This window comes from Xiphias gladius, chromosome 2, assembly GCF_016859285.1.
Source record: "Xiphias gladius isolate SHS-SW01 ecotype Sanya breed wild chromosome 2, ASM1685928v1, whole genome shotgun sequence".
Taxonomy (NCBI): domain Eukaryota; kingdom Metazoa; phylum Chordata; class Actinopteri; order Istiophoriformes; family Xiphiidae; genus Xiphias; species Xiphias gladius.
The window spans coordinates 16,592,218-16,662,678 of NC_053401.1; the positions used below are offsets into that span (position 1 = coordinate 16,592,218).

At 38.0% G+C, this 70,461-nt stretch overlaps 3 protein-coding genes across 5 annotated transcripts; 1 reads left to right on the forward strand and 2 right to left on the reverse strand.

Moving 5' to 3' along the window:
• Positions 1-5,635: 5,635 nt before the first annotated feature.
• On the reverse strand, positions 5,636-20,358 carry zgc:162331 (uncharacterized protein LOC793007 homolog). Its single transcript, XM_040153066.1, has 5 exons — positions 20,079-20,358; positions 7,869-8,060; positions 7,024-7,177; positions 6,703-6,888; positions 5,636-5,981 (listed from the first exon to the last, which is right to left on the reverse strand). Exons 1-5 carry the CDS (start codon positions 20,356-20,358, stop codon positions 5,636-5,638), a joined length of 1,158 nt encoding a protein of 385 aa, XP_040009000.1.
• Positions 20,359-32,817: 12,459 nt separating this feature from the next.
• On the forward strand, positions 32,818-60,699 carry slc13a4 (solute carrier family 13 member 4). Its single transcript, XM_040143773.1, has 16 exons — positions 32,818-32,916; positions 41,705-41,833; positions 47,539-47,675; positions 47,907-48,082; positions 48,394-48,457; positions 49,130-49,169; positions 49,280-49,366; positions 49,513-49,697; positions 54,448-54,567; positions 54,866-54,967; positions 56,390-56,491; positions 56,868-57,006; positions 57,624-57,731; positions 58,290-58,451; positions 60,067-60,204; positions 60,505-60,699. The coding sequence occupies exons 1-16, from the start codon at positions 32,818-32,820 to the stop codon at positions 60,640-60,642; spliced, it is 1,926 nt and encodes a 641-aa protein (XP_039999707.1). The 3' UTR covers positions 60,643-60,699.
• A 2,298-nt stretch (positions 60,700-62,997) lies between these two features.
• LOC120798950 (cytochrome c oxidase assembly factor 6 homolog) lies at positions 62,998-64,892 on the reverse strand. 3 transcript variants are annotated; one of them, XM_040143756.1, is made up of 3 exons: positions 64,700-64,892; positions 64,124-64,279; positions 62,998-63,888 (listed from the first exon to the last, which is right to left on the reverse strand). In XM_040143756.1, exons 2-3 carry the CDS (start codon positions 64,265-64,267, stop codon positions 63,790-63,792), a joined length of 243 nt encoding a protein of 80 aa, XP_039999690.1. In that variant the 5' UTR covers positions 64,268-64,279; positions 64,700-64,892; the 3' UTR covers positions 62,998-63,789. The 3 variants fall into 3 exon arrangements, with proteins under 3 accessions (XP_039999690.1, XP_039999697.1, XP_039999683.1); XM_040143763.1 differs by having other exon boundaries at positions 64,124-64,339; XM_040143749.1 differs by having other exon boundaries at positions 64,124-64,342.
• Between the last annotated feature and the right edge of the window lie 5,569 nt (positions 64,893-70,461).

Genomic DNA, 70,461 nt, shown 5'->3' on the forward strand with positions numbered 1-70,461 from the left:
ATGTTGGTTTACATGTGTGGTGGGGGCTTTGCTGACACAGTGACCAGACCACACGCCCAAGGCAGGCGAGCATTAAGAGGAAAAGGCAGGAAATAATGATGGAAACAGACACCATAATGATGGTTATATCATCCACTGAAATTGATTATTTATTGATTATATAGCATTCTGTTGTGAGCTTTTACACTGAAATGATTGTTTAAGAAGTACAGCATCCTGTTTTGACCTCAGAAGTTGGCCATTTTGTAGCATACAGACTTTACCTTGGCTCATTACTTGGTAATTTGTAATTCATTATTTGCACACAGGAAATTCATGATGATGCCATGTTAGCTACAGAGTTTTCTGTGTTGAACCCTCACATAGCACTTATCTGTAGCCAGACAAGGTGATTACCCACACCATTGCAGAAACAGCCATTCAGGACTCCCACTTCCTCACTGTCAGGTACAGCACAGGTCTCATTGCTGTCAGGTAGCGCTCAAAAGACATACAGGCTATTATCAGGGGACAGCCTATCAGGCTGAACATACTGAAGATGTGTCTTGAGTTATCCATTGGATATGTAGTGTTGAGACTTTGCCAGATAGTGGCTAAAAAGTTTGGTGATTAGACAGTAACAGGGTTAGTTTTGCAGTGAAATTTGAACACTTTGTAAGAAGTAAATTTCAGCCGCTGGTATTAGCCTACCTGGATATATTATAAACCTCTAAAGCAAAAGAAGGATCACATTAACTTACAAAGAAACACCAAAGAAATGTTCCAGGTAATTTTCCTGATGTGTTGGTGCCCATTTAGACCAGCAAGCGACACTGCGAAACAGCAGCAAGTAGTGCTGGAAGCTTAATGACATATTGACTACTTGTGGGACTACTTGGCAAACTACTGTAGTAAGGAAACCAATTGTATGTTACATTCTACCTAGCTCGGAACCCAATACCCAGCAATGATGGCCCAACAAAACAAGCTGGCTTGCTAGGTGGCAGTTGGATGCTACCTACTTCTGTCGCTAATGGAACAAAAGTTTAACAGTCGACTCCTGTCTCACAACCAACTACAAACCATGTCTTTTGTTGTGGCTTATATTCTGGCAGAGCAGGGTTAAATAAAATTTGACCATGCAACAGAGCCCATATCTTTACCCGAATGATTTTTGTCACCCCCTGATCCCTATTAGTATAATAAATCAAGCTGACAGGCATCATAAGATTCAGACCTAGGAGTTGAAAGACAAAGGTTTAGACATAGGTTTAGGTTAAGGTTTAAGAAGACAATGGTTTGTTATATGTCCTTTTCCTTGGAGGTGCTGAGTTGAATTCAAGCTTGGACACTCAGGTCCCCCAGCATGTTCTGTCCTTCAGTGTTAACTTTGTAAGTAACACATCCAAAAGGACACACCTCGGGGATCATTTGTCAAGCCCAAAACTCATCAGCTCATTGGAATATAGTATAATAATGGTTTTTGTTATTAAAACATGCTCTATCCTAAATTTGAAGTTTTAGTTGGGACATGATTTTGTCAGGATCTGTATTCATTTCCTGTTTTATTTTGAAGTCTTGGTTCTGTTGTGTTACTGTTTGTTTTACTTCCTGGTTTTGCCCGCCTGTTTTGATTACTGTCTCCACCTTAATGTCTTTCACCTGTGTCTTGTTTCCTGTGTATTTAAACCCCGCCTCCTTTCTCATGCCTTGCCAGATTGTCTTTGTTACCCTTGTGTTCAAGCTCTCTCACATTTAGTCCTGATTGATTCCCTGTGTATGATCTGTTTTTCTGGTATTTTTGTGACCCTCGATTCTGCCTGTTCCTGATCTGCCTTGTTGCCTGGTTTAACTGACTCCTGGTATTTTGACCTCTGCTACGTCTCTCGGATTAAAGATTTGGATTTTGGACATTGCACTTCTGCCTGACTCTCTCTCTCTTGCACTTGGATCCACACACACCTGCCCTTACAGGGAAATTCAGAGAAAATTCTGTCTCACTATTTCTTAACTTTTGATGAGAACCTGACAAGATTGGAGATTTCTTAAACCTATTAATATGCATCTAACTTGAACTCTTAACTAGCCAAGCTGAAACTACCTGCTGCATAAATAAAATACCTCAGAGCCAGATGGGACCACCAGACCTACCTTTAAGACCGACAGTGATTTCCTTTTGCCTCAGAAACAGCCAAAGCAAATTTCATCCCTGTGCTCTAACTGTTTCTAAATAGTTACAAATGAGAAAGTGGAAATTGCCCATCCTTAAGAGTTACTAAGATAATTGTTTCTATGTCTTTCTGTCTTGCATTAGGCTCTTAAACACATATTTTTGGAAGAAGTAGCTTTGTGCACACTGAGTCATAAACACTGTTAAGCATTCCTGCTGAGGGTATTCACAGAATTTCACTAGATTTCTATTATGCTCTTCGATCTCAGTGCCTCATTTGCAACACGAAGGTGAAATAAGTGCAGTGATTAAACAAAACAGGAGTAGTCTGAATTTTGGCACTTTCCTGTGCCATACAAAGGAGATGTTCAATTCTTAAAATTATTCATTAAGTATTTTTTAATGCTATCGGCAACACAAATTCACCTCTTCACCTTTGTTTTGGGATGGAGACATAAATCTCAGAGAGTGATATCTTAAAATCTGGACAAAAACAACCAAAACTCTAAAACATTAAAACCAAAACATTAAAACAGTCTCAAAATGAATGTATAAATGAAAACATAATAATATGGCTTTCAAATTCCACAAAAGCTGAACTCCATTGCAAATTTAAGTCATTTTAGTTCTATTTCATGCAGTAAGTTGAAGAATCACAAACATCCTCAAGTCTGAATGATTTTTTTTAAGTTAATTAAATTACAATCAAAGTTAAATTTTTATACATTTTGTTATTAATATATTTATTTATACATTTTCAAGGTAAATTTTTGTCCTTTTAGCTATTATGATTTTAAAAAAAAAAGATTTGCTCAATTTGCCATTTCCCCACTTTAATTGTCATGTATTGTATCTCACAGCCTTTACTAAGCCCATGCTTACTTTCTAGCTCCTGCAACCAGGAGCCACTCCAGCCCTACCTGTATAACAGACACAAAACAAATGAGCAGGTTCTTAGTGTTGATTTTCCACCCGTAAATGCAAAGAAGTATGTCCTTACAGTACAGGGGATTTCCATTGCATGCAGTCTGTTTACTGCCTGATTTTACTGCCAGTTTTCCATTGCATAGCAGACCATACCAAAAGATATGTAGCTCACTTGCTTTCTTTCTGCCAATGTTCAAAATTCAGTAGTTTCATAATTCATAAAAGTCAGCTTTATGTGTACGAACTTCAAAGGTTTAAGAACATTTTGATAATATTTCATACATGCCATTGGTTTATGATGTCCATCACTCAAAAGCTGTAACACTTTTATCTGTTTTCAAATTAGAGCCTGGTTGCCATATACTGCCAGGCTTTTGTGGTTCAGTCTTAGCCTGACATGCTTCTCATAGATTGTGCTTCTCAGTAATTTTATTTCACAAAGACCCAGCCTCCTTGTTGTAAATAACATTTGCTGCTCTACTACATCAACTTTCAAACCTACACTTGTATCATGAAAGCCATCTTTTATTTAGGCATAAATATGGCTGCCATTACCATCTAAAAGGAACAACAAACCACTCCATCTTCCTCCTGTGTCAGCGTTCCTCTGCAGGCAAATGAGGTCTCTTCACTTTCAACTGTCATGACACACTGATGAATTATGTCCAGCTTCTTATTTATTTCCCATCCCTCTTTTCTTTGTCCTTCCTCTTATTTCTCTTCCCTTATCTAAAACCCCCCTTTTTCTCTCTTCTTTTGGAAATTGCGCACACTGAAAACACAATCTGAACAGTGAACTTTTGAACTAAAAAAAAATTTCTATTCATATTTTATCGTAATTTTATGATTACACAAGTTTACAGTGAAAGAAATATCTAGGACTATCCAGTCCAAGCTGTTTATATACGCCCATTCAAAAAAATGTAAATTGAAGATATATTGTTTCTACTCGAGTCTGTCTATCAAAAATAAAAAGAGTGTAAACTGACTAAACCAACATAAACTCTGGGCCTTGCCTTGATTTAAATGCTCCTACATAGTTCAGAGGGATAACAAAGATTTAGGGTTAAGTTTACATTTAAAATAAATTGGAAATTAAGAGGGATATCCATGTCTGAAGCACTGCAGCTGAGGTTTAGAGATTTCAGGTGAGTATATAGGTAGACATGGTTCCAAAATTTCTGCATCTCCCTGCTCAAACTTTACATATTATTGCATTTCTGTACCATTTCCAGTGCATCAAAGACCAAGGAGTCCTCTCATGGTGCCTGATGAATATACATTTTGAAATAATTCTTTGCTGTTACTCACGTACAGAACCTTCTGTGATTAAAAACGTATCTGTCATTTTCTGAACCTATCCCAGGCTTAAACCAGACTTTAATTAATTCAATATGTGATAATTATTTGCAATTATCATTCCACCCAGGGCTGATTTCGAGTCAGTATTTTGAGTCGTATCTTCTTCATGTTCCTGAACCCATCTGAGGCTCTGAATGACTATGCCAGAATATTTAATCAGTCTAACTGCCTACCATAAAATAAGTTTTTGTTATTAAATAATGATATGACAGAATTAGTTTTGGCAGTAGACAGAGAAATTAAACAGACAGAAAAAAATGTTACATTTAGTTAACAGTTTTGGTGAGAAAGAAAGTTAATCAATTTAAAGCAATCACTGTATTATTAAATCCATACAAACAGCACAAAATTGGTTCCATTCAGTGGCTGCAGCAAGTGGCATTTTAACCACAGTGTGCTAGCTACCCATATATTCCTATCGTCAATCTAGGACATATTAACAGAGCTGAATAGTGACCCAAAACCTTTTTATTACATCACACATAGTACTGGTCAAAAAGGAGTGTGATTTCAGAAGTCAAGTTGCTAGCTTTAAAGTAAAATATATACTGTATATCTCTGTTGTTTTATTTAGGTATAGATTAGATTAACTGGACCTCATGAACGCTGTTAGGGATCCAATTACATAATAAATATAAACTATTTTTAAAAAAATCAACATTTCTGAGAGCTGCCGAAACAGTAGCAGCCATTGCTGAAGTCTTTCTTTGCAGGTTTATTCTTTCATGAACGTCAAAGGTTTAACTGAATTAATACACTTTAAAGTAAAACTGTCCCTTTGTCACAAGGCTACACGAAGCTACTTGTCATTTCTGATGGCTAAAAGAAAGCAGGACTTTCTCCAAAGAACTCCTCTAGCAGAGTGTCCAGCAGCACTACAGTAAGAATTGAGGAAAAAAAAATCTTAAGTGTTCAGTTCCTTGTGGTTGAGTCCAAACTGCAGCAGAAGTTCATTAAGCATGCAGTTAAAGGGGGAGGTCCTTCACTGGTTGCCTGTCTATTTCTGCACTTTTCTATCTTGTCTGGTTTGAACATTGCATTTACAGCCCTCTGTGGGAGAAAAAAGCGATAAAGAAAAGTAAAAAGACTTCTTGTGTCTCCAAAACATGCCTGTAAAGCTTTCTCTGTGTGTGTTCCTTCAACGTCATCTACGGGAATGGCACAGGGCCCTGTAAATATAAAAAGTAAAAGATGTAGTTACTGCCATGGCCGTTGGGGTATTGGGGTGGGGTTGGGGTAGATAGGCGCTGGTGTTTGGTGGGGGTAGACGGGCACAGCTGTGTTGGGGTTTGGGGGGTATGTCGGGGTGGGGTACTGCGCTATCATGTGAGGTTGGCTGTGTGTGGCTATGTGGGCAGGTGAGGAGGCAGCAGAGGAGGAGGAGGGGAGATGGAGGTAGACAGGAGCGGATGGAGGGGATGGAGCGGAAGGAGCGGAGGGTGCTGTTGGAGTTGGGACTCTCTGAAGAACAACGTGCGGGTATAGCTGTGACTCGGAGCGGTAGAGTCCAGGCAGGGAGGCCTTCAGCAAACTCTCCTGACTCCTGTATGAGAGAGAGACAAGAGAGAAGCAAGACTTTAAAGCATTAACTGATATTGCTGAGGTTAACTTTAAAGTACTGAGATTAGTAAAAACTTCATAAATTGGGTTAGGATTTGGGTTAACTTTGATTATATAAAAACCCTTGTCTCGCTCTCGCACTAAAGTAGTTTTCAATGGTTTCAAAACGATTCAGCCACCTACAATCACCTGCATTAATATTTCAGAGTGACCTCTCTCAGTATGTCAGGTTAAAGTATAAGGCATAACCTTTGAAAAGACCAAAATTATGTTAGTCCATCTTTAAATACTTTCTGACTCCCGTACTCTGTCTGAGCCACATGTTCATTCATTCTACCATAGACATGATTCTTGAAAAATTTATCACAAATACTGTAGATAGCTTCATTTTCAAGTTTAAGGGGACTTTTGACTTTTGACAGGTGTTCTGTTGGATCACAATGCCTGTCAAACATTTGCCTCGGTGAATATCCAGAGGCCAAAAGCTTCATATCTTATTGTTTACTTCGTAGCTCAAACACTGAAGAGAAACTTTGAGCAATGTAATAAATTACTTTGATAAAACACTGATTAGATATTGGTTGTGTTCACCAACTGTTTTTCAGGCATCATTATTAGGGTTTTCAGCAAAAAATATAAAACTAGGTGAGACAGAAACTTGGCTCCAAATTAGTTCCCTGTAGATGTGAGAGCTGATATTTTACCTTTGGTATCCTCGGTTCTCATATCCACTGAGGCCTCCAGTAAGGTAGAGGGGGCTGTCGGGAGCCAGACGGGGGTTCATCTTCTGCGAGAGGTGGAAGATCTTTAGAGGAGGGAAGGCTTCCCACTCACCCTCCTCTCTCTCCAGCCAACACTCACTGCGATGGGTCGAGTGTTTCTCTCTGCGCCTGTGGAGGAGAAAACTTTACCAGCTTACTGGTCCTCATATACCAGGGAGAGAACAAATGAAGACTGCATGTAATGGAGACATTCAACAGCAGTGGTTATATGAAGGGTTAATTTTGGCATCTCTTTCCTCCTACCTGCTCTGTCCCTCCTTCTTGGCTCTGTCCCGGCCTGATCGTTCTTGCAGACAGCAGATGAGGAAGGACAGAGACATAGCGAGGATGACAATGCCACTCACCACTGAAGCCAGCACAGCCACTCTCAGACCATGATCCTCCGGCCTGGGGATAGCTGTTGGGGGGGAAAAAATGGCACTGCTTTACATTGTGCCTTGAAAGATGGCTAATACCAAAATAATAACTATGTTATTACAGATTTAATTCATGCATAAACAGTAAATATTCCAGGAGATGAAACCACAACATCTATTTCCTTTTTGGCTCCATATATTTGTCTTGTGTATGTTTCTTTTATCTGTGGATAGCTGGACAAACACACATGACGTCATGTCACATTCTGATATTTTCAAAACCTATAGTGATGTTACTAAAGGTTTTTGTAGTTTCCACCTTTCACCAGACATTTTTTCTGCTTTTTGAATGCAGTAAAAGTTCTTTTCTGTTTCCTCTCTAAAGTCAGCATGATGTTGATTTCACATGACATGTTTGCGTAATGTGAAGAAAAGTTAGAAATGTTCCCGGAGTATAAAAAGGTGCTGTGCAAGTTCACCAGTGATGCTCTACATTCAAGCTGCAACTAGATTTCACGCATAAGTAGACATGAGAAATGAGAACAAGTCCATAGATTGCGGTGGAATAATTGTTCACATTGCATGCAGGAGAAAATACCAACTTTTAAAAAGGTTCACGTATTTTAAGAGGATAGTTAATTTGGAATATAATATGCATCCATTTATATTAATAAAGTCCAATTTGCTTGTTATTGTTAAACAATGACAATATTGTTACTTAAACCTGCTTACCTTCACAGGAAGGTAAGTAGTTGCTCCACTGTGGTTTGCCATTCCTGACACTGCAGTAGATTCTGTCACTGCCGACCAGCTGGTATCCCTCTCTGCACCAGAAGGCCAATACGCTGCCTACAGACATGCCGTTGCCACGTTCAATGTAGAAGGAACCCCGACGTGGTGGCAAAACATGGATGCAGGACAGACCTGAGGAGAGAGGAGATGAAACAGCAAATGACTTCGTAGATCAACAGAGAATTGAAGTTCCTGAAAAGAATTAGAAGTTTTATTAGTGTGCATTTTTTTCATTTTGTGGGGGAACTGTTAACAAACCATAAAAAACTTGAGTGCTGACTTGTAATCAGCTGCAGGTTTAAGTGAACACATCATGGGAATCTATAAGTCTATAGTCAAATTTTTATCACTGTAGAAAGATAGGTTCAAAAGCTGCCTATCTTCTTACTTTATTGGGTCAATATCCTGCAAGTGGGTATAGACTTTGATCTTTTTGGATTTTCTACAAAAGATTTCTCTGTGTATCATTGTTGATGATTGGTCGATTATGCCACCTCTAGAAATAAGCTTCTCTTTGATTCTGAGAGACTGATAACATTTACAGCTGTCAGACTCCATTGTCGCTGTTCAAAACTGTTTGGATATGATGTGTCACTGTCATCATTTTCAATAGTTGTAAATGTTTAAGAATGTGGAAGATTTAAACTCAGTCAACTCTGTCCCACTATTGCTTTCCAGTCCCCCTTCTCCTTTGATTCCATCTGCATCTGTCTACCTTTCTATCCCACACTTTACTCTCTTTTTTTTTTCCTTCTTCTCTGTCTTCCCTTCCACTTTCTTGTCAAACATAGATTCAGCATGAGCCAGAGTGTCTGTTCTGAGATTACACTGGATAGACATAGAGAGAGGGAGAGACAGAAAATGCAAATACCTCTCAGAGGTCTTGTGCTAAAGCAGCTATTGTGCTGCAGGGATTTTTGAGGCTCTGAGGAAATGTCATGTAAACCTACAGCACCACTAGCTGCACAAATCATCGAATATTTTTCTAGAAGAACTTACTCAAATTGAATATAAGTAAGGTTTATTCTGCACCGTAGCACAAATTGACCATATGATAGCTGGGGATGACAGGGTTATTGATCAGTGCTGATGACTCAGCAATTACTCAGCCAGCTGCTGGGATTTTTGGCTTTTAAAACTTACTTTACTGACTCATGCTTTGTTAAGAAGTGTTGTTAGGAAGTGCAATGTACTATATGTTGTTTAGTCAGATGCATCTTATCTTGAATTACTAGAGGCAAACATTCAGGCACACTATGTTACAGTAGACAGTGAAAATGAGTTGTTTGCTACTTTAAAGCTGCATTAATTATTATTTTTAGCCTACTTGGTGGTAAATACAACACTTACACATTATAAGGATGATATGACGAATGTGTTAGCAAACAGTAGCCTTTTTCACACCCAGCAGTTACATAGCAATGTTAGCATGTTATTTGGAGTTGTGTTTCTGGCCACACAACAAATGTAATTCTCACTCCTTTGAGCTCTGGTTTGGTCCTCACCAACTCCTGATGGAAATATGTGATTCTTTAGCTGCTAAATGCTCCACCACGTTCACCAGCTGGTTGCTAACTTTGTCTGTGAGCTACTGGTTTTTGGATACAATGGGTTTTAAGAGCTTTTTTGGTTGAACAGCTGCCTGCTTTGGTTGGAAATGGTGCTATTGAGAGCGGTGAGAGTAAACCAAAACAGGAAAGTTGTGGGCCACAAAATCAAAATAAGGACCTGAAAAATGTTAAAACAGGGGTGGAAATGCAGAGTTGGGTGATCATTTTTAGTGATGTTGTCACTGCGAAAGACACCTTTCACATTGTACATAGTCATTTATTCCATTTTATATATAGAAATAATGATTACCACAGCTTTAAAATGGTCATTTTAAAACAACTCTTGCTTTAAAAAGCAATGAATGGACAAAGCAAATTGCAGTATGGTGTTAGGTTTGCTAATATTATGTTTTAATAAGTAATAGCTAGAAGTGTATGTGATGCTGTGGTTTGCTTTGCTGTTTCAATATTAGTATAACCTCTGTGTGTTTGCAAGTGAGTAAGGGAGAGCTTGAGAGAGTGGAAGAGAGAGAGATAGAGAGAGAGACATATCATTCTAGCATAAGACCCTGTGAACATGCAAGCTGCTCTCTGCTGATAAGAAGCGACAGATGGGAGGATTTCTGCAGCGATCCTGTGTGAAGATGACAGCATCCCCTCCCTAACACACACACACACACACACACACACACATATACACAACAAGGCACACACAGCAGACACGTGGGTACAGTGCAGGGAAACAAGGACGAGCAGACTTTTTTTTTCAAAGGGGAAACTAAAATCCATTCTGTTTCCCCTAGGAGACCTTAAACTGATGCTATTACTCTGTGATCACCAGCTTAGCAAAAAGCTGAAGAAAGTACTAAAGCATCTGGAGATACAGTTGTTCCAGTGGCTGATAACAGAAAACTTCTTTCTCATAACACAACATCAATAATTTTTTCCACAAGTTATTGTCTTGATTGACTTCTATCTAAGCAAATTACAGTTGCTTTATGTACATATCACCTACTTGTACACCCTCAGCTCAACCCAGGCACCAACCCTTTCTTCCATTTTTAGCATGCACTGGGCTGGGTGTTCTTTTATTCACTTGAATGCATTTTAAATTATCAGGAAAATAAAATAGCTAACTAGAACTGTTTGACAAAACTGATACTTCAATTGTTCAAGTCCTGCTCTGTGCTGGGGCTCAGCATGCACAGGATGTAAAATAGTGGCGGGGTTGACATTATCTGTTAAAAAAAATTAATTAGGGCTGTTTTTCAGCCAGGTAACAGTCAAATCCAGCACATGCACATGTAATAAAAGACATCATGTTTCCCTCAGAACTGTACAAGAGAAAAGTACACAGTAAAATGGGATTTTCAATGAAGATTGGGTACAGAATAATGAGTTTATCTTGTTTGCCAATGCCAGGTTCTTTTCTTTGTGTTTTTTGCAACGAAAATTGTTGCTGTTTGAAAAATAATATAATCCTGTTATAGTGTTTATGAAATGCAAATGTCTCCATGAAATGACACTAAAGGGATCACATCTGCAGTTGAAAGAAAGAGATACAGTATTGTTTGATTTAAATCAGGTGGTTTTAATTATCATCTGAGATTCGTCTGGTGCATTTATCAGACCTCATTTCAGCACTAGTAGCTGCCATATAATGATCTATTATAAAGAGTCATACATGGCACAAAACAACACAGTTATCTATTTCCTGTCTTGATTATTTTATATTTAGCTCGTTATATCAATAATAGAATTAATAAACACTAGTAGTAATATCTTGCTTCTTAACAAGTAAGGTAAGTACTCCATCATGTTCACCAGTTAGCTGCTAACTGAGAGTGAATCAAAACAGTAAAGAGCTAAAAGATGCTAAAATGCTCAGTGGAGCTGAGGGGAATTACAGAGTTTGGTGATAATTCTCTACGATTTTGTCACTACAGTTGTAAATTATTTTGTGTTTATATTACAGTAGGTCAGGTTGTCAGCTAGCTAAAAAAACATTCTTAACACCATTAGCGCCATCAGCTAACATATGTACTGTGCATGTTCTGGAGACTTACACAAAGTCTTAGGAATTAGGAAAAAGTTGAAAATTGGAATGCATCTCCTAAACTGAGACGCTGAAGTAACACCCACCTCCTTGGGAGTCAACATAATGTAGTAAACAGAGAAAAAGAACAATGACACCAGTGTGGAGTGAACAAACCGAACCACCCCAGTGGAGCCCAGCATCAATAAAAAACAGAATTAATGCTGAAAAGATTAAAATGTGTGTTAGTTTTTGTGTGTTGTTGATTTTTCTATAGTTCAGTTTAGCTTGGAGTTCAGTTTAGCTTGGAGTTAAGTATTGTGTGTGCACGTGTGTGTGTGTGTGTGTGTGTGTGCACATCTATATGATAATAGCAGGAGATTGACATCAGCTAGTAAAGGACATAATTTTTGTGTTTATAAGACTGTGATTAATACTGTTGTCCATGTAGTGTGTATTTCATTCAGAGCGAGACTCTCTCTCTCACTGTGTGTGTGTGTGTGTGTGTGTGTGTGTGTGTGTGTGTGTTTGTGTGTGTGTGTGTGTGTGTGTGTGTGTGTGTGTGTGTGTGTGTGTGTATGTTGGCTCTGCGCTCTATTTGCTCAGTCCTGTTGATTCGGCCCCATTCAGAAAGCTTCTCTGTCATTGTGGAAACTGTGGGTTGCCAGTCAGAGTTTAGCTGCCAACAGGGTGCTACTACACCTCTGGACAATCCAACCTTGCAACCCAACACTGTCAACCAAACATCCCCTCTACTGAATTCTTCTCTAAAACACTTCCCACTCATCTCTGTCATGGAAGCACACAGAATAGTTTGTGATTAAATAAAGATAGGCTCTCAGCATTAAAGATTCAAGCATACACACACACACACACACACACACACACACACATATGCACAGAATGAGTGAACAGAACTCTTGCTGGATGTACCAATGCCCTACACACATGTTTTAGGAATGTGTGGCATTACACATATTGTATATACTGTACATATTGTACATATTGTATAACATAGGGCATGCATGCCCCCACACATACACTTTTATTAGGATACTTGAAAGATATCTTACTCTGTTCTTTTCAGCTTCATGACACTTTCAGATATAATACCTTACCCTGTAAATTGATGACTAACCTAACCCTCACCTTAAACAAACAATGCCAATAAGTGAGCTACAGGGAAACAGACCTTAAAAAACTGCTCCATTTAGTACTGCTCTTCCATAAAGTTGGCGGCCTCACAAAATATTAGAAAAAGAATGATCAAAATCGGTGTGTACAACAGAGGCAGAGACAGCTTGGCTTTTATTTCCTAGTATGGATCAAGTGCCAAAAACACTAGATAACAACATTTCCCATAATGCAACTCTGTGGCATCTTTTGATTAAACTCTCCCTGCCTGGTAAAACCCATGTCTTTCAAAGTCCATGCCCACTGTTTGGAAAAATTTGCAGGACCCATAACAAATAAAATAATCTTGATATATGAAATTGGTGTGGTGCCCCTTTGAGTTCAGATTTGAACACTCTAATTGTTTTTGTTGAGCAACATTGGCATTCATTCTGAGTCTGTCTAAATAAATGCTAGTTTTCTGTCTGCGTTTCTTTCCATCTGACAGATCTAAGTCCTGTATCACTGTCCATTAAGCTCTGTTTGGGTTCCATCACCTGAACAATGGGTTTATCATAGCTTTTTTTTCCTAAATACTGCTGCATTCTGTGGTTGGAAACAGGGCTGATGAGAACCCTAAATGAGTGAACCAAAACACTGAAGGTGTGGGTTGTAAAACCAAAACAATGAGCTGAAAGACTTAAAGTGCTCCTTACAGTCGAGGTGAACTGCACAGTCACATTGTAATGATCTGTTGGTTGCTAACTATGAGTGACACTTTTCATATAAAAAGTAGTAATTTGATCCATTGCTCCTATAATAATATTGGTAAGTGCAACTTTAATCCAAGCATCCTCAGATTTTATTTACTGAATAAGGCATTTGAAACAGCAAGTGTGTATTCTATTTGCTTGTATAGTGCACCTTTTTGTGAAACACATCCTGTAACAACACCAACTTTTTATTTTGCTTTCTTTTAACAAAAAGGCAAAGTAGAAAAAAAAAAAAAAAAAAAAAGCCCTAAGGCTTGGAGTTAGACGTTAGCTAAACAGAGTGAAGGAAAGACTCTCTCCTTCTCTGTGCTTGGTTACTTTTCCGTGGATAAACAATGGTTAAAAATAAACTTCATCTGAGTCGGACTTTACCAGGCAGATAAAGTCTGAGTTGAAGTTATGAAAGATGGAATTCCTTGCTGATTGCTGACTTGCTTCATCTCATTTATCCTCATGTTCCTTTCTGATGCTTCTTTTTCTTGACTGTTTTTTGGCTCCTCTTCTCAGGCTGCTCTTTATGTGATCTGACCCTAAACAAACATCATGCCTTTCTCCTTTCCATCAGCGTATCTATTTCTGTTGCACCTCACTGATGTGCAGCATCACATCTGATTACCTAATCCCCCTGGCTCTCGCCCTGCTTGCGCAGTGAGTGTTCCTGTGCAGACACAAAAAAGCATGAGTGTTTGCCTCAGCCTCCCCAATTCTTACTGTTTTTTGTTTTTTTTTAACATTAATAGAGTGTCAAAGTGACCACGTACCTTTAGATAGTCACAGTTTTGAAGGATTAATTTTTAGTTGTGAGTTTATGCTGACTTTGTACAGAAATCAGAGGCATGAACTGAAAGCTAATGGTGGTCTCCTTCAGCTAGCAGCTTTGGCTGGATCTGACAGAGGATAATGTCTCTAGTTAAACAGAAAAAGTTTGATAGGGTTGATTTTCAACTACTGACATTACCCTTGACTGATTAAACTCACTGACATGGCAGAGGGAAGTAACACTGGTCCTGAAACCTTCAGCTAGATGTGGAGAACAGACTTGGCTGAGCTCAATAGATGCCATTAAAACAAAACAAAAAAAATGTAATTATTGGTACAGAAAAACCAGAAAACTAAACAAAGTTACGTGACAAAGAGACAAGAGATCCTAAATTCCACTTTCTTTACTATCATGTTCAGCCACAGAGGCTGTCACTTTGTTTTAACTAGAATAATTCAACTAAAACTTACCTTGCAGCAGAGCCAGACTAGCTGTTTCCCCATTTTCAGTCCAGCTACATTTTCACCATACATGAGAGTAATACCAGTTTTCTCATCTAAGAAATACTGGATTATAATATAAGAAAGAGAATGTTCCCTAAAATGTTGAACTTTTACTATAACCGATAATTCTTAGTTTATGATTTACATTACACAATGCTCCAAAAAACAGTTTAGATGAATTTTTAGGAGGTGTGTTTATCTTTGTTGCCTCTTTACTTGCCGCCATCGTGCTTAAACCATCAGGGAAGAGAGAAGACTCATTTCAGACTCTCCCTGAGTTTCTTTGTTCAGTTAGTGGTGCTAAACTGTGGGGAGGTAATAATGTTGTAGTAAATAATTTTGTAGTAATAATGTAAAGTTGAGTCACTGCCAACAGCCATATTGGATTGACATCCAAGAGACAGAAGTAAGTCTTTGTCTGAAGCTTGCCAAGTCCACAGAGCTCAGGAGTGATGACAAAGTGTGTCACTGACAGAAATACACCTGGCTTTGCATGTGTGTATGTCTGTGAGCCCTGGGATATAGTGTCCCCACAGAAATTCTTCTTGTGGGTCATCTGTGTTTTCAAAAATGTAGACATTTAGATCTTTGCTAAAATTAAGCTGTGTTTTGCTCCTTCCCCAAAAGAATCCTTAATCTGGTTCTACTGTATATTAGAACAGTATCAAACTGTATGCTGTTCTAATGTGAAGTGATACATGAAGGTAGATTTTTAACATGGCTTCCAATGCATTTGTGAAAAAAAACAAAACAAAACTAACCAACATAATTGGCTTCAAAATAAACTGGACTCTACTTGCTATCAGTGCATATGTACATCTGTATTCCTGTGTGTTAGCATGTCATCAACAAGATTTCTTGAACTAGAAATAGCCGAGAATAGACAAGGGTAACTGGCTTTGCCTGTCAGTTAATCAGATTAAAGGCACTGTAACAATACACATTTACATTTTAGGCTTTTGGCTGACAATCTTATCTGAAGAGACTCAGAATGAAGAATAAGCAGCTTATTGTCATCATGAAGTAGATGCTGTATTTAAAACCGAACGTTGGTATTTGTTTTTGTTCAAGAAATAGAATTATTTTAGGATATTAAGCCACTGGGAACTACAAGAACTTGGTTGTGGTTGCTGACCACTTAGTTGCACACCATAGTACTTGTTTTATTCTCCACTGAGCCCCCCTCCAAACAGTGGAGGGGGGGTCATTTTCCCTCAGACACCAAAGGACTGTCTGAGAAAACTATATGTAAAGTCTATACAGTAAGTATTGTTGGACAAAAGAGTTAAAGAAAAAATCTTGTAACATAGACAGTAAGGATTTACTGTAAACTCTTGCCTGGTCAGATTAAGAGGCAGGCTGCCTAGCAAGTAATTTATATAGGCCTCATTTAGAGATTAAGACTAACATTAACTCTCACATACTGTTGTGGTTAGTAGGTTTTGTTACCGTGTTAATGTTAATGCTTACGGCTTTTCTAAGGCAGAAATAGCTGCTGCTCATCAGGACCCTGCTAGTGCCGTAACAGGAAGTTGTTCAGGACACCAACTGCACCGCTGCAGCTTCTCACTCCATCGCCATCTCTGTCTGTGTTCCAAATACTATTGACCAGGTACTCCAAGCTAAGTTCCAGACTTGATTTAGCATGAACAAATTTTCCACAAGTAGTACACCACTTAATATTTCTACCAATAGTGAAGCTCACTGATTTCCACATATAATTCTTAAGCGTGTTACACCATTCCATTAATTTTATTTACCCTGCTTTAGATCATTAGTCTGAGATGTTCAGTACACTTCAGGAGTTGCTTTCTTGCAACCCCTGCCTTCCTCATTTGTAGTTTCTACTTCCCTACATTTCCTAAAATGCTTTGAACCCCAAGATAATTCACTTGTTGGCTTGTTGCATCATGTTGTTGATTTTTTGTTTCATCAACTATATGATCATTAATAAATAACTTGTAGTTTTGAGCCACAAAAATGGCACGGTGAACATGTTAAACATTAAAGCTGTATAATATTAGCATAATAGCTTGTCACTGTCAGCATGTTAGTGCTAGGATTTAGGTCATGGCACTGCTGCAGCCTCACAGAGCATTTCTGCATTTCTTTTAAAGGTTTTTAACATTCAATGCCTCATTTGCTCTCTACATTAACATCAACCTGATGGAAAGTATCACTAAAACACAGTGATTCCCAAATGGGGGATCCTTCTGCAATTACCAGAGGGTATACTTGGAAAGCCTGTGGAGCAGCTTGACTAATTTAGAATAACAGAAATTACAATTAGGATTTTTTGCTATAGGGCTGTGGTGGTACATCTGAAAAAAAAAGGTTGGGAATGACTTTCATAACAAAAACTCTTCCTGGAAAGACACTTCCATTTGTCTTCGTTCAGTGTCCAAAAGCTCTGCAAGCACAAAAACCTTATATACTTACCTGGATTAATTATCTAATTAATTAATTGTCCTATAAATGATAACTGAGACTGGTTTTATACTTGAGAAGCTGAAACTACAATGTCCACACATAAACACAGAGTTGCTGCTGTAATCCAGACCTGGAGTAATGAATCCAATAGGCTTAAAAAAGGTTTGAAAAAAGTTTTTTAAAAAAGCAGCTTTTATCTGTTCATGCTAATGGAAGTTTATACTGTCATACACACATATACCACACACACAATTTGCTTTTTGGGAGCGTTGATATTAACCACAACTCCAGGATTTTGAATTTTAGAAGCCCTCTCACATAAATGCTCTGGTCTGGTGTAATTCATGCATGTGATGTGCTGTGGCAAGTCAGCTGATCACCTGTTTGTGTGCTTTTGTGCACATTTCTGAGTGTGTGTTATTAAAGTATAAAGTGCTTATTCCTGCAATGTCAGACACAGAGCTGCTGTTGTGAAACGAGCAACTGTGTTGTTTATTCTTTAAACCTTTAAGAAGATTGTTGCCGTTTGGCCTGAGTGCGTCCATTTCTGATATGTTCATGTGTGTGTGTGTGTATGTGTGTGTGTGTGTGTGTGTGTGTGTGTGTGTGTGTGTGTGTGTGTGTGTGTGTGTGTGTGTGTGTGTGTGTGTGTTTGTGAATTATGTGTGTCTTAGGCACGTAAAGTTTGCATTTTGTCATCTGCTGTAGGCTATTTATGCGAATTAAATAGCCCATAGCACAAAGCCTCAATTATATATAAAAGAAGTGACAGAAACTAATAGAGAAGACAAAATAAAAGAAAAACAAGTAGTGTGAGAGAAACAAAGTGACAGGGGAAGAAAAAGCAATTAGCAAAAAAAAAGACAGATGAGACAGAGGTTGGAGAAAATAAACAGGGAAGTGAGAAAGTGACATATAGACAGAGAGGAGAAAAGAAAAGAGAGAGTGGAAATGGACATAGGGAACGGAGGAGAAGAGAAAGGCAGTTCATACTCCAGGGAGGTGAAATCATGCAAGCGGCGCTGCAGCTTTCCTGGTCAGGCTGAGCAGCTCGAGTCTGGACATAACAAACTGTCTTTAAATGCATCACCTGTCACCTCTCTCACACACACACACACACACACACACACACACACACACACACACACACACACACACACACACACACACACACACACACACACACACACACAGCCATATGCACAGTAAGAAAAGTGCACTCACACTTCTGTATTCCCAAACAAGCACAAAAAAAAGACTTAAATGCAAACATGTAGAAACATTCAAATGTATACCTCTATACTCATGTAGACCCTTGATGTATTGATATAATGAACTCCCAAGCCTGTAAACCTACTGTATAACCTTAACCATTACAACCCTAACCCCAACTCTGACCCTAACCTACACCTAGTTCTAACCTGAACCCCAAACCTAAGACTTAAACCCTCAGACAGCCTTTTGAAGAAGTGAGAACCAGCCAAAAATGTTCTTTGTCAACCAAACTGGTCCGTACAGAATTGATAGACGATGTACAAGAGCAAACACACATATTTTGCAAACATGCATGCACTCACAGCAACAAGCATACACACGTATACGCTTTTTCAACTACACACACACAGATTTACCACTAATCAGAAGAATAAGTACAGGAGCACGCATGCACAAACACCAAGTGATTTACAGGCAAACACAAACACATACATAACAGCAGCAAGTCTGAAACAGATGTTTGCTTGTACAAATCAAACACTGTCACTTTATATCAACAAGACTCTGCTACTTTTGAATACTTTTTCATAGTGTGTGAATTCAGAAACAGAATAGAGATTTTTAGAGCTAGTAGGTCTGTTGAATGGGTATTCAAGCAAAAAATTGCAAACCAGCCCTGAATGAGCCCATGAAAACACGGAAATTCAAGGCACAGTAACTTTCAAAGTGATAGTACAATGTGATACTGGTCCAGCTAAGACTTCTTAGAAGTCTATTTTTTAAGTATTGACAAAACTTTGGAAATCCCTGTCTTTTGACAGACTCCCTTGAATAGTGTTTCCTTTTGTGCCACTTTCCAATGTTGGGACATAGGTAGGTGTGGGGCTTGGTTAAGCCAAGGTTAAGTATCACATGAGATACTTGGGGTTAGGGTTAAGGCCAGGTTCGGGTTAAGGTAAGGAGAAACACAAATACAGTATAATACAGTAAACAGTATGTGATGATGACAAAAACTTTTGCTGTAGCAATTAAGCTGTAATTCCTGTTAATATCAGAAAGTCAAATAGGTCATAGAATAGAGTGTAACACTGGCATACCTTGTTTTCATGGACTCACTGGAAGCCACCATGAGGTTTTATCTTGTGTCCAAGAGTGTGTGTATATCTTGTGGAGTAAAAAACATCTTCCAAAAACTCCCTTCAATGTGAAATGAGGGGCTTCAAAGGAAAAGCTTGATAAAACTAGAGCTGCGATGATTCGTCAATTAGTTGATTAATGGATTAGTTGAACAACAGAAGATTAATCTGAAACTATTTTGAAAATCAATTAATCATTTCAGTTTTTAAAGCAAAAATATCAAAATCTCATCGGTTCCAGCCTCTCAAATATTTGCTGTTTTTTTAGCCTTCTATGGTAGTAAACTGATTATTTTTCTGTTTTGAACCATTTGAATGTGTTTGAAAACTTCCTCTTGGGAAATAATGATGGACATTTTTTTAATATCTTATAGAGTAAACAATTTGTTGATTAATCAAAAAAATAGACAGCAGATTCTTTGATGATGAAAATAGTTGTTAGCTGCAACTCTAGTTCAAACTCTGTAAACTCTCTAATTGTACAAAATATTTCTTGCAACGTGGATTCAACTTTCGGCATGCAGTTCAAAACATTTTGCTTACAAGCAGAATTAATCATTGAACCTTACACACACAGGAATGTTTTAGCAATAAAAAAAGATTGAAAACAATGGATGTTTGGTAGACATACTGACCTGTATAGTTGCTGGTAGTGCTTTGAGTCTGCGTCTCTGTCAGAGTTGTTGCCTCTGTCTGTGTGTCCGTCGGAGTCCCGGCTTCAGTCTGCAGGTCTGGCTGCAGCTGGATTGTAGTGCCGGTCCAGTCCTCCAGCAGCGACATGGTTGTGGTGCTCTGCAAGTCCTCAGTGCTCAGTGTGGAGCCTTTAGCCAGGATTAGCGCACAGAGCAGGGGGCGCAGCAGCATCCAGAGGTGGGTGCTGGCGCTTTGACCAGCGGGACCCACTTTTGGAGACATGGGGTCAGACAATGAAGAAGATGTGTTCTGTGAGAGGAAGAGGAAAGGAATTCACAGCCTCATGGTCAGGGGTTTTGGCTCAAAATGAGGAAGAAAGATCCTTTAGGGGAGAGTTTGCTGCTTCGCTTTCCTTTTTCATGTTGAAGTACAGTTCTCTTTTCTGTACTTCCTCTGCTTTTTCTCTCCTGTTCTCTTTCTTCTTCCTTAGTCTTCTTCTTTTCACTTCTCACCTGTCTTTCTATTCTCTTCTTCTATTTTCCTCACTCACTTGGTGGAGAGAGGAAACCCTCTTCGGTGTTGCTTCTCATGATGCTGCTTTGCTGCATGGAGATATGAGAGAGAAAGAGATTAAGTGAGTGAGTGTGTACATGTACTCTCATGTATGCATGTGAGTACATATGGTAGATCTCTCTGCTCACTTGCTGTTTTCTCTTCAGCCTCCTCCTCTCTGTCCCTCAGCTTGCTCACTTGTGCTCTCACTGCTCAGTTGTCCTGCTGCTCTCTCCCTCTCTCTCTCTCTCTCTCTGATCTCCAGCTGGGCTGACTAAGCTCTTGCATAACAGTAACTCATTCGCTGAGCTGTGCTGAGCTGTAACTCATGCAGCCTTAAGTCCTGATATTCCTGGTTGCTGTCCTTTCCCCCTTTCTGCCCCTCTCACCCTGTTTCTCTCTCACTGATATTTCAGTGTATTGACAATATAGATACCGAAGGTGTCTCCTAGAAGTTTCTGGGAAAACCATTCACACTAATCAATATTTACTATAGGATCAATGCCACTTAGGAGGCCACACACTGGAGGTTAGAACTATGCCACCAGGCTAAGAGAGGTTTGAAAGATTGTAGTCGCCCAGACTGAATACTCAGCAGAACAGCACATCAACAGCAGAAAATCAGAACCGACAGAATAGTGCTACTATTTTAATCAATCCAGCTGTCTACACAGGCTGCGTAATGGCTTCTGTTTCACTCGTATTGCTATGCTTCAGGTCTGTTTTGTTTTACCATACCATAGTTGTGGTGATTGTGTGCTGGGCTCTAAGTGCTGCCAAAACACGGGTGATCTACACTCGATACAGTGACTAAATGCATCCTGTGTAGACACCGACGGAGGACCAGACTGCTGCTCTGCTAATGTGCTGCTTTTGCTATGTGGACTGTGTATACATTTTCTAAGCACCTACCTCCTAGAACTTCTTGGAAGTAGGCAATGTACACAGTTTGAACAGTGAGGATAATCAGTTGGACTGAAGCAGACTGAAGACAGGGGCAAAATTTATAGTTGTGTGTTAGGAGGTTATGACATTGGAACAAATTATACATACAAACAGCAGCTACTGCAGCTGTAGGGTATGCCGGAGCTAACGTTCACTTTTACAAAAAACTCCATGATGCGGATACTATGGTTACTATGAATATAGTAATATAGTAGTTTGCTTGACAAGGCAAACCTCACATAGTGAATGACAGAATGTAAACACAATAAATTTGGGTGATATGATTAAAGCATAATACGGCCGATAACACAAATGCTGTGAGTGTTGTGGAGGTGCTATCAATGTATATATTTATATAACCATAACCCGGTTTCTCTGTTTGAGGTATCTACTGTAGGACTGTAATTAACTGTGATGCACAAATATAACTTCATTTTAAAGAGGACTTTGTGTTTCCTGACAGTAGGGGAACTTGCTGGCAGCAACTATTGGATGTAATGGTTGGCTGTTTTAACGTCTCCATGGACCTACAAAAGGGCATTATGTGTAACAATAGGTCTTAGAGGCTCACAGAGTGGCTTATGTGCATACCTCCCAAATCTCCACAATGTGTCACGTGGACTTGTGCATTAACGAAGTTGATTGGTTGATTCTGCTCCTGTTGGGAGGCGGGTTCAAAATAGAGTAAAAAACAAATGTAAACATATAACATAAATGTATCAAAGAAACCACCACTCAGACATATCTGACGGATCCCCATGTAGTTTACCTACCTGCCTAGGATAAGGCTAATTTAGGTTCATTTCAAGTTCTTCCAGCTAAAGATCCCTCATTTGTAAATTTCTGATATTATTCACGCTGATGTTTTTACCTTATGCTTGAGTGAGTCATTTTTTCAGTGGTCTAAAGTAACATCAGAGCACAGAAATAACCAATCTTTGCAGAGAACAATCATATTATGCTTGTTTTCACATTACATGTGAAAATGAGCACATTATATCCCCTAATAATTTCTGTTTAGAATATCCATCCTTACACATTTTTTAGCCTACCTAAATCACAAATTTTGCTCTGGTCACTGATATCTGGGAAATGACCCAAACATCCAGCTACAGGGCTTAGCTGATTTTCAGTAAATATTTTCCACCCTTGTACCGTAGCAGTACAAACTGAACTCACAAGACAGGCATTTGCTCTGCATGGCTAACTTTATTAGCTAAGCACAAACTACACCACAATGCAGGAGCTCAATTTTTATTTTGTCTTATTTCTAGCACTTATATAGCCCAATACTCTCAGGTCACATGGAAATTGTGTTGCAGTACAGTTTTTCAAGTGGGGACTCTTCTACAGTAACTGACTATGAACTGAAGCTGTAAGTGCAAAGGCATTGTGGTGCAATGGTAGCGCATCTCACTCCAGATGAGAAGGTTGCATGTTCAAATCGTGTCAAGGTCATGTGTTTTTGGTGACAGGGTGCAGCTACCTTTCTTTGAATAAGAGTGGTATTTCGGTAACTCTGGGATTACTGACAACATTTACCATAAAGAATAATTTCTCTGCCTAATGAATTCAACATGACTGTCTTCTGTGTTTTTTACACCCATCCATGTGCTGAAAAATGTGACTTGAGTACCTGGCTACCTTTCCTGCATCTTTGAGTGTGTGCATGATCCCTTTGGGTTGTAGCTGTATGTGAGTGTGTGTGCTTGTATCCTCATGTGGGACATTATGTGTCATAGATGGATGCTCAGGTGTAATACGATGACCCTGACAGCTCTTGTTAATAGCTCTGTAGTCAGAAATTCCATGCAAAGTCATGAATAATCGATGCATCTGGGACCAAAAATAGGATAGAGAAATGGAGAGAGAAAAGAAAAGTGGTCGGAGAGCGATTAAAGAATGAGAGAGGAGCAGACAGAGTGAGTGATAACAAGAGAGCAGCAAGAAAACAATCAGAGGGAGAAGGAAAGACAGCAAGAGATCAGAAAGAAAGACAGATGAAGTGAGATACAATGCTTGTAGCCTGAGAAAACTGCCATTTATCAAATGTTTGGCCACTAAATGGGGACGTGGTTGGCTCTGCTGCCGCAAACTACATTATTTACAGCCACAGCTTTGCCAAGGTGGACACAGGAAAGGCTTCTAAGGACTGATCCAAGATTTTATTTTAAACCATCAAATTAAAGCTGCGCTAGGCAAGGTTTTTATAGTAAAAATACACCCATCCTATCAGTGTATATCAGAAAATGGGGCTGGAACAGAGAAAGGTAGTATCAGGTGTCAGGGTTTGATTGATGCAGTGAAATAGTCTTAATGTACAGGAAGTGTGAACTTGAAATGTTGGAGCAAAATACAACACAACAATGAGTTAGCACACTTCCTGAAAAAATTCTCAGTTTAAGATTCAACACTCACTATGTTTCTTGGAACCAAGTTATGTGGTATCTCAGTAGAAAAATCTTTGAACATTAAAACCTTAACATTTACAGTCCTTCAGATCCTCAGAAATAAATGCAAATTAACCAATTTTGTATAATCAAAACATTTTAATAAAATGCCCAAGGTTACTGAACTAAAGAAAATTAAAAAAAAAAACAACTTGCATAATAATAATAATTTAATGATAATAATAATTCAAACACCAAATACACCCCAGACACAATTATTGGCACCTTCGCTAATAATGGATTGCAGCACCTTTGGCAACAATGGCAGTCTCTAAACGCTTCTTGTACCCATTTAGAAGCTTCTGGCACTTGTCTGCTGGTAATTTCTTCCACTGCTATGTGTTCAAACTCTTTTAAGTTTGCAGGAATCCTTTTTGAAATGGCGGATTTCAGCTCCCTCCAAAGGTGTTCAATGGGATTTAGGTCAGGACTCATTGCTGGCCAGTTTAAAACAGTCTATCTTTTCCTTTTCAACCATTCTTTTGTGCTGCTGGATGTGTGATCTGGGTTGTTGTCCTGCTGAAAGACCCAAGACCTTCGCCTCAAACCTAGTATTCTGGATGACACATTTCACTCTAAAATGCCTTGGTAATCTTCTGATTTCATCATTCCTTTGATACATTCAATGCCTCCACTACTAGACGCAGCAAAGCAGCTCCACAGCATGATAGAACCTCCACCATGTTTTACTGTAGGTAGGGTGTTTTTTTCCTTATGGGCTTCTTTTTGTCACCCATAAACAAACTGGTGCACTGCCTTCCAAAAGAGCATTACTTTGCTTTCATCTGTCCATTGGACATTCTCCCAGAAAGACTGTGGCTTATCTATGAATTTTTTTGCAAACATTAGTCTTGCCTTTTTGTGCCTTTCTTTCAATAGTGGTGTCCTTTGCCCATGGAGCCCTACTTGGTTTAGTGTGAGGTGAATGGTACGGTCTGAAACCACCACTCCAGATTGCTCCAGGTCAGCTTGATACTCTTTATGTGTCTTACATGGTGTTTTTTTCCACAATCCACATCAACGTTTGCAGACTTATCTCACTGAGTTTCTTCTTAGCAGGATGTCCTGGACACGTCTTAACAGTTTTATGACTTTGAAATTTCTTGATAACACTATGAACTGTTGAAACAGGGATTTTAAGATCTTTGTAGCCTTTGGAATTATTATGTTTTTTAATAGTAGCATTTTTGATGCTCTCAGACAGCTCCCTTATCTTCACCATTGTGAAAAACAAACTGGAAACAATCTGTCCCTTTTTATGCAGTAAAATCATCATTCTTTGGTTATTTCAGGTCACGTGAACACTGAAAATTAAGCGCAGTCTTATTGGTTTTTTAGTTTTGTTAGAGGAAATAATTTAAATTCAGAGGTAGCCAGTAATTGTGTCAAGCATGCATTTTATGTCTGTATTTTTTATTTCACTATGTGATGGCATTTTTTTGTTATTGTTCAGCAACTTTGGACATTTTATTAGATATTCTGATTATACAAAATTAGCTGATTTGCATTTATTTTCTTACTATATTCTAAATTCTGCACTTAAAATTCAGGGGTGCCAATAATTTCAACCAAGACTGTACTTTAAAGCTCAACTAATTAATATTTTAAATGCAATGTAAGGTGTCACTTGAAATGATCAATGCACATTGCCAACTCTGCAGTTTCCCTCGACTCTGAGGAGCTTTTTAGATTAATATTTAGACTTTGAGGCCAAAACTCCATTGTCATCAACCTCGCAACAGGTAACCGTATTCAGTGGAAAAGCTCTGATAAATTCACTGCATGCTACCTGCCTAGCTCCAAACACAAACAAATAATAACTAGCTTGTAAACATCACAACACATCAAGTGAAACAATAAGTAGCTATGACTTGAAATTAATGCTAATGTTGCTCTATAACTGTTGGATGTGTAAATAAGCAAATGTTTGCTAACAGGTTTGTCATGTCAGTGTTGTGTGTACAGCTTGCTTCTGCTGCCAACGAATGGCCCTAAATAAAGAGATAAATTATCACTTAACAATAAATGACAGTTGATATCTTGTCCAATATGCAATCCCAATTCTTTAAGTAATATTTTATGTTTTTCTTTTTTAAATTATTTTCTGTTTAATATCAATTAAACAGTTTTGTCCTCAAAAATGATGAAAATTATTTACATCTATAGCTTTAGATTTACATCTCATGTATATGTAACATCTTAAGTCTAATTTTATAAGCAATCTCAATGCCCAAAGACAAATTTTAAAGGAACAGTTTAACATTTTGGGAAATACACTTATTTAGAGAGAGAGTGTTACATAAAAAGATCAATAGTGTCTATATGGTAAAAATATAGCTGGAGCCAGCAGTTGCTTAGCTTAGCTTAGCATAGCATAGCAAGAAAGCAAACAAAAGCATTTCCCGAATGTCAAACTATTCATTTAATTGTGAAAATTACCATAAAACATGAATGTTGAGACATATTTAATTCTGTTCCTACTCTGCTTTAAGTGATATTGGATGTTTTTTCATTTTTAAAAATTATTTTCATGTTTACACTCATTTTGCATTCACTACTTAGGCAGCACACATATATTTATTATGTAAAAGCCATAATCATGATGAGGGCATTCTTTACTGTTGTTATGATGGTGATACGGTGTTATGATGATGTTGCACAGCCCAGTGTTATGGGATTTTATTCAGCAGACAGATATACAGTATGTGTTGAGTCATATGGAGTAACAAGTATAAAACCTGGCTTTAGTATTGACTTGTCAGATGGCTTTTTCTATAAATGTGATAAAACTATTGTTCTAGTGTTGAGGAAGTTAGAGTAAAATGCCTGAATACAAGGAGAATCTGATTTGGTGAAATTATTATCATACTATTATCATTACCTAACTTCGTCACTCTCAGTCTCTAGAGATGTCCAGTACTTGCATTAGCTGTCTTCACTATGCCTGTGTCTTTAGTATGTTTAATTGTAATTATCTGTTGTATTATCTTAAATGCTAATTTTCCTTCTTCTTATATTTGTCATATTTTTTTTTACAGTTGCAGTAGCTCAAGTTTCACAGACTGGCTACAGACTTAAGCATAGTTTTATCAGACAGCAATTACCTGAGGCTTGGATACACAGTAAACATCAAGAATCAACAATATATTGTGTCTTTAATATGCTACCCACAGCATTTTTAACACCAAGAAATCACTGCCACATTAATTATAAAACATACTATAGGCATAACTAGTGCAAACAAATGAGATTGTTGACTATCAGCCTCTACTCTGCATTTTACAATGTGAGCCAACATGCATGACATGTTCACACTTTGAAGACAAAAGTGTTTACTGTCAGGGCTTTGTGTATGTTCACTACTACACTTTGAGTGGATAGCAATTGTGCAAAGGATTATGAGAATTAAAGAAGCAGCCGGGCACATATGGATAAAATGGATGAAATTCACAATTATGCCTGTTACTCTCAATTCTTTGTCCAACTGGAACGTGAAAACTGAGGCTTACTATATAAGTCAGTGAGTGATGACAGAGTGGGAGATGTTGGATCTCATAGTGTAACAATTTACTGAGACATTGCAGTAACACCACAAAAAGAGAAATAAAGAAGTTGTAGGCTTTGCAAAATATAGCTGTAGTAAACAGTCACCTATTTGCACATTTTAACAGATACAGGGCAACATCTGCATCTGCAACAGTGAAGTTGTGGGCCAGAAAACCGAAACAATGAGTTGAGAGATATTAAAACATAGCGGAGAATGCTGTGATTATTTGGTAAAGCTTTATTATACAGGTTAGTAAACTGCAAATTATTTCCAAATATCTGCTGAGAAGTTTCCTAGAAAGAACCATATAATTTGGTACTTATTTCTAAGCTAGCACAGAGAAGTAAGCTAGCACAGCCTTGAAACTTTTATTCAGAGAATAGCAGGTAAACTAAACAAGCAAAATGTGAAATGTGTCTACAAACAAACATTCAGTTCATCATAAATTAAGTACAAAGTTTCTCATAATAAATGAATGAGTAATAAATTCACAGGGGTTTAAATGGTACAATTTCTTTCATGGAAATACATCTGGAAGTCAACAATAAACTCAGCACAACAAGTTCAACCAACTAAAATAACAGTCTCACAACTTCGTCTGAACCTGTAATTAGGACCTAACTACTTGGTTCTTTCCAGAAAAAAATTCAAGAAATTATTACGAAATAATAGACCTGTAAAATAAATCATTACCAATAATTCTCTGCTGGTTTGTCACTACAAGCAACCTCTTTCACATTACACATAGTAATTTGACCCAATGTTGATCTGCAGCTCTGTCATAGTGGCTTTAATATGTACATATCCTTTTTACGGTTGCACTTGCACAGATTCTTTTCCTACCCAGCTATTTTAACACCAGCTTTCACAGATTGAAGATGGTGCAAAGGAAATTAACTGCTTCTCCTTTTAGAAAATTAGGCGGGGGGTGGGGGGGGGAAGCTCACACACACACACACACAGACACACACACACACACACACACACACACACACACACACGCACGCACACAAACACACTGACAGAGGCAGTGGTAATCTGCAGCTCTGTCACTATCAGCCTAATCCCTGATGCGACATTTTAGAGCACATTAAATACTGTTATATAATACAAAAACACAGCACACTGACACACACATACAAGAACACTCATACACACACATGCACGGTCTTGACTCAGTCCTCTCACATGCACACACATGCATATAGTATGTTTTTGATTATCTGGCCTATCTAAGGCCTAAGTCCCAATCAATTATTCATGAAGACTTAAATTATACAGTTACTTTAAGCTATCTTTAGTTTTCAGGTACAAAAAAGGTCACAAAACTAAGTTGAAACTCTCTTTTCAAGCACAACTTCATGAATGATTTCATATTCTATACTTATTATTTTTGATTTCACAGCCACAACATCATCACCAAAAGTAAACAACTTGCAGGGTCTTACTGCAGGACAGTATGGTACTGTAGACTGAAGGATCTTCACTGATTGGATTCATGTTACTCCTGCTTTAATGAAAGTATTCCACATTTGTTAAAGTATTTTGTCTAATAGCACTAATGGCGTCTTGGGGATTTTGATTCTGATTCCTGCTGCGACAAAGCACATCTGACCTCAGTGAAGGGAAGCAGGGGTCAAACAAGAGATTTGAAGGGCAGGTAGTTCAGATCAGGATTGGAAGGCGACTTGTTCAAATTCCTGGACCAGCAGGGGAATAATGCTCCATCGGCAACCATTGCTTGGGTGTCCTTGAAGTGTTAATTCTCCATTCTCCAGCAGATAAAGTATTTCATTGGAAAGACATTTTGAAAAAACATGTTTCTTACAGATAATTAGGGTTTTTTTAATAGAAAAATGCCAGATATTTAAGGAAAAAAGTACCGCCTACACTGGCGTATGCCTCTCTTCCATTATTGAGGTATGACAGATGAGATAAAATGAAATTATTGATCTCTGTGGGGAAACTGGGTCATCACAGCAGCTGAAGAGAAGAGCGTAAGATGGTGAAACATTAAGAAACCAGTAATAAAATGTATGAAAACAAACCAGAGAAAACAAAACTTTAATTTGAACCAACTGTAATTATCAGTTAAAGGTGTCTGCTTGTTTTACACAAATACAGACCACTGCTTTACTGTCAAAACAGAAACACTGAACCGGTTGTAAATCTGTACTTTGAAGATTTAAGTGAAGATCGGGGTGACTCCCTGCAGCTTGGATGCTAATATGGGAGGTAAGCAGCAGTGGCAGATTAGAAATAAGAGTCAGACAGATAAACATGTCAATCTGCAGTGACACTCTGCAAGACTTTGGGACTCCTGTAGCTCATCTGATCTTCCATTTGATCTACGCTGCGGGACCTGGCTGCAGCAACAGTCAATAACTAGTAAGAAAGTGATTAGTCGGTATTGTTCTATGAAAGGTTGATGAGAGGACAGCAGCATGATGACTTCTGAATATATAAACCAGGGGTTTTGTGTCATATTTCATCTTTCACAGTGAATATGAACCATTTTATATGTTAAAACAAAGGAATGGATTTACAAAGAATAAAATGAAAACAAAACAAATGAAATTGGAGCTCAAAATATCTTTTCATTAAAAAACTTAAAAATTTTTTTTTACAAACTACGAGGACAGAATAAATTACAAGACCAACACTAAAAACCATAAAAAATAAATTGAAATAAAACCTTTGAAAAATATTCTGTGAAAGCTAAAGGTTAAAAGAAGTGCTGTGGAGCTGGCCGACATCCGACTGAGATGGATTTAGAATTGATTCCCAATCTGAAATGTGTGAGTGTTTGTGTCTGCTCGTGGTTGTGTGTGTTGTCTTATATGTTTTGGATGTGATTCCTAATCTGAGGTTAGAGTTCTCTGCAATCTGGCACTACATTTTTATTTATATTTCAGATCTCTCGCTAAACTCTAATCCACAGAGAAATACTAAAAGAACTATCCTGCTTATATTTGATGTTTCCAAAACAATTACCAACATGATGAAAAAATTCACTTTGCAATATAATCCTGTTTCTATTCTCTAAAAGAGTGCTTGTCTTAATAATATGCTGTAGTACATTATGCTGAATGCAGGTTATCAGATGTTACTGCAACTGAAGCTCCATTTCCCTGCACCTTGACTCATTGATTCAGTAACTCCACATATGCTGTAGTATATATTATTATATTATATTATATTATATTATATTATATTATATTATATTATATTATATTATATTATATTATATTATATTATATTATATTATATTATATTATATTATATTATATTATAATATATTATAATATATTATATTTTATTATAATATATTATAATATAATATATTATAGTTAATGTCATGCTCATACAGTTAATATATTTGCAAAAATCCACATTTGTGTCATTACCTTGTGAACCATTGCTATGAAAATGTAGCAAAAACAGCCAAGAGTGACATTGGTAACTTTATTCAAAAATAGACTTTGACTTCTTCTAAAATTATAAATAAGTCACTGACAGTATAAAAAGCACATACTTGGAACATAAGATGGTACTTATCGCCAAATGATGAAATTACTAACTTCACCTGTTGAGACGCTCTGCAAGCAGCTGTCAGTCTACAGACGATGGTTGGTTTGACTTCCACTTTTGACATGGAGAATTAAGGCAAACACTGTCAATGTGTGTGACAGCAGATAGAGAAGAGCGTAATCAGTTTTCTCTCTCTCTCCCTCTCTCTTTCTCTCTCTCTCTTTGTCTCTCTCTCATACACACACACACACACACACACACACACACACAGAACTCTACTTGTGTGAAGCGTGAAGCCATTGATAAAGTTTTGCACAGTTTAAGAGAAAAAGAGGTTTTAATAGAATTAGCCTAAAGAGATTGGGTTATGTAAGGTCCAATGAAGAGGAGACGCACACGTGCATGCACACACGCACAAATACACACAAATACGAATGTACCAAATTGGACACCTTTGACTACACCTTTACATCATCGCCTTTACGATGTTGGCCCTCCAATGAACAATGCTGGAAAAAAAACACACAAAAAAAGCCCATGTTTGAACTCAATTGCTGACCCCTGCTCTCCCCTGGTGATAACGATGTAAAGAAAAAAATCATCAAACTTATAAAAGTATAGTGTTTTCCTCTTAAAAATATTTGAATCAATCATATAGATCAAACTATGACATTCATGTTAAAAGGTTGCTATTAGGGGTTACACTCCTGTCTGGAAAAGCCACCTACTCGCACTGACTCACTGAATACTCTAGGAGGCAGTGTGTGACTGCATCCTCAACTCAGTGGTTCCCATTCAGGAAGCGGAATCCATGAGTTTACACTGCAGACGTGTTGATGTGTTAAGGATTCTTGTTTAGTATATGATTTAAGTCAATATAAATGACTTCATTATTATGTAAACCTTTAATATATTATAACATTGAAATATAAAAAATTGTTTATGCACACACACTGACTAATACACTTCATAGCAACATGATAATTTTCATCTGCTGTGGTATTCTGCAAGATTAAAGTATTCTTTAATATTCTGTTTATTCGTTTTATATAGTATCTTTATAATTTATCTCCTGAATAATTCCATTTCCCATTTTTATCTAGTATTAGTAATTTTTCTAATAATATTTAATCAATTCACACAGTATTTCACCCTTATCAGTATAATATTCCTTCATAGAGACAGTTTTGATGCAAAGACCTCTAGATCAATACACAGGCACACCCCCACGCCCCGTGCAAACTTTACGCAACCATGATTGGTCGATACACAGCCACAGAGGGTGGGGCAAAGCAATGATTAATTAGCATACCTATCCAGACTCATAAATATACGGGCAGCCTCACCTGTTGTCTCTGAGAATATTAGTCACACAGGGTAGGAGGGGAGCTTGATTATAGTTCACATCACAAGGGTCAAACACGGTGGAAGTAAAACTCAGATTAGAAAAAGCAAGCTCAGGCAAGTTTACCCACCTCACAGAGACACACACAGTTCCGCTCACCGTTAACAGTGTGTGCGAAAAAGCGCACAGCCATAACAGAACTTGATGCTCTCCCAAGAGACGGCTTCCCTCCTGCTTCTTCCTCCAGCTCTCCAGGGTTAGTAGTGGTTTTTGATTTTCCCGTTTGTGACTCTCACACCCGTTTCTGCTGAGTTTTGGCCGGTCTGATCCAGAGCCCCGGGTCACCCATGAGGCTTGAGGCCGCAGCCAGGATGGATCTGTTCAGGAAGCTGTGGAAGGCGAGGAAGCTGATCGTTGTGGTGTTCATCCCGCTGTCTCTGCTTCCCTTACCGCTCATCCATCCCACTAGCGTGAGTATAAGAAATTAACAAAATAAGGATTTAAAAAAAATTATAAGCATAGAAACAGAACAGAAAGTTAACTTCTGCTAGAGAGTAACGGTACAATTTTATGATAGACTTTAAGGGCGATTACTAAGAAAAAAAAATTAAACCAGTTTAACTACTTGTCACTGAAAGGGAAATGTATGATTTCTACTGGAAATCAAGAATATATCATAAGATTGACAAACTACAACATATATTAAAATACCATACATCTAGCTTATAACAATGTTGCTTTTTTGTTTCAACACTTTAAAAGATGAGTTATTTAGCTAGTCATTATTAAATATATCAGAAAACAACACAGATTTAATAAATACCTAGAAAACATCCTATACAGCAGTAAACAAAACTTCCAGTTGATGTCTTGATGTCCCTCCTGGTTGCTGCTAATGGCTATATTGTCCTGATGGGATTTTGGTGCGTGAGTGTGTGCGAGATTGAGAGCCAGGAATCAAAAGGCACACCGTCCTCTGTTTTGATGAATGCTTGTCCCAAGCTGTCCCGATCATCAGCTGAGCTGTGTGTGTGGAGAGGAGATGTCGCGACATGTTGATGAGATGGAGATCAGTGTTCTGTTAAAAAGCAAAGATTTTTTCTCTGTGTTGTAGATCATGTTCGTTTTTAGAAATTTCCTTCAGACAAATGAATTTGCAAAGGAAACAATAGGAGCATGGCACATGGCATGAGTGTTTGTGTATGCCAAACTAATTTCAACTAAACTAACATAAATTTAATAAACTGAGGATTATGGATATTATATTGCAGTTTGGTGTGTTAGTAGAGTGAGTTGATTTGTTGTGTCAAAGTTTCAGGTTCAAGAGTTGTACTGTTTGTGAGATTTGCAAACTCTCTTACTTGTCAACATGCTCTCATGCCAGATTACATGATATCCAGTGAAAAGCACTTAATTCTATGTGTATCATGTCCTGAGGAAAGCTTGACTGGGATGAGGTTTTCTGGCAAAAGTAACTGACAAAGATGTTGACAAGCAGCAAACCCAAAATCATGTTTCAAAATGTATTTTCAGAAGGTTATATGCTATGATCCAAATGAATCACATTAGCCCCAGTTTGTGCCTTTCATGGATTTTCATTACATTCAAGTCACAGCTAAGCATCTGTTTCTCTGAAAAAAAAAACAAAAAAACACCTGATATCTGAAAAACCCAGAAGATAGTTACTGCTTCTCTGAAGTACATTCAAATATTATGAATTTGTCCAATGATCATTCTGCACTGAATTGCTGAAAACCATGCAGTTAATCAACAAATCATTTATTTCCCAGTTGTTATGAATTAAATATAATTTTTACACACGATGATATAATTTTTGAACAACACCTAAAGAGACACATAGCACACATGATTTAAATTTAAACTTATTTAAATGAACTTGACAGATGTATTTGTGTTGGCTCATAAATAATAATAATGCTGTCACATGTTCATTAACACACTGTTATATTAACATTCAGCCATATAGTTTTTCAACACTTGCTAAGCAAGGTAGTAGCTAAACAGCATGTAATAATGGTTTTATTTGTGACAGATGTTTGTTAATGTTTTATACTGTATATAAGCTTTTCTGTGTCGCAGGTGTTTATGTTTCTTATAACATTATTAATATTCCAAGCAAGTGTTATTTGCTCACAAGTTGTCCATCAGCCAGTAAGCACTGTCGCCCAGGAGCCTTGCTGTTCTGTGAGGACTGGTGGGTGTTTGGCAGGAGTAGGCGGCACAGGATGAAACCAAGAAAGAACAAAGGAACAAAAACTTCACTACAAAGAAAAAAGAAACAATCCTAGCCATTAAGTTATATAATCAACCTACCACAATGCTGGATTTTGGCCCCACGTGGCTTGCTTACAACGCCATGGACCCCAGACAGTGTCAGGAATATGACAGCGGTTCAGAGTGACACAGTGTGTTTGGAGTGTTACTGTATCCAGCTACAGCAGGACAGAACATCTGCTGGATGCAGTCAGGCCAGGTCAGAGAGAGAGGGGTAGAGACAGAGATGTAGAGACAATGGCAGATATGCATCATGCAGTAATACTTGTGCCATTTTGCATCGCCATATAAATTAAAAGCTGTAGAACAGTCACACATTGGAACTGAGGTGAGTCCAGGAAGACACATAGATTCACACAAATGTTTCCTATAGGATTGTAAATTACAGTCCATTAAAATGTTAGCTATGCTTGCATTGTGGCTCTGAGGTTGGCAATGATAGTCTATCAGTTGGTCCACCACTTTGGTCCAGACTGAAATACCTCAACAATTATTTGATGGAGTGACAATAAATTTTGTATAAATATCCATGGTGCCCCGAGGATGTGACTTTGTTGATCCCCTAACTATTCCTCTAGTGCCACCATAAGGTTGATATTTGTAGTTTCGAGTAAAATGGCTCAAAACTATTGGAAAGATTGTCATGAAATTTGGTGCAGACATTCGTATCCCTTTCAGAATAAATTGTAATAACTTTGGTGATCACTAAACTTTTTATCTTGCTTTTTATCTTGCACCACCATCAGGTCATTTCTATGTATGCAATACTTTGGTTTGTAACCAAATACCTCCAAAACTAATGCCATTCCTATTAGCTTCAGCTGTACTTGGCGTTTAGTGCTAATCAGCAAATGTTAACATGCTACCATGCTAAACTAAAATGTTGAACATGGTGAACGTTATACCTGCTTAACATCAACACTTTAGCATTGTCATTGTGAGCATGTTAGCATGCAGATGTTAGCATTTAGCTCAAAGCACTGCCTCACAGAGCTGCCAGCATAGCAGACTCTTAGTCAAGTTAAATTTACGGTAACAAACTATACCCTTCATAAATGACCCAACAAATCACATTATTTTGCCTTTAAGGTACAGTTGGAAATACCATGTTATAAATTATTCTTCTCTGATTCCTCTGTTGCCAAAGCATATAAAAGAAAATAGTGTGCAAAGAAAAATAAAACGGTGGTGATAGTAATACAACTTTGTTATGTAAGAACAGTGAACATTAAAGGAAATCATCATTTATCTCTTATCTTCATATTTTATTATTATAAGATGTACATCCAGTCTGATCAGAAGCTCCATATATGTTAATTTCATATATTGCCCATATTTAATACATTACACATAGTATATGTGCTGCATGTGCCATTTAGGTTGATATGTTATTTGCTATGCAGTCTGTTGTGTAGCTAACACACTCAAAGCTCTGAAGAAGGCACGCTTTTGCTGAACCGTCAGCCAATGGAAAATAGTTTGCACTGAATACCCGTCAAAGTGTCCTGCGTCTTTGCAAGTATTTTTACTTTTTGCTGCCTACAACCTCAAGATAACAAATTGTTATCTTTACTATTTTTTTGTTCTCCTGCAACAGGAAAGGAAGTTTTTTATCCTCAGGCAAGGTCATAAAGCTAAAGAGTTTTTCAAAACTATTGTAGTATTTAGATTTAAATTTAATTGTTTTAAAGGAAAGGAACTACTCTGATGTCCAGGTGGCAGGGCTTACAGTGGTTACTCTGGTAGTTTTACATGATTTTAAAAAGCGACCTCTCCCGCTCTCTCTATCTTCTTTGTCTCACTACCTCTTTGTACTGTATCAGTTGACCAGTCAGGTGAAGTTCAAACATTTACGTTTATGTAGCTACACTGTTTTGGACAACTGTACAATGCACTAAAAAGAAACAAGAAATTAAAAACTATATTATTATTATTATAATATTATAACCCGCTTTATGAAACATTTTAGGACTCCACCATGTACTAAAGTACTAAACTAAAGTTGGTTTTGTATATAGATCTGTCTGTCAGCATATGGGTACAACACAGATTGTGTTTGTGTGTGTGTGTGTGTGTCTGTTATCTATCGGTTTAAAAAGTCATTTAGTCCTCTGCTGATTGATTCAGTGAATACAAGTTTCTTCCAGAGCAGCAGTGACCTAATCTGTCTATCAGGATTTTTTAAGACACTGTGTGTTTTTTCTAAATACTAATCATCTCCACATCCTAAACTGACCACAGATAAAAGGGAGCTGATGAGACAATCAATGGGCTTCTGTTACATGTTGAGACAGAAACTGGCCTGTCAGCTGTAAAAACCTCAGGGTTTGAGGAAAACTTCCTTCTCGGCTGAATGAAGACTCATGGAGATATACTAGACCCTCATGTTGACAAAAAAAACCCTGAAACTACATCTGGCTCCATCACTATTGAAATTTAATATCATGGCCACAGAAAATAATTGTTTCTTAGTGGCTGGCAAGTGTCAGTTAAAATTGTATACGTGGATGCGTCAGTTAACTCACAGGTGAAACTTACTCTTACATGTTGCGGTTGCGTCACATCTCTGTGATGGCTTAAATGTCCACCAGCATTCCAGAAGTGGACTGTCTTTGAGCAATCTGTTTTCAGGAGCCACATTTACAGTATTGTTCAGATTTCTTTTTCTGACATTTTTTGTTATTTAAATGTATACTGAATTCATTTTTGCAGCTCATATGAACAACAAGGACTTTATGTCTCACACCATTTATCTTTATTTTGTACATGTATTTCCTGAATGGTATAGCATTTTAACACTTTAGCATTTCTTCTCCTGCTTCATAGACTTTGGCATAGCATTGAAATAAACAAGAAAAAGCTAGTTTTGTAAAATGCATAAAGATCAAGTCAATAAGATTTTAAATACATTGTTACTAATTTATTTCGAGGGTGTGCCTTGTGGTTGGACTGCATCCCATAAAGCTGCAATGTTCCTGGTTCAAGCCCAGCCTGAGACCTTTGTTGCATTATGTATTATTGCATACGTAACATACAACGGGGAAGCTAGTAGCTCCAAATAGGAAGTGCAGGAGGGAGGAACGAGTTATTATTCTTAACTGCACAGGTCAAGATTCTTCCTTATACTATGGACAGTAGCGTGCACCCATGTTTTGGCGCAAATTTGCTCTTGCTCTTTAAATTGTAATTCTGTGTTGGCACCTTGGAATAAAAGCTGCCTGAAAGCTATTAGAATTAATGTAAAATACTAATGCTGTTATGTCATGAGATGTATGTGTATCTGAAAATAATGCACACCCTCTGACCAATCAGAATCATCTGCGGCCATGGAGGGTATAACATAAGGTGTTCCAGTTACTCATGAATGCCCTCAGTACTGAGTATTTAGAGTCATGTAGTGTCTGCAGTCTGGCATAATGGTTAATAAAAGTTTGCAGCCAAATAGCCAGGACTGCTGCTTTCCATCCAGCAACATTGCGTGTAGTGAATGCATTTTTGTTTCTTCTCTTCAAAGTATGTTTACTATTAGTCAGTGTGAAATGGAAAGTAATAGGGAAGATCTGATTGTTCCAGAAAGCTCCTTTAGGGTTCAAAACCCTTAGCCTTGGCAGTGTCAATGTACTGCAACCTGCTGAGACACACACACACACACACACACACACACACACACACACACACAATCAAACACAAACATTGTCAATTTCACCTCACGCTCTCCAGCATCACATTCTTTTGCAGCCTTTGAAAATCAAGTGAACTTTTGCCTAGATTAAAAAAAAAAAAAAATCCTCAAATTTCATGCTTGTCACAGCAGCTGTTGCCTTTCTGTCCTCCACGATTTACATAAAAATGTCAGTTACTCTGAAAGTAATCTGCAGGTAGGGTGAAAAAATTTTTCATATTGCAGTTACACCTTTGTTTCTCTTAAAAACATGTTAAAATGAATAATGAATAGCGCTGGAAGAAAACTCTTAAAAGAACATGAAAGCCCTGAAAGAAAATGATCTACATTCGAAACAAGTTTGATTATGTGACCTCACTGTGACTTTTTTAAATAAAACAATTTTTAAGAATGATTACTGGATACTTCACTTTGTTAACATGATTCTTATAAAGAAAGACACATTTAAAAACCAGGTCTGAAAAAGCAAACACAGGCTTTCTTCCATTAGTTATACCAGCATGTATTGACTTAAGCTCCCTGACATGTCTCAGTATAAAGTCTGGTTATCACAGAGGTTGCATCAGCGGCTTAGTGATACCTGCCTCTCTGCTTATCCAGCAGTTTGTGTTTAACTTGCACAGTAGAACAAAGAAAAAAGAAGAACAAATGAATGTTTAGGGATCTGATTGAAGCTACTGTCTTTGTGTGGCAACTGTCCTCTGATAAACAGAGACCAATAATCAATTATCGGTGACTGCTGAATCAGACCATATTTGTTGGTGTATCTCTGTCCCTACCTGTTTATTTATTCATCCATATTTGCATCAGTTTTTCTGTCCATTTGTTCCTTCTCATCATATGCCACCTCTCTTTTCATCTTTCCATTCTTCTCAGTCTCTGTGACAAAAGTTAAACCGTTAACTGTGCTTTCATCCTGTTATCAGGCTGCCTCCTCAATTGCCTCATGTTTCCTGAATGTGAAGCTGTGTTTGATGCAGACATGCTGATTGAAACTAAAAAATGTGAATGGAAAAACACAGGGGCAGGCTAGCTGCTAAGGGGCAAAAACATTTTATTTTATTGTAATTTTTTTTTTTAACATATTCTTTCTCCTTATAAAGTTGGTATTTGTTCTGAGGGGATTGTAACATTTTCTTTGGTGAGGCCCTCTTTGATTATGAACCCAAACACCTTGTTCTGTTCTTAGCCTAATCCAACAGCTGTGCCTGATACCTGGAAATGCCTCTTTCCTCTTGCCAAGTTAAATCCACAGTAAAGCATCCACAAAGGAGCACAGGTTGTGGCTTTAGAGTGACAACCTGTGCCATGAAAGCCAAACCAATGCCAAGGGACAATTAATAAAAACAGTCTTGCCAGCAGGTATAGAATCAAGTTTCAACCTACCTAAAATCGGCTTATTTATGTTTTTATCTGCATACTTTGCTGTTGTACATTTATCTCTTTATTGAATGATCACTTTTAACTTTAATTCACACATTCCATGCTCACAGAAAGAGACCTACTAAATTCAGCTTTGATCTTATGTCTCTCTAGTTCCAAAATGGCCTGAAGTTTGAAGGCTAACTAGTCAAGCTGTGTAACAGATGAATAAGTTTTAAAACCTTACCTGACAGAAAGCAGATAGGGCCTGAAGTTTTGCATTTTTTCCATGTAACAGCTGATGACAAATGAGAGAAGATGTTTACGGTGTTTATGAGTCCTTTCAGAGACAGAACTCACTGTTACAGCTTTTTTTGGTTTTTAAATTATGACCAAGATGCCTAGTGAACAGGACATTTAACAGGTAAAAATCAATTTTTCAGTGCTCTTTGGTGGACAAACTGCGTAAGTGACACAATTTCTAAATGACCTCAAACCTGGTTTGACATTTATGTCCTGCAATTTCTTGTTACTTATCACCCAACATATACACCGATATCTGCTATAAGATGATATCAGCCAACATGTTGGCCTGGTTGATTTATCAGTCTAGCTTTACCTTACATGCTGTTTGGATCCAGCTGTTGCTGCTTGTGTATATTTCCCAGTGCAGCAAAAAGGACAGCGTATGTAATTTATTTATATTAGTGTATTTTTGGAAAGAGAGGTCATAATTTATTTATCTTTTCATTTATTGAATAATTTCACACCAAAAAGTACATGAAACTTATAAAACATAATTTAAACAGTAGTCAACAAAGATACAGTTAGCTTAATGGGGTCCTATATAACACACTAAGCTTGAATCCATGCTTGATGCAGTCCATGGCTTGAATGTCTATGAGGTCTGAACAGGTCTGGACACGCTTCATGCTGGAGCCCTGCAGGTAATTCTCTCACCTTTTGGGTTTATTAATTTGATATTATTGAACTGTTACTGCAAGATGTTATACTGAATGTTGTTCTTAAATCCTACAAGCTCGCACAGAATGTGTCAATGGTAGGAACTGCATATATTTTATGCTAATGAGGATGGGGAATACTAAACAATTAAACACTATCCAAATATTATATTTAAAACCATTTACAGGGAAAAAACGTGTACAGGAAGGAAACTTTACATGCTTTATATCTAAATCTTGGCTTAAATTTGCCAAAAATTTTAGTAAAGTAAAAGTGTATACTGAGGTGTAAAAAGTACACTGTAAAGATGCTGAACCAGCTGTGGACCTGTGTTTAAGCCCTGGAAGAAGCTTGAATTTGGGGTATAAATTTTCCTCTGAGTGATGTAAAAGGTTAATGAAAGTGTTGGTAATTTTCATAAGGTCTTAACATATGTCACGAGATTCCTCTTTAGTTTTTAAGGTTGGGGAGCCTGTCACTAAGCCTGCTGGTGTTGCGACAGAGTGGCATGAGGGACTGGTATGTTGCTATTATATAACTATAACCAGATTAATGTAAATGGCATTGTAGTAGTATGTCAATCATTCCTGGATCACTTTGTGACAACAGGACCTGAAAATCGTTCTAATATAAAAATCATTCTGAAACTTTCACGATATGATATTTTGTCGAAAGTTAAAGTAATAGTTAAATGCTTTTGGAAATACACTTTTTTGCTTTCTTACCGAGAGTTAGAGAAGAAGATTGATAAAGACTGGAAGCAGGGGATAACAGCTAACCTAGCTTACTAGTTGTTTGTTCTTTTTTTTCTCATAGTTACAGAGTTGCCATGTATGTCTAAATATGTCTGCTTTGATTCTGTGTGTTCTACTGTGGTGCGGAAGTCTAAAAGGGAAGCATGAACCTATGTGTTTTCTGATATTATGATGATGAAGCATTCATTTTCCTGCTTGCAGGAGGCATGCTGTGCATATGTGCTGATGGTGACAGCAGTCTACTGGGTGTCAGAGGCTGTTCCCTTGGGTGCTGCTGCTCTGGTCCCCGCTTTCCTCTATCCACTCTTCGGGGTACTCAAGTCCAGTGAGGTGAATCTCTCTGTCTGTTTAGCTCATTGTATTTTTTAAGTTTTATTTTTCAGAAGCTGAAATGATCTCTCAAACTTCATTTGATTTAGTGAGATCAATAGCAAAAGCTGATCAAACCAATTTTTCTTTTTTTCTCAAGTAAATGAAACTCACACAAAGGTAAGAGGTAAAGAATAAGCAGCTGAGGAGCTATAGTATAGTACTAACTAAACACTTTATTCTGCTAGATTGTCACATCAGTTAAACTTTATGTTTATTCTTTGATTTTCTAGTTTTTGTACCCAAACAATATTCATATTTTGTTCAAAACTTGTTAGCAGTGCAGTTAGCTCACTTAACAGAACTTTTTTGCTAAAAAAATGGCTGCCTGCGGTTGCGGGAAACAGTGAGTTAAAACAAGCTAAAAATCTACATAGGGGCGCAGAATTGACAATTTTCTGTGGGTTTACCACTGCCAGATGACATACATTTAAATCAACCTTTAACAGCAAATAAAAATTTAATTTGAGCCCTCCACCTCCTGCACTTTCCCTTCCAGCATACAAATTAGGTTGCTGCTGATAACATTGTCTTTTCACAGTGACTCAGTGAGTCAGTATGATTAAAAATTACCTCATAAACAGCACATTCTGATTGCTTCAACCTTAATACAAGCTTAATTGGAAAAAGTATAATCAAACTGAGATGAAGACTTTCAATTTAATTATTATTTAGGTGTTTTATTTTGGCTAGCAACTTGCTACCACATAATGTCACTGGTGTGTATACATAGCCAGTAATGAACTCTGTTGGCCTTAATCTATATGAGCCTATGCTGAAATGTATCTGTTTACATGGGGTACTTACAGAACTGTTCTGCTGAAATTTCTATTTTCATGTTGCAGAGCAGAGCTCATTTGATAACTGAGGAGACCAATTCCTCATATACTTTGTTACAAGATCTCAGATTTTCTGTAAGGGATATAAAACTTTTACTTTTGGGTTTGGGAAGAATAAATGTAATAAGGGGAAACAATGGCTCTGACTGTAAATGTTGTAGTGTGTCAACTCTTGTCACGCTAAAGAGAGTAGAGAAACACAAAACTGTGTTGGGCTCAACAGCAATGCAGACTACCATGAATGCTGGGATATCTGGTTGTTACAAAGTGATACTGAGCTTGTAGAGTCAGCTGATCAGATTGCTGTATATGTGGATGTACAGTAATTCCAGATCAGAAATAATATGGGTGAAAGGCCTTCCTGTGTTGTGAACAGCACTGTTTCGAGCACTCGGATTCACTTGTATATTTCTGTGTGTTTTTCTGTATGTTAAGGATTTCTTGGACGCAACTAAGTTTCCATAAGGGTTTTTAGCAAAGCAGTGTTACTTATTGTATTATGTGTCAGTGTAAACCAAAGGCGTTGCAACTCAGCTGTAAATGTTTTATCAGCCATGGCTCTATGGAGAGTGTAGAAAACCCCATTAACCTGGTGCTCATCATCATTATCCCACTGATTTTTCTCAGTGTTCTTTTATCTCTGAATAAATGCATTCACATCTGCCTACATCCAGCCACTCACGCAATTTACCAACCATCAGCACCACTGCCAGGCTCTGTCTGATTATCTGCCCTGGTAAAGTTGGATTGGTGTGACTGATGAGGACAGCCAACAGTGTACTGTTTTTTTTGTTTTTTTTTTAAATACTAGTAATCCAGTCTTAGTTTTTTCTCCATTAAACTCACCCCTCTTCTTCACCTCTCAGCCTTACATAAAAAGTGAGTTGTATGCCTCATGTGACCAAATCACATTTACAAAGAGTGACAAAGCTGCCTGTTAACACTACTGTAAGCCTCTTGTGATGGTGTTCTGTAAATATGCCAGCAGAAAGCTTTATGTAACATTTTCAGTCCTTTATGGTACTCCCAGTTGCCCCTAATACCCCAAATTTCCCACATGAACCCACTAGTGACCACCTGACAGATGCCTGTATGAAGCATTACTTTGTAGAGTATATATGACCAAAGTCCTTGACTTATTGTGTTATTAACGCTTATATCTTTTGTCTAGTTAATGTGGAGATGCTTATCACTCATGTGTTCACTTCAAGTTTTGAATGCAGCAGCATCAGTACAAATTTATGCTAACATGTCATCTGGTTAAAGTTTTCTACACCTCATTTTCTTAAATATCAAGTCTCTTAAGTTTCTCTTAAAACCAAACACTTCATGTTGAAATTGATGGTAAATTCTATGAAATTTGGTTATTGGTGGTGAATCTAAATTAGAACTGACTAACCTGGTTTCCAAATGTGCTTCACTAATTGATGAGCTGAGAAACTACAAGCTATAGTAGGCAGATAACCAGTTATCATGATCTGTCTTCTTTGTGTATTCCTGCCAGGGCTCTTGTATTATTATTTCCTGTTTTTATTTTGATATTAGTTACCTTGTATGTCTGTTAGTTGTTTAACTAACTGTCTTTGTGTTTTTTCCCACCTTTTGTGATTACTGTCCTAATTAGTTTCACTTGTGTCACCTATTGTCTTCCCCTCGCTAGTGTATTTAAGTCACTGTGTTACCTTCACTCCTTATTGGTTCATCTTTGCTCGCTCCCTTGTGTTCTCTATACACTTTCTACCGATGTTGGATTATGTGTTTTGTTCCTGGTTGTGTTCCTTGGTTATCCTTGTGTGTATTTACCTGTATTCCGGGATTCTTGCCTACCATCTTGTCCACCTGACAGACTCTATAGCCCTGGAGGCAGAAATACCTGCAGAAAGTGACAGGAGAAGAGAGGAGAGAGACAACAAAGCACATAATGTACGGGAGAGAGAAAAAGCCAACTTAGTAATGACCATTGATGGGATATGAATGCGTAAAGATGGAGAGGGAGAGGTGGAGACAGGAGCATCATTGGAAGTCCCCCGGCAGTCTATGCCTATAGCAGCATAGCTGTTGAGTGGTTCAAGCCAAGCCTGAGCCAGGCCTTACTATAAGCTTTATCAAAGGGAAGGTTTTAAGCCTACTCTTAAACGCGGAGAGGGTGTCTGCCTCCTGGACCCAAACTGGAAGATGGTTCTACAGTAGAGAAACCTGATAACTGAAGGATCTGCCTCACATTCTACTTTTGTTGACCCTAGGAACCCCATAGGGGTTCTGGGAAGCCTGTGTTCTGGGAACGCAGTGTTAAAATGGGGTAATAGGGTACTATGAGTTCTTTAAGATATGATTGTGCCTGACCATTAAGGGCTTTGTAGTTGAGGAGCAGGATTTTAAATTCTATTCTGGATTTTACAGGGAGCCAATGCACAGAGGCTAACAGGAGAAATTTGTTCTCTTTCTCTAGTTCCTGTCAGTATTCATGCTGGAGCATTCTGGATCAGCTCGAGAGTATTTCGAGATTTGTTGGGACAGCTTGCTAATAAGGAGTACAATAATCAAGCCATAAATAACAAAACCATGGAGTGGTTTGTCTGCCTTTTTGCGACAGGATGTGTCTGATTTTTGTGATGTTACGTAGGTGAAAAAAGGCAGTCCTTGAGTCCTTGTTTTATGTTGGAGTTTAATGACATATCGTGATTAAAAAAAAAAAAACTCAAAGATTCCTTCGGTGGTGATGGAGGCCAGGAAAATGCCATCTAGAGTAAGTATACCACTAGATAATGGGTTTCTGATGTGTTGGGGGCCAAATACAATAACTTCAGTTTTTTCTGAGTTTAACAGCAGAAAGTTGCTGGTCATCCAGGTCTTTGTATTTAAGTCATGTTTGAAGTTTAGCTAACTGATTGGTTTTCATCAGGCTTCATTGACAAGTACAATTGGGTATCATCTGCATAATAATATTGCCTAAAAGAAGCATATATAAGGTGAGTAGAACTGGTCCAAGAATAGAACCTTGTGGAACTCCGTGACTATCTTTTGAGTATATGGAAGATTTATGCAAACTAAAATCAATCTGATAAAAAGGACTTAAACCAACTTAGAGCGGTTCTTTTTTTGCCAATTAAATGTTTCAGTCTCTGTAATAGGATGTGATGGTCAATAGTGTCAAATGCAGCACTAAGATCTAACAAGACAAGTATGGAGATAAGTCTTTGGTCTGATGCAATTGAAGATCATTTGTAACTTTCACCAGTGCTGTCTCTATGCTATGATGCACACTAAATCCTGACTGAAAATCCTGAAAATAAACTATTATTATGTAAAAAGTCACACAACTGGTTGGCGACTGCTTTTTCACGGATCTTAGAGAGATAAGGGAAGGTTAGATCTTGATTTATAGTTGGCTAAAACATCTGGAACAAGAGTATGTTTTTTAAGAATAGGTTTAATTGATTATATCTATAAAAGAGGTGCATACCTAAGGATAAAACTGCCTTAATCAGCCTAGTTGGGATGGGGACTAAGAGACTGGTTGATGGTTTAGATGTAGACATTGTTGAAGTTAGTTGGCGAAGGTCAATGGGAGAAAAACTGTAAGTTTAATGTCCACTGCTCCGACCTTGTTCTGTCCTTCTGCTTTCCCCCTGAGATCCCAAGCTTGATTCTTAGGCTTCTTGCCCACTGACCCTTGTTCCTTGGTCTTCCTCATGTGTATTTTCCTGTTGCCTGTGTTTCGGGATTCCTACCGGCCATCTAGTCCATCTGACTGCCTGTAAGCCTTTTTCCCTTATCAAAAGTTATGTCACTCATCCTGCCTGCCTTCGTGTGAATCTGCATTTGGGTCCTTTCCTGTGTTCTGCTTCTGCCATAACACCACCTCTCCAAAACTTATATTAGTCAGCAGTGAGTGAGCATTAAACTGTTTCATTATTTTTTTCTTGTCTAATTCTTCTATCTAGTGCGATAACATCTAATATTCACATTGCAAAGCAAGTATTAGGACTTCAAAACAATCCTACTTGTCTAATTTAAAGAAATCTGGAGCTGAAATGATTAGTTGATTAATTAATGTGAATTATTTTGTTATAAAAGTTATTATTTTATAAGCAGAAATTCCACACATTATCTAGTTCCAGCTCCTTAAATGTGAGGATTTCCTGTCTTCATTTTTCTTATTTGATCATAAATTGATTATCTTTGGTCATCTGTTCTCTTAGGTTTGGATATCTATTTATTGGGTTTTGGGAAAATAGTGAAATTGTGATTTCACTATTTTATATACATATAGAGAGAATAATTGTTATTTGCAGCCATAGAAATTTTAAGAAAATCACTTTAAAAATTTCTGAGGGAGGAAATTTTAATGGCTGAATACCAAAACTAGGTATTTGGTATAGCACGAGGGGTTGAGGTACTTCATGTTCATCCACTTAGTCCATGAAAATGACAAAGAGTGGGAATGATGGAGTTGTGTTTGAAACAGTCCAGCAGAAGGAAGTGCAGCAGGTTTTAGGTGAAAGGTGAGGAGACATGGGCTTATACAATATTGTGAGGCCATGAACCCTGCGGGTGGGAAGTAGAGCAGATTAAAAAGAACAATTGGCAGACTGTAAGTGTTGATCCAAACCAAGGAGGGTGCAGTAGGGAAGTGGGTGAAGGAGGGAAAAGCTAAAGGCCCCATGACTTCTTCCTGTCCCCTTAGATCAAATTCATTTATTTTCCTAAATTTAAACCTGTGCCATCAACAATTTCATAAAACTGTTTGCATATTTTGAAATTACAGAATTTTGTTTTGAAATCAAACATTTGAATCTGCTTGCATCTTTGTGTTTGTGTGTTCAGGTGGCTGCTGAGTACTGTAAAGACACCACTCTGCTGTTAATGGGAGTCATCTGCCTGGCAGCCTCCATAGAGAAGTGGAACCTGCATAAACGCATTGCTCTGCGCATGGTGATGATTGCAGGGGCCAAGCCTGGCATGTAAGCAGCGCACACACTTTCATTCAGTACACTGGCTCTATTCATACACACACAAATATATACATTCAATCCTGTTGCAAAATTGAGATTGAAAAAGTAAGGACTGACCAATATGTCCTTACTCAAAAGGTCTACATCATACAATGGTTCTCCCATAGACAGAAATGTCAAAACAAATACTCAGACAGACACACATGCATCGTTCAACATCTCTCTTTCTCTCTCATCCAGGTTGGTGCTGGGCTTCATGTGCTGCACAGTGTTTCTGTCCATGTGGCTCAGCAACACGTCCACCACAGCCATGGTGATGCCCATAGCTGAGGCCGTCCTGCAGCAACTCATCTGCACCGGTCTGGCCGACCAACATGACGACTCAGAAACTGCTGAGACCCCTGAGGATGACAGCGGTATGTCTGGGGGTTGTGGTTGGGGGTGTGGGAGAGTGGGGGTGCGTCAATGATCTATAATAAAGCTTCCTGGCAAAGACTTTGACATTAAACAGATGTTCATAGGAATACCTGTACCAAAACTCACACCAGACTGCATAGACAGATAACTGGGGTGAAGTGCAGAATTAGTAAATCAAACTCAAAGTAAAAATGTCATGTGTGAAAGCAAATTGTGATTCCATAAACACTCTGTAAAACTTTTTCAAATTTGGTGTGTTACACATACAGTTCTACTGTTACACGGTGATAATGATTGTTATTGTCCACAGCTGTTTTAGACAAAGAAGAGAACCTGGACAAGAACCAGTTAGAGCTGCTCTATCGCAACGACAGGTGTGTATTTTTTGTTTTTGTGTGAACATATACTGGTGCACTGGTTATGTGGTTAATATTAATGTTTTTTTCCTCAGTTTTCCCTCATTTTATTCTTCCAAATTACAATTACCAATGCCCAGTGTGTACCAAAGTCCCTGGCAATGCCAACTCGAACTGTTGGCCTGGAGAGAGTGTAGACTTTTCTGATACACACACTTCCTTTCATCTCTAAGGAGTTTTGCTGGGAGAACACAAGGCACTATTCCTCAAACTAAAACAAATTTATCAAATTTGCATTGAAAAAAGTGAACATTTGGGAACAACCCAATCTGGCAATATTGTCATGTGATTTGTAATCTGACCATTGTGGTTGATGAAACCTGAAAGAAATTAATTAAAAATGCTGTCTGTAGCAGGAAAAAAATCAGTAGAGTGAACTGATAACTTGGACTCAATTTGTATTATTTCTCTCAATTTAACAACTTTGTTTTATTGTAAAGTGAATTTTAAATTTCAGTTGATCCAATATATCATTTTTTCGATCTGAATTAGTTTTGTAAACAACTTTTCAACATCTTCTCTCATGCTTTTGATCATTATTACGAAGCATTATTAACAGATACCCAAGCTTACCTCACATCTTTTGTTGGTGTTAATTCTCATTACCATTATTTTTTCTTCTCTCTCCAGCAGTGACTGCACTAAACATGAGCTTTCTACACTAACTGAGGTGAGACTTGTAAGGGCTTTTTCTTTGCCATTTAGACACAAGTCAAACAATCAGCAGCAGTGCAGAAAAATCCCTTTGCTCTAAGTGAAGTCTCTTTCTCTTTTTCTCAGGTACAGACTGGGGAGGTAAATGGTTTTGGTCTGAAGCCAGTCTCTAACCAGGACTTCATCAGACACGCCAATGGACACCTGCCGCAGGTTAGGAACATGTTATTGGAGGTTAATGATACAGGTGTATGGAAGTAAGGTTGCTGGAAACCCATTCTCTTACCAGTTACTGTACGATTTATTAATGTCAGGTACATTTTCCGATAATTAAAAATATTCTGCTCGCTCTCTCTTAGGCTGCGATCGAAATCCCAAACGTGAAGCGGGTGAAGGCCAGGAGAGACTCCCAGTATCCCACCAAGAGGGATCACATGATCTGTAAATGCCTATCGCTCAGCATCACCTACGCTGCAACCATTGGAGGACTCATCACCATCACAGGCACATCTACCAACCTCATCTTTGCTGAGCAGTTTAATACGTAGGTACATGTGCACACACTCACTTGTGTAATGAGTTAAAATCTTCTGGGTAGACAAGCATCCACCATCCGCTGACAGTAAAAATTGAAATTAAGGCACCTCTAAAAAATGTTCTGTCCTGGTATTAAAAAGATATTTTGGTCCAGGATTAGCTCAGGACGCCTGCAGACACCATCTCAGTTTTCAAGCCTTTATTTTTACAATCTGAGTGATTTCTTGGCTGCTGTGCTGGTCGGACTGAAACACTTCATGTTAACTCAGTGTCTGGGAGGCACACTGAGTCTGAGATCAAACTAATAAGCCTCTACAGTCCTAACAGAGCCAATTTTCTCCAGCCGCAACAATAAGCCTGGGAGAATGGCATCCTTCATGTTGCAGCTTGTTGGACAAAGGTCAGGTTTTGATTCTGTGTCTATGTGTGGGATGGTGTGTGTGGAAGTCGTTGTAATCCTAAAATAATGTTACCAGGAACAGCAAACAGTCGATGAATATAAAAATACCAAAAATTATACCTACCAGTTTAAATGATCGTAAGTAAATTTTTAGCCAAATATAATCAAATACTTTCAAATTGTGTGTAAGCATGATGCACCGATTAATGTTTGTTTGTGTGTGTGTGTGTGTGTCCAGGTCAATCAGTCCTTGTCTGCAACAATTCCATGCTAGTACGACAAGGCCAAGCAAACAACTTGACCCCTACACATACATACACACATGCAGACAGGCTTTGACAGGCACACTTGACCTTGTGAGAGAGATGAATGGTAATTATCAGACCTTTTGGGAATTTTATCAATGCTACACACATACACGTACACATATAAAAAATAGTAGTATATACAGATAATTTGCGTAATACCTCCTGTCTTTTTCAGATATTCTCTGCATTCAATCAATTTCTTATTGCCATTACATCTTCATTTTGGTGCTCTATGATCTGCCCCCATGCTTCAGCTATTTGACAAACCCAACAGTCAACAGGATTTGGTGTTTACAGGTTAATATCAGCAGAGCCAAGCTAGAAAATTCAGGTTTTGATAGTGAGGATTTTGGCTTATCCTAGTCATGTAAACAGGGTATTTAGATGTTATCATAAAATCAAACCCTGCACATATTTTATTCATTTTGTTGTTTGGTTTTAACCTGTGGATAGAAATGTGTCCAATACTTTGGTTTGTAAGTTTTCACTTATCCAGTGAAATATCTCAACATGTACCATAGGGATTGGCATCAGATTTAGTACATTCATGTACCACTTTGGATGAATTGTAATAACTTTAGTGATCCCCTGACTTTTCTTGTAGCTCAATCATCCCTGTGCCTGAAATTGCAAATCCATCTTGTCTATCACAAGTGCTATGACCTTTTGTCATTTTGAAATGTTTTAAAAAACTGATGACAAGCTACATTTTGAACCAAGTGCAACACTTTTTAGACCCTTTTTCGAATTTGCTTATAAGTCAGCCAGGTGTGTCAACAATACAATTCTAACCTTGTTGAATTTGCTTTACATTTGCAAAACATTTGGATAAATCCAGGTGCCATGCAAGGACATTATTTGTGTTTTCATTGGCTTTTAATATGATTGATTGCTCTACTTAAACAGAAAGGCTTAGCCATCATTTCCATTTTAGTGCTCACCTTATAACCCAGATCATAGATTTTCTAACAAGCAGAACACAAGTGAAAGTAGGTGAGCAGCTGTCAGATCTGCTAGTCACCAGTACTGGCTCTCCTCAGGGCTTTGTGCTGCTCATTCTTTTTTTTTTTAAGTTTATGTATCAACAACTGCATCAGTCAGCGTCCAGATAGATTTTTGATTAAAAAATTATGACAATACAGTTTTAGGACACCTTTAAACTGGTAGAGTGACAGAACATGGTCCTGAACTGGAGGAGTTTGTACATTGGTGTGGTGACTCTCATTCAATCCTCAACACAAACAAACTAAAGAACTATACATTGATTTTAGACAAAAATGCTCACCAACACCATTAAGAATACAAATATCTTGGAATTTACACTGACGACAAATTGAAGTGGAGCTGTCATATTAACTTTATTTTTAAGAGAAGCCCACGTCTGTATTTCTTTTGAAAGCTAGCCTCCTCTGACCCTAAGTGTTTTAGTCTGAGGTCTTTTTATTAGTGTTTTTATTGAGAATACCATGACATTCTGCATTTTCTGCTGACAAAGTAATGCTTATATTGCCTAGAAGAATTTACTCAGCAAAACTGAATATTGCCAGCAAAATAATTGATTCTTGGCAAGACAGTCTCATTGACATTTACAGAACTTTTGCCCTCTCTAACATTGAAAATTTGCTACTTCATTCACAACACCCTATGTTCATTGAGCTTCCAGCCCTTACATCAGGCAGACTTATTTAGGCCCCAGTTGGCAAGAGTAACAGAACAAGGAATTCTTTAATTCAGTCAGTTATTGTTCTATATACCATGCAACAAAAGCATGAGTTGTAGCACTGTAGGCCGAAAAGTGAGTTTTGTGCATGAAAGTCTTGTACTAAGACCAGAACTATAGTTTATGCTGCGTAGCAGAAAGTAAGGTGTAGTTGTACAAACAATGTTTTTGATCACGAACTGCAAGCCATATGTAATTTACCTACTTTTAAAGCATTGTTGTAATTGGATTTAGATTAAGTTTGATTTGATTCCATTGGTCGACACAATTTTTTTCTAGTCTTACTTTTACTTTTCGTTATTTATTGTCCAGTACATGATCAATATACTGTAAATAAACCCAAAATAAGATTAATATGTTTGATGCCTGTGGGCTATTGAAGGTAAGGCAAAGTTATTTCTGCAGCACACATATCATCATCATCATCTCGGAATGTCATCTTTACCCTGCTTAGGGTCCATACAGCACAGCACTCAGTGACACACACCTGAGCCAACACATTTTATCACCTATGCAGCTTTGAATCACACAGCAGTGGAGACTGAGTAGTGCTTTGTTAGAACTTAAAGTGCTTTGAAGATGAAGTACCACTGGTATGCTGCACAGACAGCCATTTGAGTCGGTGGTACTGACCCTCATGATTGTTTTTTTTTCTTAATAGACCAGAAAATAACAAGCTTAATTTTCATCTGTGAAAACATTTCATACTGTGCCTCACACTGACAGTGACTTGGATGATGTGTGTCCCCAAGTCAGTGTCTCTTGTGGCCCCTGCTGTCCATTATGTGGAGCCTTTGAGGAAATACACAAACTATGGGTAGAGTGGTAATAGTAGCATGAAATTGCTGACAAACAATAATTTACTGTATGCTGATTTACAAGACCTTACCAGAAATTCCTAGAAAATCTAAAAGCACCTACAGAGAATCTTTTTTTATTTAGCAGCCCTTGCTACACTGTACTGTTACTCATTTGCATAAAGTCTCTTTTTCTGTCACTAAGTCACTGAGATCTGTCTGTCAGTTGTTGCTCTGTATCGCTCTTTTATTCACAAAAGCTCACTTCAAATGAACGAGTACTGCTGACTTTGTCCCTTGTTGTCACTGAGTCTTGATGGATTAAGAGGGCTTTGTTAATACTTGCTTTACATGCTATGTAATCAAACCACAAGCGAGACAGACAGCTTCAGAAACTACTATAGAAGATGCCAGCATTACTGCATCTTTTGAAAATACATTTACTGGGAAAGGTAAAATAATAGATTTTTACCAGACATTAGGAATGTGTTTTAAAATGTAAGTTATTGTACATCTACTGGAAAATTTATCTAGTACTACTTTTTAATAAGGCATGCTTTTTTAAAATGTTAAGTTGTTACTAATGCTTTATTAATGTTTATTAATATTATACTAATGCTTCATTAATCAGTTAAAAGCTATTAATAAGACCTTTTGGGTAGCAAGGCTATGAAAAATCTCTTTAGCTGACCAGTCATAACAATCATAACAGGCGAGTCACTAATAGAACATCATGAGATTCTTATTTTCTAATAAACATTGAGTCCAAAGTTATAAATGTAGGAGGTCATTAATAAAGGGTCATGTATTTCTCATTTCGGACTTACTAAATTTAGTAAGTCATTTGCATTATGTAAATAAGCCATTAATAAAGGGTTTTACAACAACCAATCAAGGTGTAATTGTATTGTGATTGTAACTTTGATTACAAACCTTCTATATCATGAGTTGTTGAAGTTGGAAACAACAATGCTGCATATGTAAAAAAAAAAAAAAATACTACTGCTACTACTGTCAAGGCACAGAGCGGTGATACTTACATTGACTCACCTCTTAACAGCGTGGTGAGTCAGCTGTACTGATATTTTTATCTGGTGCGTGGATAAGAAGATGGGAATGACAGCAGCTGTCAGTAAAAGCAAACACATAAGACCAATGCAGGGTCAATGTAGGCAGTTGATGGGGGTTAAATGGTTAATTTTAACCCTAATAAGGTTCCATTTCTACCACTAAAAGTACTATCAGTGGTCATGAATTCCAACCTTTAAAGTCACTGTGTTATTAACACTGGAATATATCACACATCAAATCATTGTGACTGTCATAAAATGGCAGGCCTCGCTGGAGGTGATTGGCTGTCCTGTGCTAATGTAAGTAATACTTTTTCTCTAAATTTATATCACATTTCTCATTAGCCCTCTTCTTTCCTGCCATCATTTCTAGGTTCCATTGGGTTAAATGTTAAAGGACACGTAACAACCCACACACAGACACCCAAAACTAACTCTGTGTCTCTCGCTGTGTCTGTCCAGTCGTTATCCAGATGCAAAGGTGATAAACTTCGGCACTTGGTTCATCTTCAGCTTCCCCATTGCCATTGTCATGCTGGTCCTCACCTGGCTGTGGTTGCATTTCCTCTTCCTCGGCTGCAAGTGAGTGAGTGTGAGTGAGTGTGTGTGTGGTGTGTGTGTGTGTGTGTGTGTGTGTGTGTGTGTGTGTGTGTGTGTGTGTGTGTGTGTGTGTGTGTGTGTGTTTTTGACGTGTGTTTAACAGATTGTATCTTCTGCTATAAATTGTTCAGCAATGGTCATATTCTTATGGTGTGTTCATCTCACTTGTCCACTTCTTACCATTTGCTGCACCATTTGGTGTCCTATGGCTGCAGGGTTGGGAAACACTGAGCGAGTGTGTGAGGTTACAGTTGATGTTGTTGTGTTGTTGTGTGTTCAGCTTTAGGGAAACATGCTCGCTGAGTAAGAAACGCAAAACCAGGAGAGAGATGCTGTCAGAGAGGAGGATCCACGAGGAGTATGCAAAACTAGGACCCATCAGGTGTGTGTGTGCATTTCTGTGTGTGTGTGTGTGTGTGTGTGTGTGTGTGTGTGTGTGTGTGTGTGTGTGTGTGTGTGCGTGTGTGTGTGCGTGCGTGCGTGCGTGTGCGTGCTTTGTTTGTCCTTTCCTGAGTGGATGTCCCTGCAGTCTTTTGAGGTTGTATTCATGTGAGTTTGGTTAGTTCCTCTGGGGACTTTGAAATACTGTAATGTTAATAGTAATAGCATTAAAAACAATGAGTCCTCCCCTGTGTTTGATACATTTATGGTATTCAGGTGATTTTCAGCCCAACTGCAGTGGAAACAAGACTTTAAAACTACATTAACACACCAAAAAGGAAGATCATTTGGAAGAGGTTTTCGCTACAGAAATTCATGGAAAAATTAATTTGTTTTACATCATGGTCATTATATGAATATTTGTCAGTGATTATAAACACTGCAAAAATGTCTAGCTCAATATACCATTTAAACAGACAAAGTTTGTCTCAGACATTTTGTGTAATAAAAGCCCAGGTTAATTTTAAGACAAATGCAATCTGTCATCTAAGTTGAATATTTTAAGACATTTAAAAGCACAATCAATTTCTGTGATATTGGCCTATCACAGATATATTGGTATTTGTATATATATTGTCCGATATGCATCAATATGAAAACTTTTTTCAGAACATAATGCAGAAAAAGATGTTTGAGATAATTTAGAAATGGCATCATCATATACTAGTTTGTCCTGCAGAGCGCACTCCAACTTCATTTTTTACAATACTCAGCACTGTCTGCAGCACATTTAGCAGAGTACGCGTCACAGCTGAGCAGATGGTGGTGCAGATTCAGACGGTGTCTTCACGGTAAGTTGCTAACTAGTGTGTGAAATACATTTGCCGGAAAGTTAATAAACAATAATTTTCCCTTTTCAATATAAGATATAATAATAAAGTAATATATAATATGATATAATTATAAGAATATCGACAGATATATTGATATCGAAACTTTTTACTCCCTAAAATCGTTATCGGCATTGGCCCCAAAAATCCAGTATGGGTTGGCCTCTACCAATAAAAACCTTAAGACTTGTGGCTAATCTGTGGGCTTGTATTACTATCTTTGTGAGGACCATTTTCAGTTTAAAATAGTAGTAGTTTTCCATGGTGTTGTTTTCCATCATAGTGTTGACATGTATGCATTTTGAGGACATTTTGACTGGTCCTCACGACTATGAAGGACTGTTGACATATGTGTGTACATGTGTGTGAATGTTAATCACACACCTAGACATGACATTCTGGGGCATTCATGTTATCATTCATGTAGTTGTTGCTCAGTCTTTTTGTGGTTCGTGTGTGTGTGTGTGTGTGTGTGTGTGTGTGTGTGTGTGTGTGTGTGTGTGTGTGTGTGTGTGTGTGTGTGCATTTCCCAGCTACCCAGAAGTGGTGACTGGTGTTTTCTTCATCCTGATGACTCTGCTGTGGTTCACCAGAGAGCCAGGTTTCGTGCCTGGCTGGACGTCTCTGTTTGAGAAGTAAGTAGCCATAATGTTGCGAAACACCACTTCAAATGGTGATGTTATCACAAACATGTCAGTGATCAGACAGTAATCAGTTGTCCAGTTTGTCATAATAAACAGATAAACAAAGAGTGTTATGCAAACAGAAATGCTTGTAGACACTGTAAGTATCTCAGTGACTGCACTGTTTATGCATGCACACACATCTGTACTTATAACCTAAATTATTAAACCCATAATATACGTTTTTGTCATGAAAAATAAGAAAAAGCTCTGTAGATGTACCATTACATTAGGCTTACATAGTGAACATTGAAACAGTAAAACACAATAAGAAGAAATCTCTTCTTCTTCTCCATCTGTAAATTGTGCTGTATGTTTCCCCTATCAGGAAAGGCTACAGGACCGATGCAACAGTGTCTGTCTTTCTTGGCTTCTTGCTTTTCCTCATCCCTGCCAGGAGACCCTTCTGTTCATCCTCCACCTCCCCTTCCTCCAACTGTAAAGACACAGGTCAGCACCATGCACTTGTCCATCTGGCAGTTTTTGATTTACCTGTGTTTGGTTTATCTCCTCAGGGCACCAGGGGGGTGGGGTTAACATATCAGACAATGTAAAGGAGGAGTTCAGTGAAGTTGCTAAACACTACAAATAGACCTCAATTACTATTCATATATTTACATTGTGGTTGTTAAGGTCTACTCCATTCATCAGGCTCTCAGAGCAGCTGTAATCAAACAACAAAAACACAAAAGTATTTCCGTTTCCAATTTTTTCCTAAATTTGGGTTAATTAAAAAAGGGGAAAAACCTTAATTTTGGGATTTATATATTTTTGGCTTTATTCAAAATGAGCAGCAGGTAGCTCTTGTTTCGACAGCACCCTGTTTGTGTATAGGCTTTGCAGGTTGATATATTGCCTGTATGCTGCAGGTTCACTGGGTCAGAGATTATTCAACACATTTTGACAACAAATTAGATAAGAGTTAATAAGAAATGAAAAATAATAAATGAATATTTACTTATTTAATATTTACTTACTTAAACAGACCACTTCTTTCATGGTTGGTGTTTGGAACTTCCTGATAGCATCCCTGCTGTATTGACATTTTTGACGTGTTTTTAAACCATTAGATGATGATTCAGAGTCTGACCCGCTGGCTCCTATGATCACCTGGAAGGACTTCCAGAGACTGATGCCATGGGAGATCGTCATCCTGGTGGGAGGAGGCTATGCACTTGCTGCTGGTTGCAAGGTACTATGCATCTGTTTGTGTGTGTTGTTGTATTACTGTACTGTACCGTTTTAGGGGTAAATTGAGGGTTAGGACCCATTTTTATCTTAAAGATTAGCCTCAAGTTATCTCGTAAAGGTCAAGGGAAGTTCAGATGATGTGATGATGTGATGTGATTTTTTTTTTTTCAGGTTCAAATTATGGGATTTAGGCTGTAGCCATAAATTCAATGGCAAAGAAATTATATTAAATCTGTATGTCATGCTCCTATTCTCCATCAGACAAACATTAAAATAGTGTAGTATTAAATCTGAGATTGTGATGGATAAAATATAAAAGTTATGTAGAATTTTTGTGAACATAGCTTGTGACTTGGCAGAAATTCCAGAAATTAATCATTTGGTGACTATCAGGAGCCTTAATCTATTACTGTCTGTCAAATGATCTTTTTTCAAGTGAAGCTTGTCAGGGCGAAGGAGCAGAAGTTCAGGTAGACATCATTGCAGCATGAGGGTGAGAGACTGACTGTAGCCTTTGAAAATGCTCACGTGTTTTGTGTATACGTGTGTGTGTGCGCAGGTGTCAGGCCTGTCAGTGTGGATCGGCAGACAGCTGGAGCCCATGAGTGGTCTTCCTCCCTGGGCCGTCACCCTGCTGGCTTGCCTGCTGGTATCAGCGGTCACAGAGTTTGCCTCCAACCCGGCAACTCTCACCGTCTTCCTGCCCATCCTGTCTGCGCTGGTACGACACTCCTTCACACACTTATTCTCAGGACAAGGACCAGCCTTTGTTAATGATCATGAAAAATATCAGGTAGAGTGTGAGTGGTAGTAGAAATGAAAGAAAAAAAGATCAGTTGACGGAGGTTTTGAGTAGAAATATGTGACCATTATGAGCACACCATCTTCAATGGGTGCAAACAAGGTAAGGGGAGAGTCGGCAGGGCCTTGTAGTCCATGGTGGTGCTCTTTTTCACCGCCCTGTTAGTTTGAGAGACACAAAAGAGGAGAAAAAGCACTGACAAAAAAATCTGATCTGTGTGTTTAGATAAAGCATTAGCAGATACCCGGTAAATGTTTGTCTACATACTATATGGATGTGGTACAAAAAGGTTTGAAAATATCAGATGTGATCTACTTTTTCAATTTTTAAACATTGAGCCTACATTTAATGCATGCCACATGTGTGTTATCCAAAATGAGAAGTCAGTCCCATTTAGCAGGTGGTGTAAAAGCAGCTTGTTACATAACTGTTACATACTTCATGTAAAGTATGCATGCAGCAGTGTTAAGGTCAATGCAATTGGGGCTTTTGCCCAGGAAAATATATAGTCCAAAATTTGTGACACAGTACTAATATCTGCCTCAACGTCACACAGTTCAGCTGCCAAAGTGGGATACGTTTTGGTGCTTTCACATGAATATTTAGTATTTGTCTGTGCTTTTCTCACTGTTTTGAAATGGGCTAGACTCAAAAAAGGCTGATGTCATGTATATCTGTGCACCAAACAGAGTTAAATTACATTTGAATGAAAATGTGATGACAGGTGTGGGGTCGTTTGCTTTTGGTTCCCGGGCCAATGTCAATCATATCTGATCAAACGCATCCACACAGTTAGATATTTATAAATAGTATGTAGCAATGTTTTCCCAAAAACTTTAACTTTGATTGTTAAGCATTTAGAAACAATATTTGATTTTACAAAGAAGTACATATGATTTGGAACGTGGGGCTTTAATGGATACAAATAGCCACCCATATTCTTTTCAAAGGGTTGTTTATGCTGCATTGGATAATGTACATGTTTTCTTTGGGCCATTTTCAAATAACAGAATTACAGTGACTTTGTTTCCCCATGTGGATTATACCTACTCTCAGCTTGTTCACAAGGAGAGCTAATGTAATGTGCACCTGTTAGCAAGCAATCTCCTTTGCATTGTTATCCCACACTTGTATTAGTGTAGCTGAACCTTGCTCTGAGAATCTAATAAGGAAGGAAGCACTAAGGAAGCAGTTTTTAAACACTCATGTGACCTTTGACCTCTCACACCCCCCACCATGTTCTCCAACTGCCCCCCTCTTCATCGTAATCTTCTCCTTTTTTCTCATCCTTATTTCCTTCCTACATGTACCTGTTGTCTATCATTTCTCACCCTTCTCTCCTTTTCTTCCTCACATCTCCCTCCCTCACTTGGTTTATATTGTTCTTCTGTGTCTTAATCTACATTTTTTTTCAATTTTCCCATTATTTACCATCTCTCTCAGTCTCTCCTTTCTTTTCCCTTTTTTTTTGTCTCTTCTTCGTCTCTTTCTCTTCTCTCCATTTGTTCTTCATCACACACTTCCCTCCTTCCAGTCAGAGACTCTGCACATCAACCCCCTCCACACTTTGATCCCATCGACCATGTGTGTGTCATTTGGGGTCATGCTTCCAGTTGGGAACCCTCCCAACGCCATCGTCTTCAGCTACGGCCACGTGCAGATCAGTGACATGGTACCCAACACACACACACACACATTGTCACATGCTCTTTTTTTTTGGCACATGCAGCATCAAAAGGTTCAAGGGTACAGTGTGTCAAATTCTTTTATGTAATCAAGAGTTGAAGATTTATTTTATTTCTTAACTCTTGGCAAACTGAAAAAGCTAAAGCTAACACTTTTTTAAGTAGACAAATGCTTACAATTAAAACAACATTGTAACAATGCTTACAATGTTTCTGGCATATTTCCATTTGGCTTCTATTTTGTCAATGTATTTGCCTATAACCTTTTATTTCCCTTTCTTTTCCAGGTGAAAGCAGGCTTTGGGGTGAACCTGATTGGTGTTGCAGTGGTAATGTTGGCTATAACCTCGTGGGGCGTTCCCCTATTTAACCTGACTGAGTTCCCAGCCTGGGCAGTGGCCAGGAATGTCACTGGGAGCTTATAACCAGCGGTTTGATGGGGCCAGAAGAGGGGATGAGTCAGTGAGAGACAGAAAGAGAAAGAGATGGGGCAAATGTTTCTGTGTGGAAAGACGACAAGAAAATGACATATGGTGTGCCAACAGGATGGTCTTGCTCAGAGTTTAGCCCTTTCTTAGTCTGATTAGACTGGCCCTGGAGTAAGATGAATGGAGGGAGGGAGGAGAAGAAGAGGAGAGAGAAAAATCATTATTTGTTGCTTAGATTTAAGAATCAGAATGATATTTTTATCCGCCACAACTGAGGTTACAAGGAATGTTTAATGTCTTTGTGAAACTGGCCACTGGGTGGAACTCTGACCTCAAGCAAAAACGTTTTAGCGTCCATTAATGAAGTTTGATGGAGATTCTGTTTTCACCGAATCACTGACAATATCACTAAAAGCTAAAAAACATATTAGAGTTGATAAAGAACTGATATTTTGTTTTTTGATTTATGATAGGAAAAATGACAAGTTATGTTTTTAGAATCTGCCTGGAAAGTGTTTTTAGAGCCACATGATGCCTTCCTCTGTGGATTAGTTGGTATTTTGATAGTAAGGTATATATGGCCATTGTGGACAAGCCTCTTTTAACTGCAATGTGGCTGAACTTCTGCTGCACTTAAATGTATTTTTCTTTAACCAGATCGCATTCATTGCAATATAGTGGGCTGGTTTATTTTCACTTTGACTACACTTTACTGTGTAAAAAAAGAGCTGACTGCTGTATTAAAACAACATAAATGCATGAAAATAGATTTTTTACTGTGGCTGCTAATGCACTATATCCATAGAGCTACTTATTATCAAGCCTTTCAGATGTACTCAGTATCTTTTCATAAGTCTATGTGACCTGTTTCTAAAGAGATAAAAGCTTGTGTATATTTAGCTACAAACTGATTTATACACTGCCCATAGATGTTCTTAGCTGCTATCTGCATTGCTTTGCTAACCTAGGCCTCTTAATATCTGACTTATCTCCATACCAAAGCTGATTTTGTGTCCTATTATACTGTGAACATATTGATATTTGTTGGCACATTTACTTCAAGTACCTTGCAGAAAAGCTAAGGCTTTTACCAGACACCTATACTATAAGATTAGCGTGACCATCTCTTTTGGGAATCCAACCCATAACCCTGACAATGTTAGTGCCTAACTGTAACCTCTAAGCAGTGCAGGAACTCACTTGACTACCATCCTCCTTAAATCATGTAAAGCAATAGTTTACTTGCTCGTTACTGAGCTATATGACTGCACTTGACTCCATTAAAATATCAAGAATGTTTACTGAACTGTATGTAAGATATAAAAGGTCGGGGGTTGGTTGCCTAATCACATCATGATGTTTTTTATACTGACTTGATTTCTGAGCTTCTCTCTAGCATATAGCATATTTCTTCATATCTTTCAGGCTGGAAGGTTGAGAGGTTGGACACACTCCTGACATTATTCTGTGTTCGGCAAGGTGCTTTTGACTCTACAAACAATGCCCCTAATTGTGCTTTCTTTAATTACTTCTTTATCTTCAGCCTTATTGCCAGATGCTGCTTTTCTGTCATATTGAGTACATCTGGAAACTTCATAATGAGATGTTGAAGTCAAGAAATCTGAGAAAATTTTACCAGCTGATATCTTGAGTTATGCCAATATAATTATTTTTAACCATGAAAATGAAGTTCAAGTATTGGTAGCTACAGTAATTTCTCTCTCTCTCTCTCATATATATATATATATATGAGAGAGAGATATTTGGGAGACTGCAGTCTCTCTGCAAGTTCTGAGTTATTTTCAATCCAGCATCCCAAGCATTTAATAAAAAGAGAAAAGTGAGTGAGCACAGGTTTGTATGGTGTAGTAGTTTGTTCTGTCAGCTGTAAATCACAGAAACTGTTGTCTGTTGATGTAAAAGGCGCATAACATTCACTGTACTGTGCAAAAATGTAAGAGGTATGCCTAATTTGTGTAAATGTATGCCTTTACACAAATTTTAAATGTTATTTGTGGCTTTTTTATATCACTACATTAAAAATATAGGCCTTAGTTTAGGCAGAATCAGAAACCTACATTTTACTTTCGTAATTTATTCAGTTCTATTGAAGGTTTCATACATCTCGATGGTGTGCAACAGTGGCCTTTGACCCAGGGGCCACACTCCTTTGTAAATACATAAAGATTTGTAATATAAAGATAATATGCCTTTGCCTGTTTCCAAATGAGCTGTAATATTCCTAAATTATATGTTATACCTTGATGTTTCTTTGATATCCAACTCAGACACAAAATAGAGTTAGGATGATACAACCTTATACATGGACTACAATAAAACCACTAAAAACACTGAGTTTATTTTATTTATTCACAAACGTCAGACTTTTGAGATTTTGCCTAACGAGGCACTGTTCTGGAATTACAAAATAAGAATCAGCGATTAGTAAAGATCAGCCTGCATTTTTTTTGTCACCTTAGTATAATTTAATTGATCAAGAATTGTGACTGCTTTGAATGCAAAAAAAAAATTAATTCACCCCAAAGAACAGAAGAACACACTGTGCTCTAGACACATAATACAATGGCTGCTAACAGAAATGGAGAGGAGGTTTTGCTTTCAAGCAACAAAATCACAGAAAAATCATCTTGGACAGTATTACGATAAGTGTTTGTGTGCATGTACTGTATGTGTGAATAAGTTTAAAGGCTCCATTATCATAATTATTACAAGATAATTGTAAATAATACATTTTAAGTTTGTCCACAATGACAACATTACATGTAATTTTCAGGTGAGCTGACTGGATTCGTTAACTGTGGATCTTTTCTCTCTTTTCTCCTTCTGGTTTCCTTGGTTACAAAGCATTTCAGACCAGCTGGGTTGGTGAACATGAGCTGACAGCACATATTTCTGGGGATGGAAGCTCAAACAATTTTCAAACAGGTCGTTCTCGCTGCCATTTGGAGATATTTATATGCATGGTATCCTAATGCAAGTTATGTTTCTGTACAAATAATGATAAAGGGGACTTATCCACAATCAAGTTAAAAAACTGCTCTTCATGTCCTGCACCTCTGGCCTTGGTCTGAATCAGGCTAAAGTCAGTCAGTCTGCAGATTTTCACTAGCTGCTGTTCAGCTGTTAGGAAGGCTGCTGGGGACCCTCAGCAGGTGTGAAGCCTTCTGTCTGCATCTTCTCCTTGTATTTCAAGAAGTCTCTCCTCTTTATGAAATATTTTACCTGCCAAGGAAAACAAAAGATGAACAACAATACTGAAATATTCTATTGAAACTGCACACAGCCCAATTTTATCATTATCATTTAGTTAACATGTGCTCTTAAATCAAAAAGGATTTCAAGGCGTTTGATGTACTGTTCACAGTACCGATTTCTTCTATTTTGACCTCAAGGTCTTTACTAAATTTAAAGCCCAGACTTCGATATTCAAAGAGGATAAGAAGAGGGGATAATTTACCCACTGAGTGGGGCATTTCGCCTCAAATTCGCTTTGAAAGTTCTGGCATGATGCAGCTTTGTCATCATTGTCATCCAGACATTTCCACAGCCTGTCCCTGGCATCCCAGCAGGCCTTCCTCTCTGCTGAACTTGGAGCTGTCATTGCTACTTGACTCTTACAGAGATTTCACAAATGAGAAGGCAGGATGAGTTAAAACAGGAGCTGCAGTAGCTGCTGCTGTAAGAAGATTGTAGAAAAACACCATTATCAACGACAATCAGGTACTCTACGCAGAAATATACTAACCTATGCTTTTAAACTTCTCATTGTAGTAATTTCATTACTTTAACTGTTGCTGCTTTATGCTATGTATTTACACTTTGAGAAGACACTGTCCTCATATATTTCATCAGGTTTACACTAGTTTCTGTATTTTTATACTGTGAATTTATGTCCTCACATCAGCCTCAATAGACCAATACCTACTTTGCACCACTGCATTAGGTCCAGTTTGACATTAGACTGCTTTCAGTAATCTAAAAGTTAAACTGAGAGTAGATGACTTCACTCATATTAAACTCAACTCTCACTCACTTAATGAAAGGTTAAAACTTCCCAGAGGATTTCTTCGTTCTGACCAACGCTGCTTTTTGCTCCTGTCACTCCATAATCCTGAAAAATCAGCGTAATACTGTTGCTACACTACAAAAACAAGACTTTCGTAACGACTTAGTTACAGTACCACATAGCAAAGTGAAGGACGCGCACAATAGCACTTCCTTGTCGCTGCGTTATGACGTATAGACGTGATTAGCAAAGCGTACCAGGTGATGGCGCAGTTCGTCAATAATTGAAGCTGAAGTGACACGTTTGAAACTCTTTAGGTTATATTTGAATAAATATAGCTAACATACATAAGTAACGCTAAAATTAAATATAATTCCTCCAGACGACGTCTTTGAAACCATGTGGCGTCTTATGTAAGTTGTGTTTTCCTCGAGCTGCCATAATAAAACCCGACTGAAAGGACGCAGCAGATGAGAGGGAGTGGTTTATTATTATCTACTGTAGCATCCCTTTAAAGGATTGTTCATATTTCTCTACATTAAAACATACTAACATTCAGCCACAACATTTATTCAGCATTGTTCAACATTTGCTTAGTGGTTACAATGTCATATTCAATTCTCTTCATGGAAAATACTGTATCTTCACAAGTGTCCGTAGTGTTTCATATGGGTCACAGTTTAATTCTATTAAACTACACAGTATGTTTCAAACAAATGACAAATAACCATAATAAGATTCATGAAACATGTTATATTGAGAATTACGTTATTAGTTAAAGTTAAGCTGAAAGCCGACTAATCGATCAACAGGTATCATCAGGAATCAGTGGAATCAATGCCAAGTTTTTTCAGGTTTCAGCCTCTCCATTTTGGGGATTTTATGCTAAATTAAATATATATAATATAATAATATATTACTTTGGTTTAGCACTGTTGGTTGGAAGACGAGTAATTGGAATATGGCTTTGTGAAGACTTTGGGATAGGAATTTTCCATTACTTGTACAGTAATGTACAGTATTTATGAGGGCAAGAAGGCATCTTCTCTTAAGAAGTTGATAATTAGAGATATTGTGGTTCAAAATAGAATAATGTAAAATGTTGCAATGGGTGGTAACCTTCATTGTTCATGTGATAAGTAGAGTGTCTCAAGTGTGAGATGAGTCATATGACTTTAAGATGTGTAGTGTATGCCAGGAAGGTAAATGTCAGATAACAGTCAGAAAAACATACTCTCTAAAAAGGCCAAAACACACACTTAAAGACATACATTCTTGCTCACTTTCAGTTTCACTCTCAGAAACACACACATATACACAAATATAGGCAGGCAGCTCTTACTGTATTCTGAAGCTGGCACATGACAGATTACAACCATGACATTACTCTACTCTCCACAGCATGTCAGATTCAAGGATATTTTATTTCTTGTATTTTTCGTGCTTTTGTAAGAGGGATGATCCTTAATGGAAAAACTGATCTACAAGAATAAGAGTTTATTGAATACTACAGGGATTAGATTCTCTAAACGAACATTTTCTTTCTACAGTGGCTTGTAGGTCAGACAGCCTGCTAACTAGTGAGAAAACAACAGACACTAACATCTATGGTATGTGTTTACAGTACATCCTTGGCTACAGTGTTTTTAAGCTAATATTTAAACATACATCAGATAATAGTAGGCTTCACCACTTTAGCGTACACTGTGTTGAGTTTAAAACTCTTTAGTTTGCACAGACCTGTCCTTTCTGCACACACACATTTACATGCATGTACACACACACACACATACACACACACACACACACACACACACACACACACACACACACTGCCATTAATTAACTACAATATTTATCTGAACACCATACATGTGCAGGACTAACAAGCCACACGCAGAGCTATGTCACTCAATGGCAGGAATCGACCACTGATGGCATCTCACACACACACCCAGTAGTGTCCAGAATACTGACCTCCAGTTGCCACCACTGGAAGTCAATCAATGGCAACTCGGAAATGGCCTCCACTGTCATGGCAACAGGGGTTAAGGCACATACATTGCACACACACATATGCACAGAAAAAAAACATAAGGTGGATATAAATGAAAAGGGATTAAAATGAAAAATATTTTAAGGACAATTGCAGCATTTTTTGGGGCTTTTTTGTCCCTTTTTTTCCCTTCTGTTCAAATGTCTATTGATGACTTCTTCAGTTGAACTTTTAGAGAAAGAAACTATTTGTCAGCAAACACTTCACTGGAAGATGTCTCCAAGATACTTAATTGGTCTATATCTAATGGTAACCAGAGTGGTATTAAGTGGTCTATATGGGGTTTTTTTTATTTTTTATATTCTTGTGTATCCCTTTCCGTTTTTTGCTCTGTAAGCAGTTGGGTCTGAAGATGGTCAGGTTGGTTGATTGCCATTAATTTGGTGTTCATAGTCTCAAGATGAGTAACCTTACCTATAACATAATATTGGTATTGATAGTGGTACAGCTAATATAAAATAATAAAACTCTCTTTAAGACTACCACTGCAGTTTTTGAGTCATTAAGACCCTTTGCTTTGTCAAACGCAATTCAGAAACACCGGGTTTAGTCTACATGTCATAGAGACAATTAAATGAATTGTCCTAACACCCTTAGAACAACCAGTGTAAAGTTAAAAATGATGGAAAGAAGCTATGGTCTGCATCTTTTCCCAAAGCTTCCTCAAAATCTGATCAGTACCCTCTAAGATATTGTGTATGATAGACAGTGCAGGACCTAATACTTGACAGTGGTTGATCTAAATGATGAGTTGTTGACTTTGTTCCACTCTTGGTATGAATGCAAAGTCAGAGAGAGCAGACGTGTAATCCATAATCCATAACTGCTAATGTGCAGGGTAAACTGAACCAGCTTTCAACAGTAACAGGATCTGAAAAAGCTCAGGATATTTTGCAGGATACGAGTGCACTGTGATCGTTCATCACACAGCTTGTGTCTTTTCACCTGTAATAGCAGACAGTAACTCTGTGTGTGAACATGTGTGTTTAGATGAGATGACGTTGTTTTAATTTCCTTTTTTTTAACAATCTCATCGTATCATTTGGCTTCAGGTCAAAAAAAGCTGTGTGTGTATGAAATTGTGTTTGAATCCTAGTGTGTGTGTTTGTTTGTTATATAAGACTCAATAAGAGAGCATTTTTTCCAGTAACATTCTTTTTTTTTTGTTCTATTCCTTTTATTTTTGTCTGTAATTACACAGAGCAAACACACACGCACACGCACACACACACACGCACACACACACACACACACACACACACACAAACACACACACACACACACACACACACACACACACACACAGGCTTATATCCTGGAAGCACAGAAGCAGAGAGGATATTGTAACAAGCCTCTGAAAAAAATGTTTGTCCAGCAAGTGAGACAAGGCTCCTGCCTGAATTAAAGAGGATTATCTCTCTTAATTTATGATAATTAATGCACAAAGAGTAACGAGAGCAGCATGTTATTTTGTGACTGAAACCTGTCTCAAACACACTCTCACAAACATTATTAAGCTTCCACAACTGCGTATTATTGCACCATTGAAGTCCCTTGCTTGTGGGGCTACACTCATTCTTTTTCACAAGACACATGCACACACGCACACATGCTCAGTATTTTGCCATTGTGTACGTCATGGGAATCTTGTAGTCCAACCACTGCCAAATCTCAACACCATCACAAATACAAACACACTGATTCTGCTGTGAGACAGTCCTGACTTGGTTGGATCTACATTCTTGTTTCGTTTTGTGGTACCTCTTCAGCTCAGCAGACCATAGCCCTTTCACTGCTTTACACAAAATCTAGAAACACATACTGTATTGTGAAATGTCTTACTGATTCTCCTTAAGGCTTTTCAAGTAACTCAAATGAAACCTCTCATGAAAACTCATCACGATATCCCAAGATATAGACCTGTTGACTGTCCTATCAAGCACTTGTCTTGTTATAATAATCAGGTCAGATACAGTGCAAATACAACAAAATATAGCCCATCATTCCCTCTATAAATACTGTATAACTACATGATCAAGTCCATAGTAAAAAAAAATGTAAGGTCACTGCAACTCAATATGGAGCACCTAACAGTGATATATTGGATACAATCTCAAAAATGAATATGTTTGCAATGACAAACTAAACTGCCAAACACTGCTGTATGGTATAGAAATATTGTATCCTCATTACAGTGACACTGTTGGAGATAAGGTCACAGATCGACCAACCATGGATACATGGATATACTACAATATTGCTTTACATTCTTGTAATACCACAAGTTCGTTCTAAAATCGGTGTTTTTTGTACGGCAGAGACTATAATGATACAATAGGATTATCATAGGAATCCCATACTGCTGTCCTGGTAGATACTAGCCACTAAATTACAGCCGCAAGCTGCAGACACACACTATATCGCTGTAGTAATATAATAAGGATATAACAGAAGCGATACAGTGATTTCCATCAAGGGCAGTGGGCGGTGCGCGCACACAACCCGTCTCTTACTGCTATATCCTTGATTGTACGTCACCAATCATTCAACCAGCCCGCGAGCCCGCATTCATCAAACCAAACTCTGCCGAACCAAGCTGAGCCGAACCGCAAAGATCCGAGCCAAACCAATCCCGGCATTTAGCCCCTGCAGCCCCAAACAGAGGCAGTAGAGGAGTAATGATGACCTGGTAGCGCATCTTTACCCCGTCCCTTATAAATCCACATTCTGCCCCTTTACGTCTTTACGCCGAGACCATGGAAGCAGCAGTTCCCAGGACTAATATTATAATTTCCCAGCTGCTCCTTTTCAGCCGAATAGGTAAGAAACTGATAAGGAAAAAAAATCCCGATTTAATTGACTGTGGTTGCTGATTTGTGATGCTGTTGACGTTCTGAACGCTTTCAAAGACTGTGAGCGATGCGTCTGTTGTATTCCCTCGGATATTCTGCACACTAAAGTCTGTGTTTCAGAATCTGCAATTGGCGCCAAAGAAAGATTAATTTTACATGTAGATGAAATTTCTTAAAACATTCATTTCCAACGGGGAAATTTGTTCCAGCAATATGGTCTACCGCTAAATATTCCTATCTACTGTGATTTTATTTCAAGTGAATCCTCAGCAGTACATGCAGGGATTTCTCTGACCGTGATTTGAAGATGTTGAACCATTTTGGCAAACACAAGTTGAAGTATGAATGAAATGTAATGTTGTGCAATGTGGCTGCTCTGTGTTTTCTGTTGTCTTTGGTCAATAGTGGATGTGGGGAATGTGCTCCATCTGTTGAACTAATTTCATAAGGCGTGTAGTCAGTGTTGCTGCACATTTCATTCAAAATCTAAGCCTGAGTTCCTGTAACAAAATCCGTCTAATATTTTTATAATATATCTGATATTTTTACAGAGGCATTACAAAAGTGGTTGGGATATGTTTGTGTCACTTTGTCCTGAGTTTTACAACCTTTATTGTGCTTAGATTATTGCTATACAATTCCTGTACTATCCATTTAAGTTCATGTAAGGCATGTGTTTTTTTCAGTTTGGTTGCTGAATATCAATTTTAAATTTTCCATAGCTCCTCTTGTGTAAAGAAATAACTATGGAAAATTTAAGTTCAAAAAGTTTTAGCCTTTTTTAAAGGCTAAAAGTTGAAAAGTTTTAAACTTTTCAGGAATGGTAAATGGACTGCACTTATATAGCGCTTTTCTAGTCTTATTGACCACTCAAAGCGCTT

Coding starts and splice junctions, on each gene's coding strand:
- zgc:162331 (XM_040153066.1), bottom strand. CDS start 20,358: ATGTCTCCAAAAGTGGGTCCCGCTGGTCAAAGCGCCAGCACCCACCTC. Junction 7,178..7,868: donor CTACTTACCTTCCTGTGAAG/GTAAGCAGGTTT, acceptor CCCCCCCAACAG/CTATCCCCAGGCCGGAGGAT. Junction 6,889..7,023: donor AAGAAGGAGGGACAGAGCAG/GTAGGAGGAAAG, acceptor TCTCCTCCACAG/GCGCAGAGAGAAACACTCGA.
- slc13a4 (XM_040143773.1), top strand. CDS start 32,818: ATGGATCTGTTCAGGAAGCTGTGGAAGGCGAGGAAGCTGATCGTTGTG. Junction 41,834..47,538: donor GGGTACTCAAGTCCAGTGAG/GTGAATCTCTCT, acceptor TTGTGTGTTCAG/GTGGCTGCTGAGTACTGTAA. Junction 48,083..48,393: donor GACCCCTGAGGATGACAGCG/GTATGTCTGGGG, acceptor TATTGTCCACAG/CTGTTTTAGACAAAGAAGAG.
- LOC120798950 (XM_040143756.1), bottom strand. CDS start 64,267: ATGACAGCTCCAAGTTCAGCAGAGAGGAAGGCCTGCTGGGATGCCAGG. Junction 63,889..64,123: donor CGAAATGCCCCACTCAGTGG/GTAAATTATCCC, acceptor TTTCCTTGGCAG/GTAAAATATTTCATAAAGAG.